The following is a 72089-nucleotide window of genomic DNA, read 5'->3' as shown; positions in this document are numbered from 1 at the left end:
CCCCGGACACAAACCGTGGCAATAACGGGCACTACTCCGACGTTTATCACCCGCACAAACTCAGCGATTCTTGGACCGCAGCAAGGGCACAAATTACCACAAGACAATACCAATAAATCCGACGAAGAGTTTGAAAAGTCCGTGAAACATAAAAATTTGAGTGAGCCAAGCCTAGAGAATAAAACGAGTTAGAACCCTTTTTCTATTAATTTTGCGACCGCAATTGCGGTGGCGTGAGCTAGTGCGCTGTCATGATGGAAAAGAAAATCAAGCCGTCGATTCAAACGAATGCCAAACACAAAGAAATAGACCGATCTTGCTGAAACTTGGTGAGTGTTCTTCCAAGAGCTGCTACTAACTAAATATAACCTCGGTATGCACCAGTAGTGCTCTCGGACTTTTCAAACGACCTTCGTATTAGCTTTTTTTATTTTTTAAACAGTTAAAAATTACGTTGTTTTCTTCCCAATTCTCAATACATATGCAACAATTTTTAAAATATTATTGGCTCTCCTGGAGCTTTTTCTTAGCCGAGAAGCGCCATTTCGTTGATTATCGGTTCCTTTCAATGTCATGTGCATAGCCATCTTTATCGGCCTTGGGCAATATTTTGACACAAGAGAAGCATTTTTTTAGCTATTGCAATGGGACGTTGTTTTTTTTTCAAGAGTTTCAGCACTCTCGGTACCAGCGCACAAGGTGCTGTGTCATACCCAGCTAGGCACCACTATCGGTTGGAGGATTGAGAGTGATGGACTACTGAAACATGGCAAATAGTTAACCATAATAGGGTGCACTTTAAATTATTTGTACCATTCGTACTTTTGATATGTTCAGGCCTCAGCAGTCTACCGTTAAAGTGTTCCAAGGTTACAGGTAGTCACATGATATTTTGTTAAAAAAAAAAAATTCTGAAGGTATTTTGCTTAACTACATTCGATATAGCGTATTCGCTCTTAAAGCCATTACACACATTATCTGACAGATGGGGTATTTCTCGTAATATGATGATTTTTTGTAATCTTTTGGCTTATGAAGAATGGTAAAAATGAAAGTTTGTGTTTTTTGAAGAAGCTTTTGCAGGAAAGCAAAACAAAACTGTATACCGCTTTCAAAAATGGCATGTAAGCAAGCGAAAGATGTACCAACCTAAAAAAATTAGTTTCACAATATCTCAAGGAAACTGAGAGAGAGATGCATAGATTTGAATATAATTGGCACATACATCCTTCATATCCCACATGCCATTCACTGACTTGAACCCTGAACCTACCAAATGGTATTCATGGACTAACCTACTTCACTGTGTTGCCGCCAAATGGTTACATATAGTATTTAATTTATAGAATATTTAAAGTTTTATCACTTTACAGCGCTCTTGCGTAAAATTCTAAGTAGGTACTATTTAAATATAAATTCGCACTTATTAAGAAATTTGGGATAATGAAAATTTATTTATCGCCCTACATCATTTAATTTCTCCCTTTTAAAGTAATCTTAAATAGCCATCAACACTAGCAATCATCGAGCTGATTTTAATCTGTGTAATGGCAGCGAACTTGAAATGATTTATCACTAATCGCCTTCTACAATGCATTAAAAACTCAATTACATTCAATAAAAGTTCAGTTACTTAAGTGTAAATTGCCATTAAAAGCAGCAAGGAAAATGCGGCAATCATCCCCAGATTCATATCTATCTTATTAAACGTTGATGGAAATCTTGCTTAGCAGCATATTTGTGGATGGAAGAACATAAAACATTTACCACAACTAAACGTTTACATTTTATTTTCAGATTTATTGCAAATTTACTGCAAATAATCGCTCAACATTAAAAACAAAATCAATGTAAGTAAGTAATTTGAGTAAAAATGGGTGAAACCCCCTAAAAGCATGCTACAAACTCACATCGTCTGCCTTTGTTTGGGGTTACTTTGTCGCTCCGACCCACACGGGTGGTGGCAATGTAACGTCGACGGCAAACAACTCCCAAAATCGCAAACTTTCCAAACAAGCAGTGTGGCGAATTTCAAATTAATTGAATTCCATTTATGACGCACAGAAAGTAAAGTAGTAATTTCTTAAAAGCAAAGCCCAACTTGAATGTTTCACTTCCCCATAAGCGCTAGCGTTCAATACGAATATTTTCCAGAGGTTTCAGTGGTTCTTTGGCAATGCAAGCACTTTGTTATGTTCCTTCTCTTGTCACTTTGGGAAGTCAAACGCATCAACAATCAGTAAACATCAAATCCGTCACTGATGTTGTTTTCTGTTTTTCACTGTATTGCTGTTGTGTTGCTCCTGTAGTGCCTGTGACACTTGTAGTGTTGCGGTTTTTCACGGGCTTTTGCATGTTAAATGCCATGAAATCCTTTGAAACCTTTTTGCCTAATGAATTTCTTCGGTTTTTACACTCGAATCAAAGTAAGTATATTTAGGATTCTCTTACCCTGCATGGAAATCCTCCCGTAACGAGCTGGTGCTCTTCTACAGAATTTAAAATCAAAACTAGTTTGCGTTACATCTCTTTGCCACAAAGTCGAATGCTGGCGATGTCACCGTTGCTGTCAATTGTATATTTTCTTATCCCTCATTCCACAGTTCGGAACTAGTGATAAATAGGGCGGAAGAGATCCGGTATTTCCGCATCTTCCTATCGGTAGTTCCGAGCCAGTGTGAAATTCGTTGGTACCAAGTATAAAAGTACGAGCACATAAATACTCGTAATCCATTCCGTTCTTCTGTAAAAATATGTAATACATTTTCTGTGATTAGTCAAGGGTTTTTCAATAAGGGCGGGTAGATGTTGAAATGGAATAAAATGGCGTTTGCTGTGGGGCACGTAGCGCCGTCCTGTTAGAACCTCTAGGTCCATATGGTTCAATATGGGCAATAAGAAATTGGAAAGGCCACCACGTCTACCGAAAAATGGGCGCAATGCGCGCAACGTTTGCGTTAATGAATACTCATTTTGATAATAAAGTTTTATCATTTGAACGTGCTGTTCACTCGTGTAACTTGCCATGATGATTTGGCATAAACAACTGAATAATAAACAAAAGATTTGGTAGATGTCACCAAAACAAAATGGCTGCCCCAGGGCGCCAAAATCGACCCACGCCAATTGAAAAACCCTTTATAATTTCTCTATAGTGGACCACGGTAATGAAAAAAAATTAATACAATGCAGTGCGGATGCACTATTATTTTATTTACCTGGAATTTGATCATTTATCCCTGATTTGCTAGTTGCAGTATTCTGCCCCCTGAGTACGTTGGGGTGAAACTCAACGAAAGTGGCTGGTGGACTAATGTCCCATTAAAATCTCTGAAAGGCCTCAGAATACTTCCAAATCCGCCGCTTTTGGAGACGACGACATCTTTCTAGCCACAGGTGGATCGGTGGCAGGAACTTTTGAGGCTGACAAAGCCGCAGCTCTCGAGTTTGATGGATATCCTTGCCGGTCATTACACGTTAGGTATACTTGCGATTGCTGCAAGTCCTTACTGCAGAAGCTGACTCGAGGGTGAGGTGGAATTATTTCAGTATCTTCTGTTCAGCTGTCCTGCTCTTGCCGGGATAAGTTTCAAGCCTCTTTACTTTCAGGTTTCGCTACACCTTGCAGATTAAAATATCACACACCTGGTGAACTTCATCAGCAGCATGAAGGGGCTAACGCACATTGTTTGAACATCATCATCCTCTAATCCTCAAAGCGACCTCTTCCTTTTCCCCCCTCTTCGGTTCTTCTCGCACTGTTTTTCCTCTGTATGACATCACAGGGGACGAGTTGTATTATTTGTCCAAGTGGGCTATTGCATAAGCATCCATTTATCCTAACCTAATATCAAATGGCGACATAACCGAATGGGTTGGTGCGTGATTACCATTCGGAATTCGGAGAATGTTGGTACAAATCTCCGTAAAACACCAAAATGAAGAAAAAGTTTTCCCTGATAGCGGTCGCCCCTCGGCAGGCAATGGCAAACCTCTGAGTGTATTTCTGTGATTTCTCCTTAAAAAAATACCTACCATTCGGAGACGCACGACACAAATAGGAGGAGGTACTCGGCGAAACATCGAAAAAGGGTGTAAGCGCCAAGTATATGTATACAAGTACATACATATATAAAAGGACGGATTCATACAGGAAAATTTCAAATTACACTTAAAACTTGTCAGTTTAATTATATTGGGGGAAAATACCAAGGAAGCTAATATAAAAATTTTAGTCGATGGGATGTTTTATAATCAAGTAAGAACTACAAGAACAACAAATTTGAAACTTTTGTATATAAATAATAAATTTTACTTCACATTCTACTACTTTTCTAGGTTTTCTAAGTGGAGTTACGTTTGAAAAAAAAAGGCGGCCGCCGTAGCCGAATGGGTTGGTGCGTGATTACCATTCGGAATTCACAGAGAGGTCGTTGGTTCGAATCTCGGTGAAAGCAAAATTAATAAAAAAAACGTACGTTTGAAACAATCATTTATAAAATTATAAACATTTACATAATATATAAAGCTTAACTTAAGTAGAGTAAAGAAAAATATAATATATTTAGGCCAACTTAAGTTAGGTTAAGTTAAGTAAAATTAAGTCAAGTTATGCAAAGTTAGGTTTTTTAAGAGTAGTGCATTTAAATTAAAGTAAGTTAAGATCATCGACTTTGCGACAACAACAATAACTTCAACCGAGTTAAAGTGGTAACTTTTTTATACAGAATATAATAGAGAATCTAATGTACCCTTAAGTGTCTTGTAAAGAACCGCTCTAAAGTTGATCTTATTATACTGGAGCCCTACATACTAAGCGCGAACTGTTATTGTTCCACAATGTATCAGTTTCACTCTAGTCCAGAATTAGTCAAATTTTCTGCAGGTGTGATGTTAAATCACTGTCTCTCTTACATACTCGTTTGCCATTTCCTTCCATATACGAGTAGAAAAAAATCTACAAACAAAGGGCTGGCCAGGAAATTGGCTTGATGAAACGTCAAGTGCATTGGACACATTGATTTGTGCATTGTTGTAAGCATTTTATGTATGTTTGTATATTTCCTGCTGCAAAAACACTCATCATCCCCCTACACAACTTTTATTCGTTCACGTGCTCTACACATTCATTGAAAAGCAACTTGCCTGATTTATTTGTGTACACAAGCAGAGACTTTGACGAATTAATACCACGTAATTTTTATCCTTTTTGAGCCTTTCCCTTGCAGAGTGTTTACTACGCCTTATGCTCTTATATGGTGGTGGGTGTGATTCAGCCATGAATTAATTCAAATGAGAGGTCATTAAAAGTATTAAGATTGCTGGGTGTGTTCTTAAATAAAGCCATTGCGTGATTGAGCTGAGTGAGTTTCGTTGATTTACAACTGATTTCTGCTATTTTTTTATATACATATTAATCTTATTCTCATATTGTATATGAATTTGTACACTCTGATCTTTCTAAATATTGTTGACACCAATCCAGTATGGTTTCATTGCGATTTTGCTGTTATATGGGCGCACAAGTGGAATTGATTAAATAGATAATTGTTTTAAAAAACATTTTTGGAAAAATTCCACAGGGGATTATAATGAAATGATACAGAACAATCATCCGCTGTGCATCAACATACAGAGAAAGTGCCTATCAGTCCGGTATTCTGGATGCATTGAACGCTAACTCTGTTTTCCAATACACTGTAAGGGTTGCGCTCCCATTCTCGTTTAAAATCATCAAACCGAGAAGCGACCTCATTTTCGGCGATTTTTCAATAACTGAAAAGGAGAACCGGCTACAAAAGTCCGAATAATTGAAAAAGTGGTGGCATGCTCAATGGTTAATGTTATTCTTATTCCCACAGAATAAGAAACAAACTCTGGCCCAACCACACATTCCATCTTGAGGCCACCTGCAAGTGATGATTCTGGGCAGTCACATCAAATACTCAGTTCCTGTCAGATCTTAATGAAAAAAAAAAAAAACGGCAAAGAAAAATTCCGATGTTTGAAGATAAAAATAATTTTGGCCCCTGCAAGGTTAGTTCGTTCGCATCGTTATACCGATACGAGTAGGCATCCCTGGGGCCCGCTACTTTTAAATTATTATCTCAATGTTTTTTTTTTAAGTCAAATAGAATGAAAGTTTAGAAGATAGTGCTCTGGAAGTTTATATTCATTATTACAGCTCGACCATTTGTGTTCCAGATTGTTTTTGAAGTTGGTTAACATAATTTGACAAAAAACAATGGACCGACCTTATTCAAATTTCAAAATCATTGTAAAAATTCTTCAAGATAAGCATGATTAATTTTCGAATGAAAAATTAATTGCAGATTAACACTGTGCGACAGTGAAAATATACTTTTATGGAGACCTAGCACATACCTCGGAGTTTATGCTCACTGTCTTTAATCGATGGGAAAATGTAATATATCTATCAAAGGCAATGATAATGACTTTTGCTCTGTTTGCACAAATTGCAAAAGTTGGAAACATTTCAAAAAAACTATTGCAAATGATTTGACTTTTTTGACAAAATACAAGAGTTTGTATGTAATGTATATGGTTTGAAACGATTAAAGTTTATAAATGAGGCGAGAGTAGCATTGTTTCAAAAGACATACAAATTTCTTGATAATGACAATTCGTTTCGATTACCTAAGAAAGGTATTGATGGCTCATCTCTTCCGCCGTGCAAAACGGAATTATATAATCATTTTCTAAGGACGTGTTATATTTCGGAAATTTGGTCTCAAGCACACATGAAAGTACCAACTGTCAATGAGCCTTCTGACTATGGCTGGGTAGAAATAAATAACAGATATGAATTCATGTGGTTTTCTGGTACTCAGTTACCAACATCTATTGATCAAATAACTCAATCAGAAGAAGGTAAGAATTGTTTTTAATTTTATTTTTTTTAAACATGTATCTTAAATTATTTTTTGTATTTTTAAACAGATGACGATAATGAAGACATGGTGGAAAACAGATCTGACAGTGAGTCAGAAAGAGAAGAAAGTGAGATGAGCAGAAGCGAAAATGAAAATGATTAAATTACCAAACATAATTAAATAACTTTTTGTATTAAATCTTAAACATTATTAATTTAAGTACTGAAAAATTATAAATTAGTTGATTTGCTTAACAAAATATTTATTTATAATATTTCTATTCTTAAGAATCGAAAAGGTCCCATAAAAAATTTGATTTAATCGAAACATTGCCATAAAATTATACATTTCAGCTTGCACATTAAATGTAATGTTGAATAACTTCAAGTACGTCATTTCCTCCCGGAAAAAAATGTTTGTGCGGATTGTTGAAATGATCCTGTAAGTAATAAAACAAATCAGCTGGCAGTATGTTGGGGGAAAACTCGTCAGCTGATACATTTACTTAGGCTGTAAATGTTTCCGACTAGCTCCTACGTTACACCTTCAGGGCATCAGCTGACGCACATTCCACCTACATATAGCCAGCTGACTTATTTATTTATTAAAAACAATACATAAACTATCGTCTGATAAATTTTCGTTTGGGAGGAAATCACTGAAAAAATATTTTTTTTTTCATATTTGTGTGACCAGCTGACGTATAATCCACCACTTTATAATCAGCTGACAATTTTATATCTTCAAAATATTAGTCTAACTTTAATTTGATCAATGTTTTAATCGAGAGGAAATGACTAAAAATAATTTTTTTTTTACGTGTGAGGGTGGCTATAGCTGCTCAACCCACCCTCGGAGCCGCAGCTGACGTTCACAATGCTTCATAATGCAACTATCTGAGTCATTTTACGAATTATCGACTGAGAGGAAATTGGTCGTGAAAATCTGTCGCTGGCTTACGGACTAAAACATCTTGAATAAAGTTTTGGATTTTACGCAAAAATAATGTATTTCTTTTTCCTCAAATTTTGGCCTCCAAAGACAGTGTAACCCCTTAAATATCTAACTAGGTCTGTACTTGTTAGCTTATAGTTTACGAGTATGTACACTTGTGTTCACAGCAATAGCAGCGCAACTCAAAGTTTTTACCACTTCCTATTTTTTATTTATTTCTGATTGATTACAAGTACTCAAATTTGTTCTATGTATAAGGAGAAAATGCACAAGTTCGCCAGAAAAATAACTTTAAAAAATCAACGCGATTTTGCAACTGCTTTAAACTTGAATCTTATTATACCAAAAATTGTGCAGGCTATAAAACTGCATAATCGGAATTCTTATGAAAATTCAGTTTAAAAAATTTTTAATTTTGAAGGAAAGCTTTTGAGCCATATATTTATATTATAAAAATCTAATAAAATTAATTAATTCATTTTTTTTTTATTTTACAACGATTTGTTTGATGCTGGGCAAAGGATAAGTATGCATTCGATAGAACTCTTTCTGCTCTATAAAACCATGTTATTGTATTTTCGGGCTAATACAATTGGAAACAATTGGAAATGGAATACCAAGCAGCCAAAAATCAACATTTTCAGCACCTGCTCTTCTTGGCTTTTCAACAAAGTCAAAAAGCTGCCGAAGCAGCCCGGGACCTTTGCGACGTGGATGAAAAAGGTGCCATAGGTGAATCGTCCAGCACAAAAATGTTTTGCAAAGTTCAAAAATGGCCACTTTGACGTCAATGGCACGTCCCGCAGCGGAAGACCTTCTGAATTCAATGAAGAACGTCTCAAATCACTTTTGGAGCAGAACCAGTCGTGAATTGGCGGAAAAAATAAACTGCGACCATAAAACGATTCTCAATCAATGGGATTTACCGAAAACTTGGGCGCCCGGGTGCCTCATGAGTTCAACGAAAAAAACAAAGAAACTCCCCTTCAAATTGCTTCTCAGCATCTCGCCCACCATCGATCAACACGCGGTCATAAACATCGCTTCTTGTATCAAATCGTTGCGGGAGATGAGAAATGGTGCCTATACATCACTATATGAAGCAAAAAAAAGCCATGATATGTGTTTTATAGGAGTGAGAGGGCAGGGTGCACTAAGGAATGCTCGAAAAGAGCGCTAAGGTCAAGAAGGAGCTCTCCATTGCCTAGCTCCACCACGTTATGAGGCAATTCGACTGAGAACTCTTGATCGACATAGTCAAATCATACTCCTTCACGACAACGTCAGGTTCCATGTTGTACAAGTCATCGAAGCTGTGCTCCAAGGGCTTGAATGGGAGGTCCTTCAGCACCTCCTTATTCTCCAGACCTTGCACCGACCGATTACCATATTTTCTGCTCCCTGTCAAACCATACGAAGCTTGTTACCTCCGATATCAAAGATGTCCTTGAAAACTGGCTCTAGAGGTGGGAAGAGGTAAACAGCAACGGCGAATATATAAGTGATTAGCTTATTGATATAATTTTTGGTTTTTGTTTTAATAAAAGTCTATGGTAAAAACGCTACAAACTTATTCCCAAACCTAATATATAACTAAATAAAAAATACAAAACAAGGCATTAATCAAAATAGTGCAATATATCGGCTGCTATTATTGGACACACAGATGTATGTTCGTGCTATATACTGATAGAGAGATAAGAATAATTATTTGAGGAAGCGTTATGTATTTTATGATAATTCCAACGATAGTTGACCCACTTATGGCCTTAGATGTATTTATATATATATAAAACTCTGAGCAGTTTTATGTACAGCCTAAGCTATAAATAAGGTCAAATATTTCGCTTATCCACATATGCCAAACCGCCTTACTCCCTCTTAGTAACAGGCGAACCGAAAGGCGAAAAGGCCACACTGCAAATCACTAATGAGCCACAAAATCAAAAACCAGGACATCTCACAATACCGTACAGGTAAATAAATGTTGAAAGAAATATTTAATTAAAGCATATATGTATATATGTATGTGTGTGCGTGCCATATGTATTTGTAGGCATATGGAAATGTACTAAATTATATTAAGTTGATTATGCAAAGACAGTAAGTAGCACAAGTCAACTGAATTTCATAATTAAACAAATTAATGAATTCAACAGGGCCACACGACGCAGGGATTAAAATACTAAGAGACAGAAAAACTGTAGAAATGCATAGCTGAGCGGTAAAAAGTCCAGCAGTTGGGCAAGTAACAGAGACTTGTGCTCACTTTTAGACTATTACAAATGCAATAGGGGATGATGAACGTAACGATAATGAAGTTGACTAATGAAAATGAACTACAAAATAATCAACTCATTCATTTATTTGTGCCCGTATTGGTTTGCAAGCTGCAGAGCATTGAAAATGTTGCCATACAAAGATACTTTGTTGAATATAGTGAAGTTCCTCAGCTTAAATACACTCCACTCCACTACACTGCACTACACTTTTGCGGCCGCACTTTTACTCGTATAACTCATATAGCGCCTGTTGCTACATACCTACATCTGTACATTTATATATACAGTAAGTGAGTGAGTGAGTGTAAGCAAGTGGCAAAGAGGGGAAATGAAAAACTGTTACATTGAAGAGCACCAAAATCAGTTGAAAAAAGTGCAGAATGGTAGACCGAAAAATTAAAAATGTCGAGAGGCCAACATCACCGGCAAACGCCACCACCACAACCACCCTGTGCCACGTGGAGTGGAATGAAGCGCATTGGAGTGCTGTAGTTCAGGCTCGCCACTACAATTGATGAGTGAAAAATCACAAGTGAGCGGAGCGGGTATGAGCGCAAATGAGGGTGCAAATGAAGGAAAATATAGTAGTTGTATGTAAGTGCAGGGGCATGTTACGAAACATGTCGAACGGTTGACAGACAATACATTGGAAATGTCGAAGTGTGGGTGGGTAGAGTTGAGCAGAATTAAGCGGCGAATGACCGGCAGGCAAATAAATATGGGCACTATTTTTACTGTCTTCGCTGGTCAGCTGTAACATATGTAGGTGTGCATATGTATGTACGTGACAAACTATTAGCGTAGTATTGTGTATTTGTACGTAGTTACAGCACTTGTTTCTGTCTGGTCGTCGTTGCTGCAACTGACCGCTTCCGCTCTATTTCAAGTGTATGAATTCGGTCGATATGTAAGTAACTATTTGTAGTTTATAGTATTTATTTGTCCACCTTTTTTCTTTTACATACTACTCACCGCTGTTGAGTGCTTCACCGGAACAGCACATAAGTCTACACACGTATACTCGTATGTTCATATGTATGCGTAAGCAAATAAGCAGGCTTATAGCGGCTTGTACTTTCTACATGTGCATATGTATGTGCATATGTATCTCCCGCTACGTTCGTCTGAATTTCGAGTGTTTTTCATTTTGCCGTGTATTCTTCCGGCCCTACTATTCCCCATTTTTTCTTAATTCTGCATACTTCAACTTCTTTTTTCCACGGTTTCTGTTTATTGATTCAGGCACTAACTGGCAGTCGTAGTCATTTCTCATACATACGAGTACTTCTGAAAACTGTTGCCTGCTGTGTGCTATTGTATGAAGCTACATACCTACGTTTGTGTGAGTTGCTTTCATATTGACTCTGAATGAATAAATTCTCTCAATTTGAATGCGGCACCAATGAATGTTGCTGCACTAGCTGCAATTGCTGACCCGAACCGCTTGAGCGTTTCTTTTTTGTTTTGCTTCTTGCTATATTGAGTTCTATCAGGAGAAGAACTTCATTATCACTCAACACCAACAACGATAGCATTGAAGTGAACGTCATCATCATCAGTATCATCATCCAGAAACGTCATTTACGTACTCACAGCGCCACCACCATCGACAGTGGCATCAACATCAACAACTTACAACAATGTGCGTCCATCTCACTGAATCATTCCTGGTGTGCACGTTGCGGTGATCGCTCGATGGAAATTTCAGTGACGCAACTCGTGACGGTTTGAAATTTTACGAAAACACAAGCGAAATTCTTGAAGTATAACGTAAACAAAGGAGTGTAGGAAATTATTTATGTATATGAGTGTGTGTATGTCCGAACAGAAGCATACTAGCGACATAGTGAAGTAGTGCGCGCGTAATGTTGTGAATTTTTCGATTGCAAACAGTTTTGGGCTAAATAGTGTGTGTGGGTGTGAAAGTGCAAAAGAGCATAAAGCATTTACGATTAGATCTATGAAAAAATATAACAGATACTAAAATTAAAGTGAAGGAAATTTTATTTCGTTTTGAATTACACAAGTGAAATCATGCGGAATATGGGGCGTCTGTTTCAGTACAACCGCTTTGGTGTAAATGAGCCAAATGCGGGGGACAACAGGAAGGATGAACAAACTGATGGTTGCGCGAAATGTAAAAAGGTAAACAAGAGCGAGTTAGGAGAAAAAAGCTCTATAGCTCTACATTTTTGAAATATTTTAAAGTGCATTTTATAAAGGTACTTACACCTTCGTTCTTTTAAAAATTGCAATCAAAAAACAGTAGTAAACCTTTATGTATTTATATATGTATATGTACATATAATACATATACAATATAATTTGTGAAACATAACTTCGTTGCAGTGAATCATTGATCAGTGATTTCTGATGCTGTTGCAATCAATTATTCCAGCGTCCATTTCATTACCTTAAAATCCATCCATTCATGCTAAGCTGGAAATTCATGCACAGCAGATTCTTTTAACACTTTTACCATTTTTTTTGAATTTCCGTTGCTGATAAGCCTTCCAAGACAGCGCCTCTTATCACTGCATGATATTCCGTACTTTTGCGTTCGAGGCAGCCGAATGAGTTTGTGCCTGACTACAGTTCGGGAGTGAATAGGTTCGAATATATGTACATGAAACACCAAATGACAGAAAAAGTGTTTTCTAATAGCGGTCCGCCCTCGGCAGGCGATGACAAACCTTCGAGTGTATTTCTGCCATGAAAAGCACCTCATGAAAAGCTATCTGCCGTTCGGGGTCGGTTTGAAACTGTAGAACCCGCCATTTGGGGAAGATGGGGCAAAACTTTCCTTTACTACCACGATATATTTGAATGGGGGGCGGAGGGGGAGGGGGCGTGGCACCACCCACCAGGCCCATTAGAAAGAGCAAGGTCACACCATTATAACTGTGAAAGTCCCAACCTCCTAGGGTCCCTATAGAACCCCCAGGAGAAGTTTAAAAATTAGGTTTTTTCCGACCACATTTGCAGTTTGTACTGAAATACAGTTGAAGAGAAGAGAATACAGCAGTCGACAACCCAGCAAGCATTTAACTTAGGTTTTATAATTCATAGCACTTATGAAATTGTTGTTTTATCGTAAAAGTTATGAAAGCCGATGGCGAAAATTTAGGCGATTTTTATTCCAAATTTTCAGCATTTGTAAAAATATTTGTTTTTGTAAAATATATATTATGTATATTTGAAAGCAAAAAAGCGCCGCAGGCGAAAATTTGGACTAAAAATCGCGCGATTTTTATTCCAAATTTTCAGCATTTGTAAAAATATTTGTTTTTGTGATATATGTATATGTATATTTGAAATCAAAAAAGCGCCCCTATAAATAATAAAAATAATAATATAAGAGTTATTCCCTTTAGGTTGACTGGGTTTTTCTCATTTCGCTTTGTTCTTCTCTCTCTTATCGTTCGTTTGACAGTTCGCTCCTCACATTTATTCTGCACGGCATTACAAACGTTTAGAAGAACATTTGTAATAATAAAATTCTAATAGAATTTGTAGTATTATTTAGTGAAAATAACTTGAAATCAAATCTTCAAGTAATAAAGAGTGTTTATAAGTGAATTCGTTACTTTTCTGTGTTTGTATTTAAGTGAAATAAGCGTCTGTAATAGGGCATTTTTTCAAGCTTATGCAAAAAAGGTGCATTTTTAACGTTAAATATTGCTATTAATTCTTAATATTAATTTATAAAAAGTAATATAAATCAAAAGGCTGATATAGTGACTACATTTGCGTGTTATAATTTTTAAATTCGGTCCACGCATTTAGACATTATAAGCAAATATATCGTGGTAGAAAAGGAAAGCTCAGCCGAAGATGGATACCACAAATAGGAGGAGCAGTTCTGCCAAACACCCAATAGAAGCTGTAAGAGCCAATAATGTATGTATGTATTCCGTACTTTCTCTTTAAATAAGAAAATACACTGGCACTTCAACTTCGAAGAACGTCGAATGAATAGACAGATCCGAATAAAATCAAAAATCAAAAATTAGTAATCTCAACAAACAGAATATTAGGTTAGGTATATCTGGCTGATCTGAATAGATCTCATATAGACCACAAGGGTCCGTAGTGTTATCAGTGTTTTTGGAGTCGTGTTAAAGAGCGTTCGTGTTTCATATCTTGGCGAGTTTTAATAGACAGTTTAAACTGTTGTCAGCAATATCCTTCAGAGATGAAAAGAAAACCTACCAGGCAGGTTTTAACGGGGTTATGCTTAAAGCAGTGCAGTGACAATGGATGTGTTCTAGCGTACCCCTTTCTTCTTCGCATAAGTTAGATGCGTCTTTCTGGACCGATACCATTTGAGCTATGTGATATGAAGTGAGGCAATGGCCCGACAAGTCTCCAACCAATATTTTACATTCCTTCGTTGGAAGTGATAAAATAAAGTTATTTTCGTCTTGTAAGTTCATAGAGACTGTGCTTCCTGAGTTAGGACTTTGTCTAATTTCATAGCATAGATGAACTTGTTTTGCGAGTATCGAGGGGAGTAAACTCCAACGAAAATTTAGCTGATTTGGTTACATTATACATCTCAGCTTAAAATTTTAAACCGCAATTAGGAAGGCTGAAAGGCTTTTGGATAACAAACTGCGGGCAGAAGACAGCCGCCCCCTCTCCATTGGTCATTTAGAATACATCTGTAAAGAAATTGTACGCAAGGTAATCGGATAATAAACCCTTCTGCCAGCCATTCTGTTCTATTACAAAACCAGGCCTCTTGCTAAAGTTTATTTGGGGAATAGCGTAGTCTGACTTTCCGCTTATGCCCTGTATGTTACTGTGACCAATAAGCATTTGTGAGAATTATCCAGTCATCCTCAGTCTTAGTGCAGCCCTTATGGCTGAGTTTCTTACTACTAATTTGATTCGATGCCAGTTGAGAAGTCTTTCTATTGCCCCTGTTGCAGTTGTGCGCATAGCGCCGGTTACACATATTGCTGCAATTGCTCTCCAATCTTTTCACGTACGCCATTTTATCACACACCGTCCACCATACTAGCGAATCATGGAGCATTATTGGTCTAATGACCGCCATGTATTTCCAATATGTGAGTCAAGGAGATAAGCCCTAAGCCTTACCGAAAAGAAAATATTATTGTTTTCAAATTTTTTCAAATTTTCTCAGATTCACTAAATACTTCTATTAAAAATACCAGCCAGACTAAGGGAAGAATACATTAAATTTGTTCCTGTTTTCTCCCCTAGGAACTTGACAGGTATTTTCCTGCAGAGTGAACACAATTTGACTTTTCTTGGCTGCTTATCTTTTGCCGAACTGTAAATATTTACAATTCGATTATGTTACTTACTGGATTATATTTACTGCTACCACTCAAAACCAAAACAAAGAAGCCAGAAGCATACGGTTTAGATTGCGGGTTTGGCGATAATGATTGATTACCCACTTGGTGGCATACATGCATACAAACGTGCATACACACATCCCACGACAAAACGATAACGCAACAACATTTTGACGAGTATTGACTACATTTTTATTTTTACTTTTTTATGTTTATTGTTAGCCCATTGCCTAACAAACAGCATAAATTCTAATTTTAAAATTGTAAGCAAAACTTAGAAACATTTCATAAGCTTATTAAAGAACGAGTTCTACGCGCGGCATTGCAATGGGCTATGAGCCTGAGTGTGTTTCATAGTAGACAACCGCTGCAACGTAACCTTACCTATTAAGTTTTTGATAATAAAGTGCAAGTTTGCGGTTGCAGAAAATACCGTCAATTTTGTATAATTTTTTTTCGTTATAAGGAGCAAATGCGCAGCACCATCAAACAATTTTTTTTAATTAACGATATTTTTAAGCAACCTCAAATTTACACTAGAACTTAAAAAGCTATAAAACTCCGTACCAAAAATCTTTCTATAAATTCTAAGTAAAAATATTGACATTGCTGACATTAAAAGTTTGCGGGATTTTTATAATTTTTATATTGAAGCTTGGATTTATATTTTCAGAGCAAAGAAAATAGTCAACACTGCTCAAACTTTTGATGTCTTATTATTTGTCGCGGGCTGTATATTCTATACCATCCATAGATAAATTCATAAATTCAAAAATATTTACTTTGACTGCCGCACATACAAACGCGTTTTCATGCAAATTTGTATGCAACTTTGGATGTGTTTACATTAGTAATGCTACTTGTTTCTAAGCTTCCCTGCAGGGTAAAAATACTAGTTGCTAGTTAGAATAATACCAGATAATTTTTTAGCTCAACCAGTTTGTGGTCTTTCTTTTTGTTTGTTAGCAAGTGATACTTTAACACGGCGATATACTACGAAATGGCAACTGCCCGGTCATGCATCAGAAAAATAGCAATTAAAATACCAGTTCATACTAGCTAAAAAATTGTGGTCAGTATGTTTATAAAATATTCCATTTAAGATCAATTGAAGTATAAACGAAAAAACGTATATTGCAGTCTATTCCAACGATTTAAAATTTTCTACAATATTTTATATTGAAACGAAATACAGAATATGTTTTTTTTTCTTAAAATTAAATGAAACTTCTTTCAGGTACAAAAATTTATTCAAAATTACATGGAAACTAAATTATATATTAATAAAGTTGAAGCAGATTAAAAAAACTACTGAAGAAATAAAATCTTTTTAGGATATTAAAGAAAATAAAATGAAATAAAAAATCAAGAAAATTAATGTCAAAATTGACGGTATTTTTTATGGATCCTGTATCTGTTAAAATAATAACCAATAAATCCCTTATTATTTCATGCCGAATTTTTTGGCCAAGAACAGTCTCCATTGTTGACCTTGTTTCCCTCACTGATCATCAATCTTGAAATTAAAATAAGGAAATGGAACTGGATTGGATTCTTTTCTGTTTTCCAATGGAGTTCACAAGAAAGCCGGTGCAAAGGTCTCCCACAACAAACTTGCATGCCCGCAATAGGAAATGAGAGCTCTTCCACCGCCACCTGGAATGAAATGAGGCACATATCATCTGGCAGAAATCGTTAGAGAGCCTGTTTTCAGCCCTATGCTCCGACTAGGAGCGATATTTTTTTAGATTAGTAGTTCTTTATTTCTTTTTCAAAATATTATCGAAAAGCATATATTATCAACGAATAAAAAAAAAAAAATTACTTGCATAATAATATAAATCATTGGTACGTAGATGAGTCTTAAATTTTAATATATAATTTGCAGACAAATCGTTATTTTGCTACTGGTCAATCACAAACTAGTAAAATTTCTTCTATTAAATACCAGCGTTTGACCAAAATGTTTTTATTCTAATGTGACTTTTTCCTGCAGGGGTATATTTAGTTCAATGGTTAAATAATCAGACACCTTATCAGTAAAAGCAGCCAAGCAGCCAAGTAGCTGTCAACTGTTGTTTGTTTTGTCTCAGAGGCATTTGTAGGGAACATAAATATGAATTTTGATTTAATGCAAAAACAAATATAAATATTCAACTGTGATTTATGTTTATGCGTACTTAGATATGCACATGTGTTTGTGTTGGTTTTATTACAAAAAGCAATTACGCACTGGCAGTAATACTTTTGAAGTGGTATTTAAAAGCAATAAATTTGAAATTAAAATTAAAATGCGGTTATGCTTCTAATAAATAACTTGAGACAGTTTTAATTACAATACATAAGCACTATAATTACTTATACATATATACTAACGTATGTGTACATTAGGGTGAAAAGAAATATTTTAGCGCTCACCCATTAATATTTTTTTAAGTTGAAGAAAATAGATACCCGTTTTGCTTTTTTTGTTCTTTTGCATTAAGTAAAAGTTATATTTACAGATGCCTCATAGCCAAAGAAGTTTTCCATATATTTAATATGTAGTGAAAAAACACGTTTTCCTTGATTTGGTGGAGAATCCTGAAAAAAGAGCTTTATCTTTTACGGTTCTACTCACAAAAGATTTATCTTCACAAAAGATCATTTAATAATACTCGAGAATTTATTTATAAATAGTTTATTTATTGTTACCTAATGTGCCCCAAAAACTGAATTCAGTCTAAGATCGAGAAGAAGTAATTAAAAAAGTACTTATTTAAAAAAAATTCATAAACTCCACTCCAAACGGTCACTGATTGACGGGCATTGAGCTTTGCACAACTACGCTTAAATTTTCCGAGCCCCGAATAAGGAAATATTGCTTGCTAGGGTAACCACCGAAATCAAAATATAGCTCAACAGAAAAAATGAACTATTTGATAAAAAACATTATCCAGCTCCTTCGACGCCCATATAGAGAAGCGTTTTCGAAATTGAAGTCGTCAACCTTCAATTGCCGGGTTAATTGAACTTTCGAGAGAGAGATTTTTGTAAAATATTGTAAAAATAATTGTAGAATTCCTTTCAAGCTGATGTTGAGTTACTGAATTCTATTCTCCTTCCTCAACTCCTTCAATTCCTATCCTCAACTGCAATCGATATTTTCGGTTGAACAGAGCAGACGAATACGATGATTTCTTACGTTGTGAATTAATACACCAATTTATCGAACTTTCCTAACAAATTTACGTATGCAAGCCACGGTTCGTTCAATTTGTCGATCGAAATTTATTACGTTTTTCGTATTGTTTCAGCGACGCCAATCATCGCTCTTTTTTATCCACGAAAAAGCCGCTATACATACATAATCCGTCGACGATGCGCATAGATGCCCCACGAACACGGAGCACCCAGCACGTATGAGTCCGAAACGAGTCCTTCTATGGAAGAAATATGAGTATTAAGTGCATTATTTGAACTTATGCATGTAGTTCATATATAAAATCCTAATTATGAGCTGGCACTTTGTGGAAATAACAAAGCATTTCAACTTCGCAATTTGTATTGAACATTTTCTTATTGTTTTTTTATCGGCATAGGCATATAAAATGAGACCTTGTACGATCACCAGCATGTCGTGAAACAAGAGAAATTAACTTTTAATCGACTCATTTGTATAGTTTTCATTCCTCAAGCCTAAAAATGTATTATCGACACATACAGTTATGTTAAGTTATTAGCTAGCCCATTGTGATGCGCTGCGTATATGTAAAGGGTGTCTTTTTTAGTGGTTAGGTTTTCAAGATGAAATAAAACGTATATAATTTAATGTTATGGCCAAGAATTTAGCTTTATTATAAAGATAAGGGTTTGTTATTATGTTTTAAAAATGATTTCGGGCAAGTGGCCGCCGCGGCTGGCTCGAATAAATTCCAGCCGAGAGGCCCAATTTTCGACCACTTTTTGCAGCAATTGGGGCCGTATGTCAGCAATAACGCGCCGAATATCCTCTTCCAAGACTTCAATCGCCACAAGAAATAGTCCAGCGGTGTTATATCGCACGATCTTGGAGGCCACGCCACAGGTCCACGGCGCGAGATAATGCGCTCACCAAAAGTTTCCTTCAATAAATCGGTTGTTGCGTTGGCTGTATGGCATGTAGCGCCGTCTTGTTGGAACCAAAGGTCGTCCACATCAACATCGTCCAATTCAGGCACGAAAAAGTCATTAATCATGGCTCTATAGCGCTCTCCATTGACTGTAACATTATGGCCGGCTTCATTTTTAAAGAAATATGGACCAATGATTCCCTCTGCCCATAGAGCACACCAAACAGTGACTTTTTGAGGATGTAACGGCGTCTCAGCAATGGCTTGTGGATTATGTTCACTCCAAATGCGACAATTTTGCTTATTGACATACCCATTCAACCAAAAGTGAGCTTCATCGCTGAACAAAATTTTCTTCCATGCGTCGCGCGAACCGAACCATTATTTTCGTAATAAATTTGCACGATTTGCAAACGTTGTTCAGGTGTAAGTCTATTCATTATGAAATGGCAAACCAAACTGAGCATAAATCAAGTGACAGCTGTCAAAAAGACCATCTACGAAAAAAGTAGTGCCAACTTGAAAACCTAACCTCTAAAAAAAACACCCTTTATATCCGACATAGTTGATATTTACAAAGAGTTGAAGCAAATTTAGAGGCTATCGAGACTCATACATAAATGATTTTGGAGGTAATCCAAAAAAAGTGAGATGAAATGAGTCGTATGTGAACCCAATGAGTATCATAAATAAGTCTTAAAAATAATCGGAAAAGAGCTGTTTATGGGGCCACTAACAGACACATATGACTCAAATTGTTGCTCATTTCATATATAAATTTAAACTCATATAGGCCAAGGAAGGGAAACACCATTATTTCGGTCCCTTATTTCTCTACTTATGAGCGTACAGGCTCCAAAATAGAACTCCATCATACTTATTTTATGACTGCAATTGGGTGCTTGCTAAGTCTTAAAAGGTTATCATTGCATATTTTCTTGATGTTTTTCGTATTTCAAAAGATCTGAATCTAATAGTCAACAATGAAACCATGTTCGTAAAGTATAGAGCTCTAAATAAATGTGCTACATTGCATTAAAGTGATCGGTGTGGCTCATTGACTTGATATAGGTGAGCGTAGTTAGAAAAAAAAAATTATATTATTTGATATATTCCATCAAAAATGTTCTTCGAGTCCATGACTGACCGAATGGATTTGTGTCGTCCGGGAGACCAGCAATGAGAAATCAGGCATTGAGAACGAATATCCATTGTACAAATTTAAGGTCTGAAAAGAAAACAATACGTATGCATGGGCAGTCGGGAAGAGAGTTTAAATGTAAGTGAGGTGCATGACACTGACTGAACTTTCCTACATCTGACCAAAAAATAAGCATCCGCACTTTAGCGAAAATATTTTGAATACCCATTCTCCTTTCAACAGAAGAAACATCCTGAGTTATGGTAAATGACTGTAGTAGTCACGATGTAAAGTATGCAAAGTTGTGGCCAACATTTGGCTCTCAGCAAATTCGAAAGAATCAGCTGATTTGTTGACATAATAAGTATATTGATTGCGATTTGATTACATCAGAGATGGGCGAAAACTGAGATCGTATTGTTCATACACATAAGAAAAAATCAATGCATCAACTGCCATTGTTACTTTATTGTCGTCTAAACAATTAGAAGAGCGTAATAGCGTAATAGACTGACGGCGGCGTTAACCGGGATTACCGGCGCAGTTATTTCTATTTAAAATTGTAGTGCAACAGATGGTTGTTACGCGGATTAGTGAACTGCTGATTTTTTTATTGGATAGTCTTGTTAGTAAAAGATGGATCGAAGGCGACAAATAGGAGTATTAGCTGCCCTGATACTAAAAATCGGGTATTTCTGAAATTGAGGAAACGCATTTTTAATCTTAAAAATTAAACAAAAACGCTATAAAATACTTACTCCTGTTATGCTCATCTTATTGTTCCAGAATTTTAATGCTGCAATGATTGTTTTGCGTCTTTCTTGTTCTTCTCATTAATTTTTTTTTTATTTTTTTTTTATTTCTCATAAGATATTAACTGTCATTTTTCAGCAATGTTGCCATCCCCCTAATCTGCTCAAATTATAAGAATTAAGTCTAGTTTTCAATCCGTATTAGTTGCACTTTATTCCTGAGATAATTCCGAATTATGTCATTAGTCCCGATTAGCGCCACCATCTGTATAGTTTATAAGAATACGTGTGAAGTGAGCAGGCATAATTATGCTGTCAAGTTCACTATTACTTAGCAGTCAAAGTTACACTCAGAATTTTACTTCGGATGCCCAAATATTGTATTCTATCGTTCTTGAGTAGACCACACAGAAATCGTTTGCTAATAAATTCTGTATAAAAAACGTACTAAATTTTATTAATCCAGCATCAATTAAAGCGTAACAACGCAAGACGCCTTCTGCTGAAACTATGAAGTAACGTTCCAAATTAGGCATTTGCTGAAATTATCTATCATATAATTTAACTGCCTAACCAAATTGAATGGCATGAACCCAGAAATCGAAAGGAAGATCGAAAATGACAGTTGGCCCTTGACATGTTTATTAGTTGTGAGTACAAACACATAAATACATACATATTTATATGAGTATTCCTTAAGAAAATTCGGGATAACACTTGTCTCCGTATAAAATTAAAAACGGCGTTATATTTCAATTAGGCCATGAAGATAAAATACCGAACTCAAGCGTAAATAGAACTTGAAGGAAACCAAAAGCAAACAAGATTAAAAAACTGGCATTAATAGGGTTGGATCACAAAGTGAAGAAAACAAATTTTAAGTAAACAAATGTCAGATACTTGAAATCTTAAAAGCAAAATGCCTTACAAAGGGAGAGTCATAGGGAGTTAGAGAGACAGAATAAGCATGCTTACTGATAAGCGCATGATAGAGTAAGCAAGGTTTGCACTTGAAACAAAAGGCAGGCCAACGGAGAGCCTTTAGATAACAGACTTCGTTTGTATTGTAAATTTCTGCTGGTAAAAGACCTTATGGCAGTTATGAGAGGAGCAGAGTATTGCTTTAACCATTAGTAAGAAAGGCATATGGATGATTGTGCATATACATACATGAATATATATTTGTATATACATATATATGCTGTCTGTTATCTAAAGGCTCTCCGTTGGCCTGCCTTTTGTTTCAAGTGCAAACCTTGTTTACTCCATCATGGGCTTATCAGTATTCATGCTTACTCTTTCTCTCTAACTCTCTGTGACTCTCCCTCAGTAAGGAATTTTGCTTTTAAGATTTCAAGTATCTGACATTTGTTTACTTAAAATTTGTGATCCAACCCTATCAATGCCAGTTTTTTAATCTTGTTTGCTTTTGGTTTCCTTCAAGTTCTATTTACGCTTGAGTTCGGTATTTTATCTTCATGGCCTAATTGAAATATAACGCTGTTTTTAATTTTATACGCAGACAAGTGTTATCCCGAATTTTCTTAAGGAATACTCATATATCTATGTATGTATTTATGTGTTTGTACACACAACTAATAAGCATGTCAAGGGCCAACTGTCATTTTCGATCTTCCGTTCGATTTCTGGGTTCATGCCATTCAATTTGGTTAGGCAGCTAAATTATATGATAGATAATTTCAGCAAATATATATATATATATATGTGAAATTACAATCAAACCCCAATTAAGAGAAGATAAACACTCGAAACGAGCCAGACAGACGGTCCAAGCTGCTAAACGAAGAGTTAGGCAAACAGATGCGCATAGACGCCATAAACGAAAGCCGAAAAAAAAATAAAAACACAAATAAAATAAAGGACAGACTAGTTGAATTAAGTGACACACACGACGCTGTACAACAACAAGAACAACTACTAAATTAAAGCACATTTTGCAACAAAAGTAGCAGAAACGGTGGAATTAGAATGCGCACTGCAAATGCAGCTGGCTAGACGAGGTGAGTAAGTAAAGAATGAGGAGGTTGTTGCTGATGCTGCTGATAATGATGGTGATGATGAGCAGGTCTGCTGTGAATAATAACAAGGAAAATTATGACTATCAAAAGAAATGTTGGAATGATAATTAAAAAAAGGAAAAAATACAAACGAAAACAAAACGAATAAGCAAGAATAGGCAACGCCTCAATGCCTCTAGCACCAGCATCTGCAACATTCATTGCATGGCGAGGGGCACGAAGGCTTGAAATTGTGGCTATAGTTTGTGGCAAGCCTAATTGAAAGTAATAAATGTACAAGAGACGAATGAATAGTTGTTGTTCGTTTATTTTTTTTTTTAATTTTTACATCGCGACTACTTCGTTTTGATAATTACCGTTGCACGGTGCTATGTTCTTTCTTTCTTGTGGTTTTGATTGCACTTAAGTAGCCGCTAATAAATAGTACAAGTAGTACAACTGCCAACAATTAAAGCACATCGAATTTTTTAACAAAAAAAAGAAAAATAGAAAAATTCTTGGGATCCAAAGAAAATTATAGCAAAAAGGCAGTGTGTGAAGTGGCGATGGAGCGCATTTATTGGATAATTCAAAGCAGAAAACGAAAACATTAAGCCAATAAAAAAAAGAAAAAAAAAACAATTATAATTTTTTATTTTCGAAATTTATGAATTCTTGGACCGCAGTTTTGGTATTAAAAATGAGTTCATGGAGCTTGTGGCAATGAAAAGTAGGCTGGCCAAACATAAAAGAAAAGCTACACAATCGCGACCTCCGGCCATAAAAATTCACTCCAGCTAAACAATTTTAATGCACTCGAAGCTGCAGCAACGCATAGACGGGCGGATGGAGATTTTCAACAACAAATAAAAAACACACTGCTGCGCTTTCAATGTGAGAGGAAAAATTGTTTGTATGTTGCCGGTGCTATTTTCAATTCAAAATTTCAAGGGCAGTGATTAATTGTGCCGGCTGTTGTTTGGGGTACGCTGCAGTCGAGCAAGAAAATGCACATCAAACAGCTTGTACGACATATGTAAAAATGACAGAGAAGCAAAATTCTTAAAGAGGCATTTGATGCGACTTACACTTGAATGTAGTTATGTATGTAGATAGTAAATGCATACCATACCTACAGTTATGTGAAAAATAATAAGAACACCAACATCAAAATTTGGAATAACTGAAAACTCAGATAAAGTAAAAAAGAAATCCACTGAATATAGCAGCCGTTTTTTGAACTGATTCCTACAGAAGTAGACCCATTTTGGAAAATGTTATACATTTAATTAAATAACAGGTCAACATTACTCGTTTAGTTTATTGAAATTCTAAGGACTGCCGATTGGTTATTAAAGTTTAGCTTTAGTAACATTGATTTTTTAACTGCTAGTCGGTTGTAGTTATTCAGAGATTCAATCAAATAACAAAGATTTTTATAAAGCAAGAAACTCTTGTAGAAAAATTATGGATATGCTTAGAGCTTCGAAAATATTAGTTTGGGGAAAAAGAAACTCGTTATTTTTACGTAAAATTTTTGCGCAAATGGTTTAAAACAGGTCGATCTTTAACTTTTGGGCAACGCTCCGCCGATCAAATTAGATTATAGCAAAATAATTGTTTTAGTGTAAAATGTCACCATGCCAACGAGCATAAACTTAAAATTTTTGTTTACGATACTTTATAAGATATCGATTACTACAGCCATCTACCGAGAAAATAATGGATTTCTTTTGCTTTTGTTATATAATAGATAATTTTTTGTTCGTCATTGGCGGGTTTCATTGATTCATTCTTTACCAGTAAACATTCCCGCTAAAAATAACTACATATATTTCATTCCATATCAGCGACGTTTTACATAAGCAGGCTCGGTCAATTAAATTTTATATTATTGCGCAATTTTCTCCCCTGACAGTGTTGCCTTTTTTCTCGATATAAAAAAAATGGTACATTCGTTATATGTAAGAAATTATAAATAAAAAGATTTAAAAAGAAACCAGGGGTATAATTGAGCATTTCAAACTTGCACTATACTGCCTTAAAATTTAATGGGCTATAAAACTGCATGCAATAGTTTTTTTAGAAATTCCATTTAAAAACTGTGGAGTTGAGATGAAGAGTTTATGGAATTTTAATAGTTTTTGTATTAAATATAAAAATATGATATTAAAAAATTTTTGTTAGACAAGCTTACAAAAGCAACACTTTTATACAAAAATGGTCAATATTCAAACGAAAGCAAAACTGTGGAGTTGAGATGAAAAGTTTATGGAATTTTAATAGTTTTTGTATTAAATATAAAAATATGATATTAAAAAATTTTTGTTAGACAAGCTTACAAAAGCAACACTTTTATACAAAAATAGTGAATATTCAAACGAAAGCATGGAAAAACGCTATCATTTTTGTCGCGGGGTGTCTTTCGTAAAACGGTCGATGCAAAACACAAAACTGAATAATAAGTGAAAAAAGTTCTTATAATTTTTTAATCCAATATAATTTTATAATTTTAGCGGGAAATATTAGATTTTAATACGATATTTGTTGCATTTGTTAAGTTAGGTTATATTGACTGGCAAAACCACGCAGAAACCATTTTGGCCCATAGTTATACCAGTTTAGAGACTATGTTAATAAAGTTAATAAAAAGTAAGCGTGGAAATATAAGCATATTTGCTAAAAAGTTAAAGTCAATGTGTGCTATTTTTGCGATTTTTTAAAGCGATTTTTCTGCCTTTATTTCATATGCTTAGGAAGAAATTACATAAATAGAATTTAAAAATTACATTCCTAGAAAGAATATCACAGTTTTTAGAATTAAAATTGAATCGAGAATAATTTACTGTTATTTCTCTAATCAGGTACCGAATTAGATTCTTATATAAATATAAGAGCTCCAAGCTCCGAGCTTCCCCTGCTACCTAGACAGAAGTTTCTTAAACAATCCTATTTCTTTAGCAGCCTCTACCTTATGATTCCTTTTTTTTCGGGATGTGCCGAACTTTCACTTATATTCACAAGCACGTAACTTTGCATTAAACAAAATGATTTTCGAATTGGTTTCATTTCAAATTTTCAAATGCTACAAATTCACTGCATTTCTAAAGAGATACTCGGCTTTAAAATTGTGTATGGGTTACCGAACTTTTTCGCCTACCCAATATTTTCTTCCTTGTGAGTGTACAATTTCTACTCTACACTTTTTGCTTTTATTTGACAGTGGCTGTCTTTGAATTTTCTATTTTTATTTCATTAATTTCTTCTTTTTTTTGCTCCACCTTGTGCGCTTTTCCTTTTTAGTATAAATGTAATGTGTTAGAAAAATGCTCTTTTGACTGCTTACTTAACATGCCCGTGCAAATGAAATCTAAAATTGATTAAAATTAATTGCGTTAAGACGCTTTGCCGGTGAGACACATTAATCTTTGGGGCAACTGCATTGTTCTACACAATACTCTAGGCATAAGGAGTATGTGTAGTACAGTTTATATACATATGTATAAGTTCAAACTCACCTCGTGTTGATAAACAGTTATGCCGGGCACGCGCCTTTTAATTTTAGACAAATGCTACTGCAACGCTTCACTGGAGCGTAGATTCATTTAGAAGGAAATTTATTATCAACAAATGTGGTGCTGAGTCACATACAGAAACTAAAAACGTGCTTAATATAAATTTACTTACAGAGTCACGGGCTTGTCAAAATACGAATTATTTTTGCTTTCAGCATTAAGCGTAAAAATCAGAAAACAGAAACGAATTGGGTGGCAAATCTGTCCAAATGTGATTTGATCTTAGACGGTGAATCATTAAAATAACACAATTTGATTGATAAGATACGAAAAATGTTATTTAACTTCCGGGACAAGAAAGAAAGCTTTGCTTATCGATTATCTTGAAATTTGTTGCCAACTTTATTTTCTTGTTGTGTCAGATAGAAATGATTGCTATTCGGTTTTAAAAATGATTTCATGACAAAAAATACAGCCCATAATCTTCAGAAATGCTTAGAAAGAATGAGGAAGAGTATTGATATTCATTCAAAATTAACAGCAATAACATAAATTGAAGCTGACAGTAGTTGATCTTAGCAATTTATTGCGTTGGAGAGAAACGATATCAAGCAATTCTACAAGTAGGTAATTTCAGATGTGGTAAGATTTTCCCAGTTCTAAGGTAAGATTTTCCCAGTTTTTAAGGAGATAAATCCTGTAAAAACCCAAACTCTGGGTGAAACCAATTAACAGCTAAGGCAAAGCTGTCGGTCAACTGTCCAAATACTCAATAAACTGACTGAACTAGAGATCTAAGAAAGCACAGGAAAGGTTTTTTCTGTGTATTGACAGCTGCTATTAAAATCAATAAGCGGGGCTGCGAAGCTGACGGCAACATTGTACAAGTATTAGCTGCAATCGCTTGCCTGTTATGTATGTTAAGCATTTTTCTTTTCTACTCTTCAACCTTCATTTTCCATAAAAGTTAAGAGTCGATAATAATCTCCTGAAATTTCTACAGTATATTGTGTACTTTTAAGGGATGGAGGTCTGAAACTACCACCAAGTATTTTGGACATCGTGGAAAATTTTTCTGCAAATTGGTTGATTTGTAGGCCTGAGTGTAAGAGACCTACATACGAGCGCTCGGAGTAACCAACTGGATATATTGCTTTTGGATCATTCCCATCGCTTTTAGACGCTTGCAAACGGTTGATTTATCAACGCTCAATGATTCAGCAAGCTCTTCTTGGGTTTGGCACGAGTCCTCGTTTACCAATTCCCCCAATTCCGCGTCCTCGAACTTTTTGGGCTGGCCAAGACGCTCCTTGTCTTCGGTGTGAAAATCACCACTTTTGAATCGTCGAAACCAGTACTCACATGTTGAAATCGACGAAGTATGGTCTGGGTAGGCCTCCTGCAGCAATTCACGGGCTTGGGCTGTATTTTTTTTTTTTTCAAATTGAAGCAGAAAAGCAAAGCTTCCCGCAAATTGCGTTTCGACGGCACGAAAGTTGACATACTCGGAGCACGAAAACACTGCGTTGTTTATACTTCAGCGAAATGACAGATACTGATAAACAAAGCCTAGGGATGAGGCTTTGCCATGAATATATATACAGTATTGCCAACGCGATAAAGTGATAAATAGCGCCATCTGTGTGTCACCTTTAAAACTAATTCAACCTCCCAATATCTAGCAAGAGACAGACAGGCCTGGAGGAACATCGCAAAGAAGGCTAAAACCCACCCTGGGTTGTACAGTTAATGATGATGACGATGATGAAACTGAAACAATTAAAAAAAAATGTATAATTTTGAGATTTATTCGATATTGAAATCTAGGTATAGAGTTTTTAAAGTTAAATATCTTCCGATTTAAACAAATGTATTTTTAAAAACAATTTTTTTTAAATAATTTTTTTAGAACAATTTTTTTTTAAGCAAATTTTTTTTTGTTAAAATTTTTTTGAAGATAGTTGTCATATAATATTTAAAAAATTCCCAATTAGTTTTTTTTCATACAATTTCGCTTAAAAATGCTTCAAATAAAAATCTAGGCGAAATACTACTCAAGCAAAACGCCAGCACTCATACTCGAATACCATATTGCGTCCTACGATTACAAATTACAAGTTTTAGCCACCCGAAGCAAAACTGTAAGAGTTCGCCTGACACGTCATGAGAGATTCGGTAGCAGTATTGTGCCCTCTTATTTCATACTTATCCTTAAGGCCCTACTAGATACAACTATGGTGTTACGTTCGTATTGGAGTCGCTTCGACAGCTGACTATGAAAGTATGTATTTATATGAAGACGGTCGCATACTCCAACTTGAGCAACGCCAGCGGCAACGTTTAAAGTTGTGTGTAGATGAGTTTTTCGTATATCACTAACAGAATTTGTCGTAAACAAGCCGTGTTCGAGACCCCTGTTACGTCAGCAAATTAGCTGATTCCTTAAATCGCTGAGTACTACATAGTTAACGGTCTGCTGGTGGTCTTCTGAATTCTCTCCACCGTGACAACCTTATACAACAAAATGTAGCATATGTTAGAATAGTGCTAAATCCTCCACTAGCACTGCTGATAGCTTACTCCTGAAGAACAAAATAGGCAGTTATTTTAACTAGAGGAAATTCTCACTCGATCAAGTTGTTACAAATCAAATCCGTTGAATGTTCTAAAACGAAGCTAACTGCCCAGTGCACTGAAAACAGCTTCAGTGCAGTATTTGATGGCGATTCCTAATTTGTCTATGAGGCCAGCTAGTGAGCTCATACCACATATAACTCGCCTAATTTAGCATAACTTCACCGAAAATATGACCTGCAAGCAGTGACACAGTTATCGAATCTTGAGGTACCTGCATGGAAATTGGAACTGGGTTCGGAAATGGGATATCCTCCCTTAGCTCTGCATCGTTAAGTTGGGTCTTAGAATATGAGCATATCAGAATGGCTGTGTGAATGTTGACTAATAACAAACTAATGACTAAGCGATATATTGGCTTCTGGGCTCCTTTTAATACCTAAGATACTTTTACTTTACAGTAAATAAAACTCGTAACACCCATTTACGGTTAGAGCCAATGTAAAAAGCAGCGCAAATGTTATGTTGCTGTGGACATGAAAAAGGCGCGCTTTTAAAGATATACATACACACATATATACAAACCAGCATATACATATTAGTAATCTCACAAGTGAACAGAACAGAAAAAATACTGCAACACAGACGTTGGTTGCTCATTAATGGTAAGCGAGTTTGAAAATGAAATCTCATGCTTGTACAGCCTTTAAGGGCTAACACATACAACTAAAACCAGACATAACAAGTAGTATTTGATTCATTGATTCTAACTTTACTTTTCTGAGTAAAAATTCATTGTATGCCTTACATTCTAAATCGTGTTTTTTACCTTTCCTCTGTATATGTCATGACTTATTGTGAATACGCGAGTATTGTGCGCCCATGGGATTACATTAACATGTCATTTCAGTTGCCCCGACATGCGGAAAAGTCAAGAGAATCATTGAAAACGAGCTGAGCAATTGCCGACAACGAAGTTAACAATTGAAACCATGAACACGAGACATGTCGCCATAAGCTAGATTTACTTGTCTGCGGTGGCAATCAGCTTAGTGAGTTTTAATAGAAAGTGAACAGCTGAACTTGCCTAATCGTAACTAGTAGAAAGTTCAAAACTATGTGCAATATTTTTGATGATTTTATGATTTTTCATCACATTGAATGACATTTGATGGGTCAGGTTAGGTTTGCTGCGCAAAAGTAATCTCACATATTGAACATAATTGATCTGTAGTTTTGGGAAAATTTTTGAGATATTGCCTTTAGATCCTAATCAATTGTGAAGTTTTCACATACGAAATATTCTTAAATACTCTGTGGTAGAAATTTCCGTAAGGCTTAAGGCACTTTTCTAGGTCTAAGGATTTCCCTAAGTGGATTCCCCAAAGTATACGTCACTACCCTGTGAGTATACCAACCAGTAAGCTGTAAGCTATGCTTACAAGCATTACAAGATAATGAATCTTTTTGAGTTATATGAGCAAAGCATTAATTTGGCAGTACTATTCTATTTTAATGTTTCAGTTAATATAGGCCCGCAAGAAGGAGAGATATATTACATTTTTTCCACGTTCAAGATCCGTCCGCTGCCTACTATACTCTTGTTTACTGAAATCGATAGACGTTAATAAGTCTGTTAACGTAAAGTTCGAAATTTCTGTGTTTGCACTGCCCTACCTAAAAGGAAACGGTTACTCGGCCATAAGTTGCCTTAATGGTCAAACTGGTAGAAGAAGATACTCATACGAGAGTCAAGTATGGCTTGTTCAGCCACATTGGTTTCAGCGTGGATCTCGGCTTGGAAAATATTTGTGTAGTCTTGTATGTAGGACTATTAAGTTCTAACTGCAAACAAAATATCATAACTTCCTGTGTTTCAGTTATTTTAGATTCGCTCTGTGGAAAAATTTTAGTAATGTTTTTATTCCTGCCCCTTGACCGAAAGAGGTATAAAGAACGACTTCTATATTTAAGCATAGAACCTACATGTTTGCGTTATTTTAAACAGCTTTATTTGTCATCTCAGTAAATCTATTATTAGCATGGTGTATACCTTTCATAGGAGATGCCTAAGCAGCGGCATCGTGGTTAATTTTCATTTTGACACACAAAATTTTGTTGTTTCGAACAGGCAATCCATCAAGCAATTTACTTCATCGCTATACCGAAAATTTTCAATATATTTTTTGGACAACAGAAAATGTGATTACCTGAGTACCTATGTTTATCAACAGGTCTACTTCTTAATTTTATTTTCAGTCACATCTATGAATTTATTTACTTTTCCAACACTTACGCGCTGATATATTCTTTATCCTTTAAAATATCTTCATAGGTATTGGTTTTCTTCAAATAAACTATTATGTTTGTTGTTACAAGTCCAATCACTTTTTCCACAATTAACTTGTTTTCCACATGACGCGCATACTAAAGTTCCTAAGCTTTGTGCAAATGCACAACTTTTGCATAATTCTACACTGCAATTGTAAGTCTCCAATGTTTATTTACTATCGACATATCTGCCTATGCATTTAAAATTCTGTCTCGTTTTTTTCTACTTCCTACCTCTACTCAAAAAATTGTATCGATACGCCATTGTTGTCTATTCGAGCATTGTTTTATATGGCTTCCCTAAGGATTTTGCGAAAATTAACAGCATTGAGCACACACAGAGCCGTTGGCAAGCATTGAGGAACAGTACTGCGACTGACTTTGTGAATTACTTATACATACATATCGGTGTACTTATAGTGCATTGTAGAGCTCAGAAGTGGGTTTCGCTCCTTACTAGTTCATAGAAAGGTAGTATTATTTTGTATGGTCTCATCTCAGTGATGACAGCTGCCGTAATCAAAAGAGTTTGCATGTGAACTCTTTTCAGTAATCGTGCTCGCCTATAGGCAAATAATCATAAATCGTCGTACCACTTAAATGCGTCATTAAAATACTTTTATATTATATGTAGATTCCTCTATTTATAGCAGTAGGGATCAGTAGGACCAAACAACTTTTCGTATGTGTCGTCTAAAATTATTCTGGTAATGAGTTAGCTGTCGTGCTTAACATGACTTAGTGGGGAGCAGATCAACCTATCAATACCAGTTCGATCCAAGGATGATAGGTTTGGCTAATAACCATGGAGAATACAATTTTGAGGGCAACTTCGGCTGCACGTAATGGTGGTGATTCGCCAGCCGAAAACTGCACGATTATTTCACACATATTCACACACTCTTCCAATCTGTCTTTGTTTAGACGGCAACGAAGTATCACTGATACATTCTTAGTTTTTCGTAAACACACCGATTCGTAGCTCCTGCTACGTCAGCCCAATGGCCGATTCTGTCAATGGTCTGATATTGGCCCCACTATAAAAATGTTTTCCCCATGGGCCATACCATTGCTTTTCAGCATGAGTTTGACCCATAAATCCATCATATGATGGGCGCGCTCTCACATAAAATGAGAGGGTTTCGTATCTATCTAGTCATCTATGCAACATACTTTCAGAACTTTCAAAACAATTAAGATATAGATAAATATATATCAATACATGTTGTTCTATAAATTAAAAACACTTCTTGCTGCTTGCATTTTGTATTAAAGTTCGTTTAAGTCACATCCGTGAAAATAGGATTATAGACGATGTGCGTTTTTTTTTTTACAGTAAGTACAGTTGCGGGTATTACCTGCTTCTCATACATATATCCACAATTGACGATTTCAAGCTACGTATTTTTAGGCCTACTATTTATTTATATAAAATTTTTTATGCTGAGTTAATTTGCGGTCTAAATTGCGGCTTTTGCTAGAATGATTTATTCATGTAAAATTGTATTTGCTTTATAACCTATGTAAGTTCTTGAAACTCATGTTCATATTAATACATTTTATCAATAATATCGTCTAAAATTCAATAAGCTTATTTGATATTGTTAGTTTTTTTGAAATTACTGAGAATTCCAACCCGGCGGTGAAATCTGCTCACTTATGACTCCTACAAGTAATACTGCCTTTCATACTGCTTATTTGCCTGCGGGCTATAACACTCACATAATATGTCACTCACATAAATCCCTAATCTGTTTCACCCTAAAAATATGTATAGCATATAATTCGAAGGTGTTGCGATGAAGTCATCAAAATGTATGAAATTCAACTTAAATGTATTTTTTACGACCATAATGGCCCATATTTATGCAAATAAGTTGATTAAAAAGTACTCAAATTTTAAATTTCTTTAAAGCAAGAACAAACTCTAGAAAACGTGAATAAATTTTACATTCAAAGCAAAAAGCAAAAAAATAAATTTATTTCAAGCGTATGAAGGATTTTTACGAGCCACTTTGCGGAACGCAATAGAAGCAGCAGCTGTCGCCAATAGAAAGTCATATGTGAAACTTTAACTAATTGTGATGCACCAAAGCATTTTACGACTAATAAAATTTGATTTGAAATTCTAAGCTTTTCAGTGCGGTATAGCAGTCCAAGTATTAGTGGAAGCAGAATATTTGTTCTCTCCTAAAATATTTTTCTTCTTTTAGCACTTCAGCATCAATTCAAGGAGTATGCGCTGTGGCAAAGATTAAATTCCAAAGTTGGTGTGTAACCACAAGAACTAACCAAATCACAAAAAACAAAAACAAGATATAAAATAAAACTTGAAAGGAAATGTGTGATAAAAGGCGTGAAAAAGCATAGCATAAACTTTATTTTATGACATTCTGTGCTTTCGTGTTTTACGCACTTGCTTTGGTGTTGCTGAGTTACTTCATTATCATAAATATATCCAGAATAGTTTGTTCAATAAAAAAATTAAGGCATTTTGTAAAAAGCAACTGCACATCAGCAACAGATTTCACACACACATACATGCATGTAAAGAGCATGCCATAAACAATACTGAACCCTTCTGTTCATGCCGCAATATTTAGTACTGCATCACTTCGTTCATTTCCATTGTTTATGACAGTAAGCGCACAAGAGTGTGGGTACATAACTCATCCGCCATGCCTTTCAACATATAGATACATATGTACATGTGTATGTATGCAAGTAAATGCCACCATTGCTGTTCTACTACTTCCCTGAAGTGAAAAGCCACACTACTCACCAAAGTTTCTAGTTCAATAACTGGTATTTGATGGAAGAATTCGGACTAGTACGAGCGTGACTAGAAGTTTATCAATTGCAAAATGATCAATTAGAGATGCATATGGGAAATGCAAAACAATTATTCTTCTGCGATTATAAATTGTTAGGGATATATGCTTCTTTTGGCCATTAGGAACTAATGCAGTTGCAGAGGCTAATAATGGGCACTTCGTCCTGTTAAAATTACCAGTAAGCAGCTTTGAAGAAATACTTCAGCTGCAAAGTTAACGGCCGAACTAACAGATTTCACTGTTGGGTTGCCATGCGTATGCATTTTATTGCCTATATTGTCGAAGAAGCAGCTCATCGAAATCAGTTCCTGAGTATTCCTATGCGCTTAGTTGACATTAGTTATCGTGTATTTGGTGGTATTTTAATTTTGAATTATAAATATAAGGTTGTGTGATAGAAAATGTGTCATAAGTTTTGATTTCAAATGCTTTTTGTCATATGTTCTCGAATATAAGCACGATAGCACAACAGAAACGCCCAAAGGCATGAGTAAAACGAAAATGAAATTTAAAGTATTTAATGTGAGGGACTGTGTGTGCGTGCGCTGCAAAGTCTCAAATTTTTAAAGGGCTGTGAAAAATTGTCACTAGTGGAACAGTCTGACTATATGGAAGTATGTGTGTATGTAAGTGTGATACTTTGATAGCCCTGCAAGAAAATGGAATACCATAAGTTCTGGTTCATTTTGATCCATGACTAGTACGCATGTCTATGTCTCAGGAAAGATCAGTTTTCCACTACTTTATCCATTATATGCCTTGTTGGTTGCGAGCCAGTGTGAAAATTGACATATTATATATAGCAAATAAATAAAGTAATTACTAGACTCAGTGAGTGTATTTCAATAGGAAGAGGGTTTTAAAGGGTTTAAGCTGCAAACCGTACCGGGACTAGTATTGCTATATTTTCGAAGAGTCAGTCAGCTATAAAAGTTATTACCGCGGTAATAGTGGCATTCATCCTTACAAACCAGTGTAGAGAGCTCCATAGCATACTTCAAAAGGCTAAACATCTCATTAGCTGCTCCAAGACTGATCACCTCAATATATTTCACAGACAGAAGATATTATTGTACTTCTTAATTCTCTTATGGCGGATGGAAAGATCTATAAGTTCAATAATGCAGGATTTGTAGAAGTTTTTATTATTTATTTTTACTTTTCTGTGGTCCAAACGGTAAAATAAATTAAAAGCTTTCTTCAAATAGCTTCTCTCAACTTTCTTCACCAGCTGCCATACAGGTATTGGGTCACAACACTTACTGTCATAGGTGAAACTCCCCAGGATCTGAAATAAGGGTAGCTATGTTATACTATCTTATACTATACTTATCTGTAGCTATGTTATACTAAAATTACCCGTTTGGGTAAGTTTGTTTGACCTTGTTTAGCTTTCTTAACTCCACGAGTTGAATTAATTTTAAATGGAATGATTTACACCAGGACCTTTTTTTAATGTTTTGAATTTGGAAATGTCACATCGTGTTCCTGCATCACTAAAACCATAAATTTATTGAATCAACAGCGTAGTCTTTTTGTTTGCATTTGTTTTTCTAACGCATGTCGTTCCTCATAATTTGAGCAGCGAAGTGGTTCACATTAAAAAAATTGTACCAGTGTTGAACTATTGATTCACTAATTTAGGTTTCTCCAGCAGGGAATTCACAAGCACACTTACATCGATAAATGTTTTAGTTTATATAAATACGCATTTTGGGGAAGTTGGCGTAGACATAAAATTGTCATCTTAAAATAAAATCTGAATATTGTCGTGACTTTTATGAAGCCGCCAGGCTATGTGGCGTATTAACAACAATACTCACGTCTACATAGGTACTATATGTATTAGGGCGGGTCGATTTAAAAATCGCTCATTGGTCTGTGAAAATCGTATTCTAGGGATCAAAATAAGAAACTTTGCCGAAGGAACCATACCTCTAAAACGAATTCTGATGTCCCCCAATTTAAAAATATCACCATTTTTGGCCTTTACATGACAAAATCAACTAAATGGCTATGTTTTTTCTTTATTTTTATTTATTTAATAGGACTATGAATAAGTTCGTGCGGTTTTTTTTCGAAATTTGAAACTTTATTGACGTAAAATGGTTACAAATTTAATATTCAAAGTATTGTCCATCGCTTACTACTACTTTTTCCCATCTTTCTGGCAATTCACGGATTCCCTTTGTGAAAAATTCGGTCGGTTTTGCCGCAATCCACGAATCGATCCATTTTTTGACTTCATCGTAATTAAGGAAGTGCTGGTCAGCCAGGCCATGTTGCATCGATCGGAAGAGATAGTAATCGGATGGCGCAAGGTCTGGACTATACGGCGGGTGGGGTAGGACATCCCATTTGAGCGTTTCTAAGTATGTTTTGACCACTTGTGCAACATGTGGCCGAGCATTGTCATGTTGCAAAATAACTTTGTCGTGTCTATCGGCGTATTGCGGCCGTTTTTCTCGCAGTGCTCGGCTCAAACGCATCAATTGTCGTCGGTAGACATCCCCCGTAATCGTTTCATTCGGTTTCAGTAGCTCATAATACACAACACCCAGCTGGTCCCACCAGATACACAGCATAACCTTCAGGCCATGAATATTCTGCGCCGACGTCGATGTTGAAGCATGGCCAGGGTATCCATACGTTGCCCGACGTTTTGGATTGTCGTAATGGACCCACTTTTCATCGCCAGTCACAATTCGATGCAAAAAACCCTTTCTTTTGTGCCGTTGAAGCAGTTGTTCGCATGCCATAAAACGGCGTTCAACGTCTCTTGGCTTCAATTCATACGGCACCCAATGGCCTACCTTTCGGATCATTCCCATGGCTTTTAAACGTTTGGAAATGGTTGATTGATCAACTCCCAAAGTTTTTGCAACCTCTTCTTGCGTTTGAGCCGGATCTTGATCGAGCAATTCCTCCAATTCGGTATCCATGAACTTTGGCGGCGCACCCTCACGTTCTTCGTCTTCCAAGCCAAAATCACCACTTTTAAAGCGTGCAAACCACTTCTGGCACGTTCGCTCAGCTAGAGCATGCTCACCATAAACTTCCACCAAGATACGATGACTTTCGGCTGCTTTTTTCTTCATATTAAAAAATTCCCCGCAAAAACACATTATTTGGCACGAAATTCGACATTTTCAAGTGTGGTAAAAATATTGTTGTTTACGCTTCAAATAAAAAACTTATACTGACGTTTGTGCCTTACGACAGTAGCTCTCCAATGAATGTTTGGAAATGTGGATCGATGGAATAATAATCAAGTTACGCCATCTGTTGTAAAACCGCACGAACTTATTCATAGTCCTATTATAATAATATTTATTATTTATTTATAATAATATCTATTTTTTCTCTTAAGAAATTTATTTAGTCAGAACATATGTAAATGAAAAAATTAATTTAAGTGAGTTATAGAAAAGAAAATAAAAAGTTCGACCCAAATTGGGGGACATCAGAATTCGTTTTAGAGGTATGGTTCCTTCGGCAAAGTTTCTTATTTTGATCCCTAGAATATGATTTTCACAGAGCAATGGGCGATTTTTTGGCCTCCCCACAAATCGACCCGGCCTAATATGTATGGTAGATTTGAAAAAGTTTTAGCAGACCGAAAACGCAGCACAGCATAGCTCCATTAAATATATTTTATTTACTTTAAGTTTTACTAAGTACAGCATTTACTAAGTACAGTAGTACATATAGTATGTTCGAGCTATATGACGGTCAGCTAAATTAATGCCTCTATTATATATGGAGGCTACTGTTTAGTTGCTGACGAGTATAATCAGCAGCTTTAAGTTATTTTCACACGTCACGAATTGTTCGTCATTTTTTCCAAATGTCCGAGTCCTTCTTTCAATTGATGGGTTGAATTCCGTTAAATGCACCAACAACTCTAGCTGCTTACTTGTCGCAATTTTTACTGATCTGAAAAATTATTAAACTTTTTGTTAATTATCTGCATATACACATACATTTTTCCTCCATAATTTAAAACTTTTATTGCTTCTCCTTTCAAAAAGGATAAAATAAAAATGGTAACTTTATATGTATTACTGGATTGTTGTAAGAAGAAACCTTTGGGCTGACGTGTTATAGCATAGGGTATTTTGACGATTCGTTAGCAATTTAGATTTGAATAAATAGGTTTCTAGCCCGGTATTCCTAGCCTGGTGATGAAAGCTACTCATCCGCTAGTGGTATTTTACTTCCCACCTATGCATATCTGGCGAGCGTTCCCCCATCCGGCACCTGAGGACGCGACCAATACGAGACAGACAACACCATACGGCTGTGAATAATCCCTTTCTTACCCTTTTTCCATTGGGGTAATTTTCCCCTTATGAAGTCAAAACATGAAAGGGTAATATTGACTAAAAGTTCGATTTTGAGGATCAAATCAAGGTACAGAGTCCAATTATTTTTGCCGTTGTGTACTTTTTCCTTGGCTGCCTAGATCTAATTATTTGATAGCCATACTGTTAATTTCCACATAACGGCACAAATAGCTTTAGGATGATGATGAGAGAGGAGAGCGAATAAGTCATGGTCAAAAGATTGCAGAGGTGTGTCTAAGTTCAGACCGTTAACCGACTCTCAGCGAAATTGAAACAGTCGGCTGATTGGCTGTCGTAACCGGGGTAGTTTCAGAGGTTTGTTTACGAGAAAAATAAGATTGTGTTGTAGATATATGAAAAAAATCAATTCAGCTACGGCTTCATTGCCGTCTGAACAACGACTGATTAGACGAGTGCGCGAATACGTGTGAAATGCGCGGGCAGAATTCTGCTGCCGAGTCCCATATGACGTGGCCAAACCTGGTAATCGCTCATCTTTGGTGCTAAGCCATAAAAGGAGAATAATGAGTTATTAACTCTACTACTTTGCTACTTTGAGATTGACCTAAGCTAGTGACAATGGTATAGTTTCCGTAGAATTACGACTTCTAGTTGTGGTACAAAACGTTTTCAAAGCTTTGTCTGTAATTAAAAAACATTAACTTCAGTCATCTTGAGCATGCGGTTTTTATTTGTTGGTCGTATAATCAGTGCGCCGTAAATAGAGTTGAATGCGTGCAAATAGATTTTTTAATGTTCACCTTTCTTTCTAGACTTCGTATCGTTATATTCTTTTCATTTTATCTCTTTTAATATTAAGTATGTAAAAAGTCTCAGGTCCGTCTTGTGTCTATCGCGTGCGTACACGGTGGCGCAAAATTAATCCTCCTATCAGAACTCGTATAGTCATATAATAAAGTAAACCATTTCGTGGCCAGCTCTTATGCAAATGTTGCTTTTTTCTGGCGCCACAATTCTTCATACTCTGTCCCATATTTAAAAAAATGAATTCTATATTGAGGGTATCCACAATAGCAAAGCGTATTTTTATAATTTTCTGCTCCAACTATTTAAAAGTATTTTCGTAAAGTAGCGAAGCTATTAAGTAAACGTCAGCAATTAATTCCACTTAAAAATTATTCTTGATGGCAATATATTTTGACATTAATTAGTCAGTAGAATGCAGTGAGGTTGGACGGTTTAATGATACCAGGTTGGGGGAAAAATGAACTCTCGTATAGCTTATAGAATGCATACAGCCTGTACTCGTGCAATACTCCTTTAGCTAGAGCTATTCGAACTAAGTATGTATTTACCAATGCGCATACAGAGGGCGCATGAAAGCAGAAAGTAGCAAAAAATATGTTCACTTTTTTGCTGCGCTACTTGGTAAGTCACATGTGTTTTTTATGTCGCTCAAAGCCATTTTAATGCCATACAACTAAGCAAAACAACAAAACTCACTTCGCCTCTATGCAGCAGCAGCAGCAGTGATTGTCACCAAAGAGGAGAAACTGCGCTAGTCGTTTACGGAATATGTATATATGTATCAACATCATTTGTATGCAATTGATCCCTGATAATACCAGCGGATATATCAACAAAGCAAAATGGCAGAAGGAAGAGTCAGTTTAAGAGCGGTAGATGCTGTAAGGTCGGCAGTGGCGCCAAAAACAATGCCAAGTTTGAGGGTAACATCCCATTAGATTCTTCATTTAGCAAAAGAAAAAAGGATACTTTTAGATACCGGCATCTCATAGAAACAATCAGCCAGTTGCCGTGTGGTGACAAAACAAAAAAGTTCTTACTTTATGCTCGCTACCAACTGGGCGTGGTGAGCTTTGAGTGCAAAGCGCATTTACTCATACGCGTATGCTTCAGTACTAACTATTAAAAGCAAATAAATTATTATTCTGTATCTATCGACTCATATTCATTTTGACTTGGGCACAGATGTTTTCGCTGCACCTTGTCAACCCCTCTATGTTTTCTTCTTTGTGTTTTGTAGCAATGAAAATTTTAGAAAATTTTTTCTGATTTCTATTTATGAAGGTATTCGCGTGCGACTTGTCCAATTTTTAAGTGTTTGCCAACCCCTCACTTTGCACAATTTACAATAGCCTTCATTATTAGCATTCGAAAAACATACTTGGGCTGTAACCGCAACGCAAAAACGGAGGTGTGTACGAAACGTTTAAAATGAAAATGGTGAGGGTTGTTTTGTAAATACGCAATGCTTTGAAGAGGTTTGCCACTCAAACAGCTGGTGTCTTTTGAAATTAGTTCGACTATTGAGAGTTGTTGAATTGTGCAAAGAATCTTGAGTTATAAAAAATTTAAATAAACTGAAGGAACTGGCAACAATAAAACTGGATATGATGTCGTTATAAAGCAGACTATAATCATGCATATGTCCAAAAAATGTTAGAGCATTTAATATCGCTTGGCATAAATATGAACCGCAACTATTATTCACCTAACCTTAGAAAATTTGTTTGTGTGGATGTCATCACTCGTCATCTCAAAAAGTATGAATATTTTAGAGCGGGCGGTTTGAAATATAAAATGCTTAGACGTAAAACAGGGATAAGGGAATCTTAGAGAACTAGAACCAGGTATTGCGCCTCGTTAGCTCCAAAGTGCATTACAGCCACATATATATATGTATATTGTTTTTTTTTTTGCAAGGAGGCTTAAGTCAAAATGTCAGAAACATCTCAGAGCTGCCGTCACAACAATGGTATGTGGGGCACGCTCCCACTAATACTATAACAAACCTCCACTTCGGATAATTCTACCCGGGAACCCCAAAAGTATAACTTTTGGGTAGAGCCGCGTTTATGTCCAAAAACACAACAGGTACCTGCGTCCAGGTTCCTCACCGTCTATAGTCCCAATCACTCCCACTGTGTTTATAGGTGGTTTCAAAGTGAAGGAAATATCGGAAAAGTTGCAGTAGAGTTATAATAGCCCACTACCGTCTTGCTTTCTGTCCGTTACGTATTGAGTGTTTCACTCAAACGTGTGTGCTTTTCGCCGGCTCGTCAGAAACTGACAGTACGGAACAAAGAAAACAATTTAAAGGCTCGTTGAAAACGCAAAACTGGTGGGGCTGAAAGTAAAAATGTCCAAGACTGGAACAAAAACTCATACGCATGGAGAAAACGGTGGCAGAAACTCTAACCTTCCATTTGGCTGCTGACACTTTAATAAACTATAGCGTTGAACGGTTCACTTATCTGGGCAGATTTGCTAACATAGACTCACGCATTAGCGAAGCATTCTTCAAGCTGAAAAAAATCTCGAAACTCAAAACGAAGGATCTTCAACACAAGCATCAATTCAGTCCTTCTGTACGGCTCAGAGATATGAAAGCCACTGGCCAAATAACTTTTCAAATGAAGACCTCTACGCGCTCACAAGTAGTATGTCCATCTACTCAGAAATCAAAAGAAGAAAATGGAGCTGGATTGCCCATACAATTCCAAAAGGCGACACCGATATTGCAAAAATGGCGTTCGAGTGGGATCCACAAGAGAAAAAAGCGAGTAGTCGACCAAAGATGGCGTGGGTGCGTACTGAAAGCGAGAGTTTTGGTTCGTGGAAGCAAATAAGGAGTTATACCTATGACAGAAGACGTTGGATGAGGCTGGTCTCCATCCTATGCTCCTACTTTACTTTTCTGAACATAATTTCTCAATATCAGTGTTGAAGTTTTAAAATATCTGTCTTGATTAATTTCTATTAATTTATCTGTTACCTGACTTTCGATTTATTTACTGCAACTACAGGAAAATTAGTTAGTTTCGCACAAATACTTCGTAACAAATAATAAAAGTATCTTCGAAACTGTTTTTCGGAGAATAAGACATTCCTAATGTGCAAAGCTCAGAAAACAGTTTACCTTTTTGCAGTATAGCTTTGGGCTCGTATGACAAGTTAGTTCCATTAGTTGCGCCTCCTTGAATATTGGTAGTACGGACGGGGATGGGATCGATTGTAATGGATCCTCTATCACATTAATCAAGATTCTCTGGAAATTATTTACTAAAATGGATACTTAATATCGATGAAGATTAGCTTAATATCAATGGCAAGGCTTAGCTTAACCGATTTTTCTTGCAATAAGTCTTTGAAAACAAGACAATAGCGAGATTCTTGTTTTTTTCTAATTTTCTTTTGCACAGGAGCAGCATATGTTCGTATGATTTTTCCCCTGCAACGACTGATGGTGGTATAAGGAATAGTTATTTCTCCTCCAAGTATTGCTAGTATATTTGATGAACCACTGACAACAATAAAATGTTATGATAGTTGGAGGTACATATGTATGTAAAGGGTGGCGCAAAATTAATCGGGTGGCGCAAAATTAACCATTCAACTTTTTACTAAAAAAAAATTATTTTGAATGACGAAAATCTTTATTTTGACCCTTACGTGCTCCATTGCTTGTCTGTTTGTATGCTGCAGCTGTCTAGCTCACAAGTGTCAAATATGATTGCCGTAGGGCGATATTTGCAAATATTATAAATCTTTCCATAAGTGATTAATTTTGCGCCACCTGTTATATATGTAAATAACAAATGTATGAAAAAAATCTTTGAACTTAATTTCATATACCTGCGCTGATCTCAAAACAGCAGCATGGCGCTCATTTAAGGAACCCCTGATTTAGGGGAAAAAGGTTGTTATAAAAAATAATATATACGAGTATATGTGTAAAGGAACGATATTTTGCGCTTGCATTTTTTTACTTTACTTCTCATACATATTTGTGTATATTTGTAACTAAATCCGTTATTTGTTTTCCACACACCATATGTTGAATACACTTCGTTTTATCAATTAAAGAAAGAAATTGAATATTTCGCCATGATTCTGAAGATCACTGCTTTTAGAAAATATCACACCTATTTTTCAACTGTCTGCTTTGCCGGAAATGGGCGAAAGAGATACAAACTCCTCTCCGAAATATATTCAAATTTCAATTATTTCATTAGTGAGAGTAGTACACACGAGCACAAGCAAAAAATTAATTATATAAACCACAAATAGAACAAATTGTAATGCAATGCGTTTCAGAAAATAAATCAATTTCACACCTTAGAATTTGTAACCGTCAAAAAAGAACATATGATGTAGCATTTATAACACACCTTGGCATGTTTTTTCAAGAGCACAAACAATGCTTCAACAGCATTGTGATGTAACAGATGAATGCACGTACATACATACATTTATTAAGTATATGAATATATGAAGTGGTTGCGTGCATTCAAACAAAGAGAGTCATTTCACTTATGATTTCATGGCACAGAAATCTTATTATTGTTTCCTTTCGTTGATATATTTTTCCACCTTTTCGGATTTTCGGAAAAAAAAATTTCATTAAATCATCAAAATATACACACATTCACAAAAAAAGAATAAGGGCGCGCTAATACGCCGACAATGATAGCCTTTTAACAGTCATATAAGTATTTGTAGGTATGTACGTGAATACATAGAGCCGACAGGCAATCTCGCATAAGCCAGCTCGCTACTAATAATTTCAAACCATTTAAATCTACACACAATCAAGCACCTATTTCTACATACAATAGATTTGTTGGTGTTGCATTAATGAAAAATAAATACACGCATACATCTGCATATAGGTGTGTTTGTTTGATTGCACTTAGAATGGAAATGCATCTTTTGTTACACTTTCGGTTGAGAAGATCAACAGAGCAACCAAGAAAGACCAGTTGAAATATTTAACACCTCGCGCTTCAGGCCTAAAATAATAGTGAAATGTTGTTCTTGTTGTTGTGTTACGTTCAAACGAATGCAAGTACATACATATATCTACATATGTTCTTTATATGTTTGTTATTGAAATGAAAGAAGAGAATAATGCTTAGCCTTTTTTATGTGATTTGCACGCACCTTGGATACCCTCACAGAGGATGATTTTTTTTCCATCGCACGTTGGAGGATCATCATTATTACATTAGCATTAGGATGCATGCGGCCTGCGGAATACTATTTACAGAAGAAGGAAGCGCTATCATTGTCCATACAATTCTACTTTTCAACGCTACTTTTAACATTTCAAATAAATCTAGCATTTTTATAGCTCTTTTTTTCATTAAAAATTCGTCGAAAGAAATGAAAGCAGTCAACTGGCCGACGTTGAATAACAATGCAAAACGTATAGGATACTTTGATGGGATAATGGATTTAGAAGAAAGTGTTTTTTAACTAATTTGGAGTTTTTTATAGTCATTGCTAGCACCTTTGCGATGTGAGTTTATACTTGCGTATGCGCAGCTACATACATACATGCGTACATACCAACTAATATGCCGAGCGTTTATTGTATTCGAAAGAGCACGCGCACATGAACACAAGCACACATGCTTACATATGTACCTATATGCATACACATATACATACTTACATACATGAGTACATTAGGTATACTTTGTTCTAAAACGCATTTATTCAGCACCTATGCCTCTGTTCTATTATTATTTGGGGCATTATAAATTCAAAGGATAACTGAGCTTCACCCTTTTCGTGCTTAAGGAATTGTTAAAAGTGACGTCTTTTATTTCTTTTATCTACAAATACGCACCTTTCTTATTTATTTATTACTCAACAGCAGATTTCCACTTTTGCTCGAACTTGCAGTAAGCGCTTGGGTACATGTACGAGTATAGTTAAATACAGTACTGTGCAAAATTGAACCAACTTTCACTTCTTACTTAGAGATGCCAATTTAAGAAAGTAGACTCCACTGGAAGCTCATTTTTATTTTTCAAAATATATGGCATCTCTATGAAATATTTAAAGCCATTGTGTTTTTTTGCCGTACTCAATAGTTATTATTTTTTGACGGCCTATTGCTCATACTCAGCAAAATTGGAGAAGTTATTTCACGCAGTTGTCTGAAAATGTGGGTCAAGAACTTCTTTTTGTTTGAACCTAATTTTGCGCTAAAAACAATAACCGATCAGTATTTATAAATAATAGTATTTATAAATAATTTCATTTTAAAAATAAATTTAAATAAAAACTTTCTTCTCCTCTTCCATTTCTACTCCGTAGTTAAAAATTTTATATTGCGCTTGATTAGCTAGCGAGTTCCTTCTGCTTGTCAACATTGTACTGACAGAACTCATAACGTAGGCATTGTTTTAGAAATTATGAGAAAACGTCTCGTAAGAAGTAAGACTTCCGCAATTAATACGACTCGTACACACCCACTACTTCCCTCACATATAATCATAAAATAATAAATTTTTATAAAATTTTTCTCATATCAGAATACTGGTTTAATTTTAGAATCTCTCTAATATTATACGAGTATTCACATACATAAAAAAATTCAATATTTTTTGCTTTGAATTGGAAAAATTATTGTGCAAAATGTTCGACTAAAAAACTTTTTTTATAATAAAATTTGTTGCACTAGACCTTTTCTTGAGCTTTGAAAATTCCTTTTATCTATTATATGATACTTTATTTCTAACACCTGCTTCCAATACTAAACTGCTTAAAAAATAAATGCATTACTTTCTTATATCTGAAGATGCAACCGAAGTTTCATTGCTGAACAGGGCAACCTCGAAATTGTATATTACTTTCAAATTTTTTGCTTGCTGTCTAAGAAATGATCTAACAGAAATTTTATTTGTAAATTTATTAGCGCAACTTTGTACAATTTTTGCGATAAGTGCAATTTTCGGGCAAATACAAGCAATTTGAATGCAATTCTTCAAGTTCTAAATGTCGCTCGCACTCAGGCGACATGCTTTGAGCTATCATGTGTCATGTTAACCATATTGGATACAGGTACAATGATGGCAAAAAACAATTATTGTTACATACTACAGAACTAAAAAAAGCTAACCATGCATTTTAAAAAGAAATGCATGCTTATGGTATCCATACGATAAATTTCGCGAAAGCAATCAACAGTAGACCAACTAATTTGAAAAAAGTACAGGATAAGAGTTTGAGAAATTAAAATGATAATACAAAACTGAAATATTGTTGGAAAGCATTTTTTCTTTATAATGTGGTAGATAATTTCACGGCATTTATTGTTTAATTGTGATATCCGGCATAGTCCGCCGCGGCTACGAGTTACATGGCGCATTCCATCAGTTCAATTTTTGTATCACTTTTTCCAATAAATCTGAACAATAAATCTAAATGAACCCAATCAGCAAAAATGCGACGCAAATGATGGTCGGTCATTTGGCTTCAATTTTGCGCGGGCTGTATTTTACAGGAACGTAGGACAAGATTGTCACGTAATATTTTGAATAAACATCAACGAGTTGAGACATTTCGACGCCTTCTTCAACAGTTCGCTTTATGAACTTCGTGAACAGATTAATTTTTCCACAATCTGAAAAGGTTGGGCTGGCGTTAAATTACTCATGATGACCTTCCAAAACAGAACAGAAATGCTAACACAATTTACCATTCTCAGCTATCAAACCATAGTTATAGATAGAATAGTAGTTCTCATGCAGCCAAAAAATGTATTTATTGAATTAAAAGAATCATGACCAAAAGCTTTTTTTTATTGCGTGCAATTTTAACTTTCTAATAAAGCCCAGTAAAACATTGAAAGGATTCGCTTCGCAGGTTATAACGGAGGTCGAAAATTGCTTGAGCAAAGTACAAGTTACAGCTGTGATACAGAAACTTAAACCTGTATTGACGAAAAACAAAGACCCTAGTGTTGTAAAGGGATTTGCTGAACCAATTTCGAGAAAAATGCATAATATTAATTTAAAATTTTAAATAGAGCGTTGAAGAAGCATACGCGCCCCAATCACTTTCGTTCAAGTCATTGTACAGAAATTAAAAAAAAACCTAAAAATTAAAAGCTTTTCAGAAAGGATTCATGGAAACATTTTTGGTATAAACTTATATAGTCTATTAAATTCTTTCATAAAGAAAAAACAAATTCAGAAATCAGCGGAGTTTTTTTTTGCAACTAGAAAATTCTTTCTTCGTCGAGGAATCGCTGCACAATATTCAAGAAAATTGCACTGTACAAACCGTTTGCTCAATTCTTCCACACTGTTTAGTGTATGAACGAGGTGTGGTGTGGGCTTTGATGTTTTTCCACAAATGGAGGGAGAGTTTTATGTCGCCTCCGAACGACAGATGGTTTTTTATGCGGAGCTTGTTTTTCATGGCAGAAATGACATCGGAAGTTTTCCATTGCCAGTTGAGGAGGCGATCCCGCTATTAGAAAAAACCTTTTCCATCATTTGGCATTTCATGCTTGATACTTGGAGAAAAACAGTACACTTTCAGGTTTCTCTGTTTTGAAAAATTACGCTGGTCAACGTGAGAAAAATAACCAAAATAATGTATGTATGTGTAAAGCAATGCTGTGAATTTATAGAAGTAGCTTAAGTTTTACACACAACTGTATATGCATTACTCTCTTTGGCGGTAGAAAATGGTGGTGGTGCATAGAATATTAAATTTGGCATTTTGTGAATTAAATGGGCGTGTAATGAGCACTTTACACATTTTATTTCTTAGGGTGCATTAATGGCAGTGCATTTACATATGTGTGTGAGAATGTATAGGCATGCATAGTAATCCAATGCTTGAGAAATCTGTTGAAAGCAGAAATATCCAAAAAAATTTTACTTGCATGCTTCATTTAACAGCATGTTTGTCAGCTAAGTGTTAAGCATTTCGCCTCAGTACACAGGCACTTAAAAGTAAGTCGCGCTTCACCTTTTAACAATCCTGCAAAAAAGTAATAAAATGTAAGATATTTTCTCAATAATTTTTGATAATTTTTCATTGAATATGCAGGAAATTATGTTTTTGCAAACACGAGTATATGTAAGTAGGTATAGCGTAATATGCTCGTACAGGATATTTCGCTGTGGCAGAAGATTGAACGCAAAGTAAACCTAGAACGAATTGACTCTCAAATCGGTTAATATCAGCGCAATCGGAAAATAGGGGCAATAAGAAACAAAAGCCAGGTTTAGGGAATAAAGCTTTAGGCTGCTAGGAACATGCACAAAAAAGCCTGTCCATTTTCTTATAATATTGGAATGCATGGGTGAACTTCTTGAGGTATTTTATTTCACAGTAATGCCATTTAAACTACACATTTAAATTTCAAATTCCAGATACTAGTTTTCTTGTGACATTACTTTTGTAGAACACTAACTGCTCTCCAAGAGCTTTGTAGCCTCAAAATTACCAAAACACAATTTTTCGAAGTTGATTTCGTCATGCATTTTCGTCACCGTCATATTAAGCTTTCTTACGCTTTTATCTTAACTCGTACGAGTTGTTTATCTTTGGTAAGCCCGCGAAAAAGTATCTGCTTAAAAATTGAGTGAAACATTTTAACTCTCTAATTGCCTTTTTTTAACGACTTTTCATTATAGTACGGGTCAAAAATGTCTATTCAGGTAGGAGTTGAAATGCTAAAATCAACTATGCAAATATTCTTCTTTGAGTTCTACTGGAGAAATTTGAGGAAAGTGTCTTTTTAGCTGTATGAAAACTATCGCTATCGATACCCGTGGCATGACAGCTGAAAATGGCAAACTGTGTTCACATTTCTGTTCAATAAGGTTTGGCAAGTCATCATGAATTGTTCAACGTCAGAACAACGCTTCCGAATTGTGGCAATTTACTTTGAAGAAAATAAATCCGTTTGCAAAGTTCACAGAGCACTCATCGATTTTACGTGAGGCTTACATGCTGGTGGCATCATCGGTCCTTATTTCTTTCAAAATGAAGAAAGAGCTGATGTTAAAGTGAATGGAGAGCGCTGTCATTGTCATATGTACTGACTGAATTTTTGTTCCCAAAAACTAATCAGCTAAACATCGACGACATTTCGTTCCAACAAGATGGATGGATTCGATTTATTGGAAATTTCAAGTCACTATTGACGCCATACGGCCAGATTTACTGGAAAAAGTAAGCAAAAGTTAGATTGATTGGATGAACCATATAATTCGTTGCCGTGGCGGACATATGCCGTATATCATATTAATGATAATAAATGCCATGAATTTAGCTACCAGGTTATAATATATTTTATATAATTATAATTATATAATTATAAATATTTAAATTCTCAAGCTCTTAAAAAACACCCTGTACATAATAATTTCATTAAATTAATAGCATATTTGTCAAAATTGTCAAAACGTTAAATCGTAGTGAAAAAACCCCCACTCTCTGGGATAGTACTGTCTTCGACAAAGGAGGCATCGTCTCTCATAATTATTAGCGTTTGTTCATGTTGAGTAACTTACTTAAAAAGCGTTGAGTATATTTTCTCTCCAGGGATACTATCAAATTACTATACGTGAGTTTTTAGAATTTTAGATATAGCCAGCAATTTTATTTGTAGAATTCAATTGCTGCCAAATTTCTCATATGATTCCAAATTATAGTGAATAGTTCATGACAAGTGGAATTATTTTCTTTTTGTTAAGTAATACAGAAGCAATTAGCGAGTCTACGCCTGAAATCTCTAATGGAAATATCTGAAAAAATAATTGGGAATTCATGTATGTATATTACAAATGTTAATTATGTAACTGTGTACAGTACAGTGCATTAGTATGTATTTTTACGTACACTTATTATAAAATATTTTCCAATTCATAGTCATCAAAAATTTACTACTGCAACTGGCAGTCTCTGCAGGAGGTTCATCAAAACGTTTGCATATTTCCAGTTCATCAAAAACAGATGCCACAGTAGGTACTATGACCCTGTAGGGAAAAATACTAATTGTGAACTAGGATACTACCAAAATGTTCCCTTTCATATTTAAAAGTGTTAGGTAATTTGTGTTTTCTTAAAAATAAAAGTGGATTTTTTTCAGTTACAGTAATCGGTTGGGAATTCGAAAATTGGCTAAAAATTTAACGATAAATAAGTCCTAAATTAATTCAGTTAAATTCTTAGAAAAAAACTAATAAAGAAATAAAATTTAGGGTATTCACTTCCAGATCATAAATAAAACTAATGCTTGTTACACTTGGGATTGATATTTTGTGTATCCGGTTGCTGCGAAGATTTTTCTGCGATGGCACTTTTTTGAAAAAATAGTTTTTTATTCAATTGAAGTGCTTTTATTAATTTCATTTCTGGTTCATCGGCGCTGGTAAAGTTTGTTATAGAATTTGAAACAAAAGGCATCAATTAAAATACATATTTACATTTATCTTGATATTATGTGAAACATCTTCACCCAACATCATCACCCAAAAATAACGGAAATGTTTAAGTTGCTTGGGGTCTTTTTTCCCGTGTTCAGTCTAAGTCTCCATTGTTACTTCGGTGTTATCCGTGCTAAACACGTTTTTCAGATTTGTCCTGATGGAATGCTGAAACAGAAATCTATCAAAGTCAAACTTAATTCTTTACGCACTTTTTCTTTTTTTTTTGTGATCGAAAATAATGTACACTATCATAGTATGGTTTTCCGGTACCAGCTTTTCATTTCATTTCAAAAAACAGGAACATTTTTTGTAGCAGTTTTAGAGTCTTCCGAACAAATATCCTTTAACCAGCGCGAGGCATTAATGCGTCTATAGACAATTTTTAAACTTTTTTATCTAAAAAAAATCAATTAGTTGATATTTTACTACTGGTACTATTTCCAGTAAATCACGAACTAGTTTATATGTATATATATAATTGGCGCGTACACCCTTTTTGGGTATTTGGCCGAGCTCCTCCTCCTATTTGTGGTGTGCGTCTTGATGTTGTTCCACAAATGGAGGGACCTACAGTTTCAAGCCGACCCCGAACGGCGGATATTTTTATGAGGAGCTTTTTCATGGAAGAAATACACTCGGAGGTTTGAAATTGCCTGCCGAGGGTCGACTGCTATTAGAAAAATGTTTTTATTAATTTTGGTTTCACCGAGATTCGAACCAACGTTCTCTCTGCGAATTCCGAATGGTAATCACGCACCAACCCATTTGGCTACGGGTGCTGCCCACGAACTACCCGACTAGAAATTTTGATAAGGCGGTGATTAGGCGCAAATAAGGCAAACCGCATTCCAAATTTGCGCCTCATAAGGCAGCCAAACTAGGCCTAAGTCCCGAAAGGTATCGCCACACATCTGCCTCACTAGGCGCAGGTTCGAAAAACCGAACTTCGGTAATACTCCGGATGCCCTTCTACAAATCAGTTAGGGATTCCAATTTATGCCTGAGTGAGACACTGCCACGAATTTTCTTGACCAAAACCAAATTTGGTATTGTTCTGGCATGCCAATCTTTGCCTTGCCTTACGTGGGCCTGGTAAGGTAATAGTGAGGCGTGCCTCAGTAAGGCCTGCCTAATTCGGCCCTAACTGATTCTTCGGCCAGCATCTGTACTAGATTGTTTATATCATAGTTTGGCTTTTTCCTGCAGGGGTTGTATATTCATATATACATACATATACACGTTGCACATTCGCAGTAGTATGTGTGGTCAATGTGTGCGTAACATCCTCTCAAACATATATATAAAGAAAAGGCGAACAAAGCACACCGACAAATTTTAAATAGGCAAAAATGAATATGTTAAGGACTTTATCGGGTGTTTTTTTAAGAGCTCGAGAATGAAATGAAATTCATGGCATTTATTTTTAATATGATATTTGGCATATGTCCGCCGCTGTTACGAGTTACATGGTCCATTCAATCAGTCCAATTTTTGACTACTTTTTCCAATAAATCTAAATGAACCCAATTAGCAAAAATGCGACGCCAGCGATGGTCATTGGGCTTCAACTCTTGCACGACCTATATTTATAAGCACGTAAGTCAAGATTTTTACGTAAAATTTTGGACAGAGGCCAACAAATTGATAACGTAGACGAATCGACATTTCGTCGGCTGCGTATTTAATTTAATTTTTTTAAAGTAAATTTTCACAATTCGGAAGCGTTGCCATTCACAGCTGTCAAACCACAGTTGACAATATCTAGACTTCTCATACAGCTAAAAAAACATCCGATACAAACATCAAAAACATCAATTACAATACTTTTACATTACATACAATTTACATATCGATTTCATTTTTTGCGCACCAAGGCAACAGAAGCGCCAACTGTCAGTTTTTCTGATTCACAGCCATGTAACACGAAAACACACACTCACACACATGCACATGTATGCCTATATTGAATGTGTTAGTAAAACGTGTAGCACGACGCGCCAGTTTGCCAATAAACCATCAAACCATTCAAAACAAGAAAATTGAAATCGAATCGAAACGTCGCTCAATGCAGGAAGTTCAAGTAGCTAAAGAAGCGCAAACGAGATTGAATGGAAAACTGTAAAAAAGCAAATATCAGCCGGGTATTGTGAATGTGGAGTATCCTTATTGTATGCTCATTATTTTGCCATTTTCCTGTCTGTGCACTCGACTGCTTCGGCGCATAAATATACGCGCATACATAGGTATGTGCTCACCATGGGTACAGTATGTAAGTATAGGTCGATTTGAAGGCAGACCGATTTTCTTTCACATCTTTCACATCATCAGACGGTACGCTATTGATGAGTTGCTGTTCAAGTATCCTTTCCCGCTTTTCATTTGACTACACTGTTTTCACGACCGCAATCCGCCGGCTGGCATCTTTTGTCTCTAAAGTAGAAATGTCTGTAATGAAAAAATGGTCTTTTGATATGTTTAATGAAAAATCGGTTCTATGAAAATATAAGCCAAGAGGATATACATACATGCACACATACATACATGCCTGCATACACCCATTCATCATTTTCGTCGCTATTACTTTCAATTTTACTTTTTATTGCAGTATTTAAAAAAAAACTGTGTAAGTAGTTTTCATGGGAGACATATGTTTACATGCCGCAAAAAGTGGTACGCTCCTAAAATTTTAGGCTCGTTCTGCAAGTATTTAATTATATCCTCTCTTCGGTTCCACTGTAGTCACCAAAAATCATGTATACTCCTATTAAGCTCCTGTAGTGTGTTTGCCAGATGGCTTCCGAAGGGAATATGATAATGACCGCGTTTAACTTCCATAAAATTTATATAAGCCGAAGACTATAATATTTTATACGAAATATTTAAAAATTGTAAAAATACTTATAAGGCTTGTTGTTATTTGATATTGATCCTCAGCGTATAACTTGCACTTAAGCAAGCACAAAAGCGGGCAAGATTTTTTTGGTTTTTGGCGCACAGGCATGTCCGACCAACTCGTCTTAGCTGCTTAAAATGAAGAGGCTGATAAATTAATTATCGGACTCGTTCGAAAAGGCATTCCTGTGCCACTTATATAGATTTACACAGACTCTGATCTCTTTCTAATCCAACTGGATCGTCTTCTCATTTTCGGCCACGTTAACTTTTTTTTTTTTTGAAATTTTGTTTTGAAAATAAAATTTATTTTCTAACAAAACACATATAAATCGTGATGCAAAAGTTTTCAAAATAGTCAAAAAAATGTCAACGACACTTTCATTTACAAGGTGTATGTACAAGGTGGCGCACGTCAATCATACTTGGCACTTGTAAACTAGACAACTGCAGTATACAAACAGGCAAGCAATGGAGTGCGCAAAGGTCAAAATAAAGATTTCCATCACTCAAAATCATTTTTTTATTTAATAAAAAATGTATTCAAAAATAAAATTAGTTTACGATTAATTTTACGCCTCAAGGTATTATAATTGTATTATATATTTTAATATCTAACTCAAAGTTTCAAACTATTATGAAAACCTAAAAAAATTGTATCAAACTTCCTAGAAATTTTTTCGGTCGGCAGTGTAGTAGCAAATCCAATTTTAATATGCAAATGTGAAGTCGCTAATATTAACAATTTAGAATTGATGGGGTTGTGCGCTGTCGGTTCTATGTATTTTCCCCATAGAAGTAAAAATATCGCGTTAACTTCAAACTTATGCAAAGTGCATTGTTATTATATTAAAATTGAGCTGACTAGCCGAGAAAATTCAAAAAAAAAATTAAAAAAAAAAATGGAATTTGCTCGGCTTTTTTAGATTTATAAAAAGGTCAGTTATACTTATATACAAGTATGTTATACACTCGTGGCCGCGCCAACCTTACCACCTCATTTTTTGCACTTTTCACCCATTTACTGCGATTTAACTCACCAAATCTTCCTTAAATATAAAAGATCTACAAAATAAAAAACAATGCTTCATAAATAAACATTCGTTGAACAAAAATGTTTAATTTTTAACTATGAACATAATTTTTCCGTTATGTACACATACATATATTTATTATGTATTCAAAATTTTCCAACATCTGAGTAACTTTTGCATTTATTTTCGATACACAAAATTGGTAAATATTTCGTTAAAGCTGGTGACAATAACTCCTTGCAGGCATTGAAGCAAACTTTGAAATTTCGTTTAGAATTTCCTGTTTTCATACTTTGTTAAGTACTTTTTTAGTTCTGCCTTAGAGTTTGGTCTATGTTGAGCCGCTTTTTTTTTACTGTGGGGCACATATGCTTATCGGGTTCAAGTCGGGAGAATTTCTTGGTCACGCCATATGCGATATTCTGAAATCTGCAATCATTTTCTGCACTTGTAAGACAACAAAAGTTGACAGATAACACTTTACTTAACCATAAATATGAGATTGACTTGGTGCGGAGTCGTCCAGAAAGATGACCTCTGAAGTATGCTTCTACGACGAGAACGATTGAATACAACTCCTCCATAACTTTAGAGAAATCATCAATCCATCAACAAAGAATAAAGGACCCCGCATGTAGAAAGAAAAACATGCCCAAATCATTTCACTTTCAGGATGCTTAACCGTTCTCGTCACACAATTTTATATAAAGCGTACCCACAGAAATCGACGGGCACGCGGTAAATGGTTGTTGCAGTGCAATTCAAATCTCAGACCATATTACCGTTTTCGACTGATACAAGCCAATTGGTACGTTTTTGTCCATCCAAAAATAAATTCAAAATTTTAATCTCTTCGACCAGAACTGCTATAATTACAGTTGAAATGTATATGTACACAAAAAAATTTGCTGGTAAGGTTTACGTGGCCCCGAGTGATATACATGCACATACAAGACATACATTGATTTATACTGTTTTTGTTAGAATAAATATTTGTATGCAATAAATTAATAGAGAAATTCAAAAATTAAAAATACTACGAAAAAATAGCTGTACGATATTCAGCGACATTCAATGAACATATTTTAACTTACCATCAAAGTTGTGGAGTTCTTATTCTTTATTTCATGGCAATGCATTTTATTAAGATTTTTTTTTTTGTGACCATATATTTGTAATCAATTAATTTGTACATCATCAGCGAACCCAAGACCCTGGCAGCCAGTGCGCCCTATTTCATGTAAAAATAATTGTATTATTTTTCCTCGTTTTATAAATAAATAATTTGCACATATTTAAAGCAGAATTCTCTTTTAAACCTACCTAACTACACCACTGCACGCAAGTATTTTTGTTTTTACTCATAAATGGTGGATTCTAAAGTGTAAATGTTTAAACAGAAATATGCTGCATATATTTTCACAACATTTTTTGTATGTAAACACAACAGATCCTATTTTATTAACAAAGCAGTCTCTCGAAAGCCCCACACAATACCAACTAATCCTCACGCTGTAGTCAGCTGTAATCCCTCATTTTCAGTCTCGAGTTTTCTACATGTACGAGTATTTGTAACCTACATTCACTTTTTTGATGTTTTCTTCATTTTAAACCACTCACTTTTGATTTTTATACCCATGCGCACTTAGATACGAGGGTAATATAATTTTGTTCACATAACGACACAATGGAGTGGCAGTATGAAGGCATCGAGACATGTGTACATACACTGAAGTGATCAGAATAAAGAAAGAAGTCAATTTCGCGATGTCTGCTTGCCTGTGCATACGATAATCCAGCCAAAAATTAATATATTTCAACATAATTTAGTTCAATTATTACGTTGGTATTGAAAATGGGCGAAATCGGTCAATAACCACAACCAAACGCCATATAACGGTAATTTCCAAAAACGAAAAAAGGTTTATATCTCTGCTACAAATGAGGTAAAATTAGTCACAGTTGACCAAACACAAACAACACACGGCATTAGCCAGATTTTCGAAAGATCAGACATAATTATTATTGTGGTTGAATAAAAACCACGCCTTCCTTTTATATTAGTTCCTCCGAGTTCGTCCGCCTATTTGTAGTGTGCGTTTTGGTGTTCTCCCAGAAATAGAAGGGGCATAAAATTCTCCGCCGACTTCGATGCGCCTTTTATGCGGAGCTTTTTCACTGTCTGCCGAGTAGCGACCACCAATTGAATCCACTTTTTCTATCACCTTCTTATTTTAAGTTAAGAAAATATGTCCGGTTCATCCGTCTGATGTAATAAGCTACAAAATGGCGCAAAATTAATCCCCCTGTCGAAAGATTTATAATTTTTGCACATGGCGTCGTACATCAATCATATTTGACACTAGTGAACTGGACAGCTGCAGTATGCAAGCAGATAAAAACAATACATTTTTGGTAATAAATTTTGATTAATCTCAAAATATTAGCAGCCAGCCAAATTAAATTTTACTAAAATGTGCGTTGGTATATAAAGTTCGGTCCGGACTGTATTTAGCACCTCCTTACTTGTTGTTTTTCTATTTTACACAGTGACTTTGGCTAATTCCCAAAAGTACTTTCTCTGCTTACTCATAATTCCTAACTCTTCATAAAACTAATACAATAGCAAAAATCCATACACTCAAACATGCATTCCATTCACTTGAAGTCTCTATATTGTCGCAGAATTACAAAAAATCATTATTGTCCTTGATGATTGGGGGTTGTCCTTCTATTTTGCACTCACAGTCGTTTACAACTAGTCAGCAAATCCTTTTTGGTGCACTGTTCCTTATTTAACTTGAAAATCAACGCACACTGACACAGCGGGAAAAAAGAAAAACAGAACTACAAAATAAGTAGCACAAACAATGAAGAACGAGGCAAAGAACATAATGTACATATAGTAGTTGCAAATCTGTCGTTGTAGAGAGTATACCACTGTGAGACCACAGAGGATATTCCACAGGACAATAATGAGAGTGATAAACTAAGCGCAGACATGTGTTTGTGATAAAAAAATTAAAAAAAAAACTATAATAGTAAATAAGGCATATTAACTGCAGCGTATGTCGAAAATGGCAAAAGTTATATTTTTTTTGGCAGTCCTAAGTCACTCCTCACTGAAGGAAAGTGGAGCGATTTTTCATGTGATAAAAAGTAAGTGTGCCAGCAAAAATGTGCCGAATATGCGATCATAGATCTGTATACAAATATTTATGTACTTATATATTTACGTCGTTATGCGAAATATCCGAATCCTTTTTAAGTTAACATGATGTGATTATATATTTGTGCCCGAATTCTTACTTATATTTATGAGAAACATGCGTTGCATATAAAAGGTAGTCTCAGTTGTTAACTGCCGCGAGCAAAGGTTGTCAACCAACTGGCTGCACATTCACCTATACCTAGTTATTTATGTATTTGAGTACGTACATGTACAGTAGTGGCCAAAACTTATGCACACTCATTCGCAAAGAACACTAATTCTAATTCTTTAAGAACAAAAATTAAAATAAGACGATGTTTCAGCAATGAGCAAATTTGCTGCTAACATTTTGTTGGTATACGAGAAGAAACGAGAGAATGAAAGCATCTTTTATTTAAAACGTACGCACATCAAAAAAAAATCTTATGGGGCAGAATAATGTGTTTTCAAAATTTAACTTGAGTCGTACCTATTTCATTCCGTGATATCATATCCTTAAAAGTTAAAGCAGATACATTATCGTTTTTCCCAGATCTACACATATACTCAATCGCAGACGATACAACAACGAGCTGTATGAACTTTGGGACGGCATAGGCATAGTGAAGCGAATACAGCGACTCCGCTGGCTAGGTCATGCCTTCCGGATGCATACAGACGCTCCGGCTCTGAAAGTATTCGAAGTGGTACCAGCTGGTGGTATCAGAGGAAGAGGAAGGTCTCCTCAACGTTGCAAAGATCGAGTCGAAAAGGACTTGGCTGGTGTATCCAAATGGTGCCGGTTAGCACGATAAAGAAACCACTGGTGCGCTTTGTTAAACTCGGCCAAAATCGTTAAAGCGATTATCGCGCCTATCAAGAAGAAAAAGGATCTCCTATATTTTTTTATTTTTAAACCAATTTAATTATGGGAAATTAATTAATTAGAAAGAACAAAGCGGTTAGATTACCACAATCACATTTTTGATAGAAAAAAAACTTTCTTCATTATGGAGAACTTTTTTGGAAACTCGCAAAATAGAAATTGGTTACTTTTGTTTTAAGTTACTAAGCATTGAATATTTGTACACAAATTTATAGCCCAAATTTCAAAAAAATCAAGGGAGAATCTCTTCGTTTTTGTATACGCTCGATTCTATGAGAATATTTCTAGTTGTAGACTCCAATCCAGTTTGACTTTTGCGAATTCCAACCTGACTTTCCTGCGCTTTGACTTCATAAAAGTATGTTTTACCTGACGTTGACCCGCAAATGCTCTGGCTATTCTTTTACTGAGCAATCTTTTGCGATTCATATATTTACATATTTAATTGGTGCTTTACACTTTGACCGCATTGTCAGTCACCGGTGACTTACACTACATGACTACTTTTATCTTTTTATTTTGCGGAAAAATGCATCAAATAAGAATATTTATACTATAAATATCCTATTAAATAAAACCTAAAAACAAATTTTTTTCTGCCCGTTGGCGTTCAAAGTGTTCATGAAATAATTTTTAATGGTACCTCTGATCGAAGAGCGTTTATGCTACAAAGTATTGCATGACCCTCCCCAGAATGTAAAAAATATGTGGGTTGTCTTTAAATAACATTAAATTTAATCCCGGAATTGCTGATCTGTTGATTGGATAATTTTTACTCAATTGACTGATGCATTGCTAATTTTATTTTTAAATTGGCTTGGGTACTTACTTGCTACCCTTGCAAAAAACAAATGTTTGTATTAGGGATATGTACACCAATTTCGTTACTTTGGCGGTTTGTTACTTAACAGTTCGCCAAATGTGAACAAACTTTTCATTTATTTTGTTAGTTTGGTACTGCTCTTTCTCTCCAGCTGAATCACTTGCGAATTAGCTTCGTTTCATCCAGTGGAAGAAAATACGGTATACTTCAAGTATCAACTTTTTTTCTGCAAAAATAGCACGCTTCCTTTTTTTCTTTACTTTTCGATATTTTTATTTATTAAATTTAAACTTTGCGCCTGAACAGTGTAAAGATTCTATCTCTGCAATGTATTAGTAAGTAAAATTCGAAGGCAATAAAACTCAATACCGTTAAAGGTGTGCTTAAGTTTAAACCAATACTGTACATATAGTATACGTTTTATGATAAAGACGAACTTTCTAAATTCAATTTATAAAATTTATTTTGCCTTGCCGTGTGTGTGTTGAACGCGTAGAGTATTATATGTAAGGAAGATTGCTTGTTTATGTTATTATTTCTTAATTGAGCTGACCCTGATTGGTTGCTGAACTAGCTTATTAAATGGATGCATACGTCGTTATAATAGCATTTACTTTATAAACTAATTATTTTTGTAGCAAGAGAAATTTTTAGTAAATAGAAGCGCACTTTTCTCCAGAGCTATTAGAATAAATATATGTTACTACACCGGAGTAAATGAAAAAGTATGTAGTAATGAGGAGGTAAAGTATTTTCTGCGATTTTGAAGTCCCTCATCATAACCTGCATTATGATTAGAAATGTCTTTGTGTCCTGGATGCGATTAATGAGCTATATGAGCTGGCATATAGTATGTATATTGTTGAGTATTCATTGAATTCTTGCAGGGTGCCTGTGTAGGTAATAGAGTGTATACGGGGTAATGAGGGCTTATTTCTCTATTGGATTTAAAAGTCGAGTATATGCCTCTTATTTTCGACAAGCGTTAGCAAGTAGCGAATAGATGAGACCACTGGTATAAACGAACACCTATTGGCAGCGCGGGAATAGAGTCGCATTAAAATATATGTGTTTGTTAGGCAGTGAGTTATACCGGTCTAATAAGTCATAACCATACTCGCTAGCGGCGACTCTTGCTCGATAACTTTCTTGTTTCTTACGCATGCAAGTTTCGTGAAGTTATTCGAGCATAGAGATAGTGAGCGGGGAAATGGCTAAAAGACCTTATGTTAGCTGTTATCATATGCCGGCGCTCTAAACTATTTAGTCTCGACCTTAGCCGCGCTTGTTGGGAACTCCAGGGCCTATTAGCCAGCAATACTTGACACCAAGCAGACGGATGAGTACACTGAAAATGACATATGCATCCCCTTACTGACTTATAAGCGATTTATTTTTGAGACAATTGTAAGAACAACGAATGAAAGATGCCATAACGAACCCATCCGCGGAATCGGTCGCATGTCAAGCCTCTGCTAAGCCAAAATAAGCATTCCATATTTTTAGCAAACTGATTTTCGTTACAACGGGGCATGGTCTAATAGGCAGTCAAGCTCAGAGGATGGGAGTGCAGCTATACATATGACTTCTGCAGAACCTGAAATCTGGCACCTTCTGTGTCACTGTCCTGTTCTATTTACTTTGATAATGTAACTAAGGATAGTGCAAAAAAGACCGGTACAACTTTAGGTAGACAATTTTTTAATGAGTTGGAAGATCCCTGTACTGTGGAAATCAGGAATTCTCTAAAAATTTCGGAAAGTGCACACTGGTTATAAGAGACATAAGGGTAAGTTTCCCCTGCGGCATCAGAGTGAACTATGAGCGTGTCCCATATAGCCACCCCTAACCACCGAACCTAATCGCCACTGGAAACGCGTATTTACCTAACAGGTTTGCAGTCGCTATTGAGGAAAATATTTTGTTGACATTTAGAAACTCTTATCAATCAACCACTTCTACTAAATATTTTATTGGCTAATGAAATGTTTACCCTACATCCTGTACCCTAATTCCAAAATCTAACTATGCATGATAATAAAATGCAGAAAATATCTATGTAGTTATTTAGTGTGCTATGCTTTAGATAAGCCTGTTCAAATTGTTAAATTTGCAGTACATTTCGTATGACTCAGCGCTCAAAATCAAACATTCTTGAAGACACATTTATGGCATATACAGCCAACCCGGTGGCACACCAATGAGTTTCCGCTGAAAGAAAAACGAAAAAGAAAAAATCTTTGTAAATCTAACGGTAGCTCTAGCAACTTTTCGCCTTTCAATAAATTATTAAACCGAATGCTCTTTTTTGCTCTGAATTGCTTCTGCCATGGACTCAGCAGGGTTTGATTGCAAACTGTGCCTTTGTGTATGTGTTTGTGTGTGAAATATGCCATACATTACATACAGATACTAAAACGCAAATCAGTGGTAGCTCTTCTGTGGAAAAAGTAGGTGTTCCTTGCTTTGATGGCCTGCGACAATTACATAGTTTTTCTTAAGGCGGGCATTGTAAATACTGGAATTTTAGCAAACCGACAAATGTCACTCCATCCACTTACATAAATATATTTGTGGAATGACAATTTTGATGGTAAACAAACAAAACATTTTGAAGATGTTAGTACTACATTTACAAAGAAAAATTGTAATGAGGCGTAACAGGCGGCAGGAGGTAGGTAGTTTTGCAAATACTTCTATATATAAATCAACATAAATGTGAATGCGTGTATGTATGGACAATGTGGGCTCCTAAGGAATGGTAATAATTCTGAGTGGACTGACTGCAGATTATTTGTTATTTTATAAAACAAATTATTTTAGTGATTTATGCTGGCTGTTTAAAGTGGGCGAATGAGGGATGCAGGACAATGGAAACACATACATTGGCACAAACACTTATATATGTAGTGCACACGTACATTAAGATGACTCAGCTATCAATTAAAAATCGGCACTCTCTTTCCTTTTGAGTATTGAAATTTAGTTTATATATTTTATGCCTTACACAAATATATTTTGACCCAATACAATGTTTTTCGTGAGATGGACCTTGTAGGAAATACCTCTAAAAACAAAAAAAAAAAAACAAAATTTAAGGTTAAAGAGATCCGAAGGTAATTCATTTAAAAAAATCTATACAAAATTTTCAATATTGAATAAACTTCAAAATTATAAAATATTTAAAAAAATATTTCAGTTAACTTCTTATTATACTCAATCCTGCAAATAAACCGATTTTCAAAAAATTAGAAGACCAGCTCCAAAATAAATGCATCTTTCATTCTTCTTCTTCTTGATTGCCGTGATAACCACTTACCCGGTTTTATGCCAATTTCGCTAGGCTTTTAAAAACCATTACCTGAACAAAGCTATATTCCTGTGCACGGGTATAAAATTTCTGTACTAAGGAACGTTTTTTATGTCTTGTTAACGAGATCAGGTAACATGAACTCCTGCCCATTGTGACATTGAGGGTAACTGCAGGGCCGATGAACTAGCGAAACTTGGCACTAAGTTGACTGATGATGATGATGAGTACACAGACAAGGACATAGGCACAGACCTGTAAGCTCCTTATCTTTGAGAAAATTGTAAGAGTAGCGAATGGAAGATGGCGTAATGGAACCATCTGCAGAAACGCTCGACAGTTGTAGCCCCCTCTTAATGATAAGTCAAAACAAGCACAGCCTTAGCATACGGCAAATACGACCTGTGAGGTGGCATGCAAGCACATGACTTCTGCAGAAGCTGTCTAGACGAGAAAGAGATCATGTACCTCCTGTGGTATTCTCCCGCTCTATTCAGACGTAGACTCACCATTTTAGTAAGTTCTCAGTACTGTGGAAATCAGGAATCTTCTAAAATCTTCTTCTTTTAAAAAGTACACACTGGTTTTAAAAGAGATAAGGACAAGTTTCTCATAGGGCTTCACTATGGGATGCAACCCTGCTTGTGTCCTTAGAGCCTTAAATTGCGAACGTTTGAAAAAATATTTTCAACTTTTAAAACTTCTCCCTGCCGGTTTTTGGCAAACCGTCAAATATTACCCACTAATTGGTAATTTTCTATGCGATTTCCGCGAGTTGCGCTTAAATAGAAATACGAAACCCATTAAAAGAAATGTTTGTAGCACTAAACGCTAAAAAGTTTGGAAGAAACCTAAAATTTCAATGCATTTATTCTTCTTCTTTTATTTTTATTTTAGCCGCAACAGCAATTTGCTGCAAATTGTCCAACGTACACTGAATTGTATCCGGCTTACGCTTGCAATTGTATTGAAGGCACAACGACTCCCACAACTTCCACTACACCATCAGTACAGGCAGCAACAGCAACAACTGCAACTACGATGACAAGTCGAAGCATAGACTTGGCCTTGCGCAAATATCAACAATGGAGCAGCAAGTTTTTGCCAGCTACCAACCACACAATGCCCGTACCAGAGCTTGGAATGTCTGCCGATGGCACAAACAAGCATACAACAATAACAACAATGCCAGTTGCAACAAATGCTGACTGCGTCACTCACTTGTCAACGTCTTCATCACAAAAATCCAACTCCTACTCCAATTCCTACTCGACCAACACCACTGCCTCTTCGGGCTATTACAGCCGACTGACAATGATTGGCAATCTGCCCGAAGTTGAGCAGTATCAATGCTGCAGCGCAGGCGGAGATCGAGAGCTGCTCGTTAGTGCTGGCAAAAGACCGAAAGTATATGACTGTATGAAGGACTTTTTGCGTCGGAAACTCTTTCAACAGCGACATGGACAACAAGACCAACAGCCAGCACAACTAGAGGCAACACATTGTAAGAGCGACACCGAGGAGGATGTCACTAGTGATTATGATGAGGTAAGTTGGCTTACACTGAAGACAGCAGAAATACGAATTTTGGATTTCTAATCTTCTTTTTATTCCGCTCTCAACCCAGGTTGACATGTTGGATTCTTCCTACAATGCCGATGAGGAAGATGTCAGTGATTGTAGTAGTCAATGCACTTGCCCATTGGAAAGCGACACTGAAGACGCGTTGGCAACATTGCAGTATGCACCTATCGAACAACCACAACAACAACAGCAGCAAAAACAATCACTTAGCAATCACGGCCAAAGCAGTACACCACAAAAATCGATTAGTCCACAAAAATCAACGATCTCGTTGAACTGCTGGCAAAATATCACCCAATACACCGACTCCACCACCGAACCGGAAGAGGAGGATAGGGAGCCAGCCGACTCCGATTACCAACAAATCGCCGATGATTCAGATGCTGGTATCTCCGATTGCTGTCAATTGATAAGCGAAAAATCCAGTCCCCCCAAGCAACGTAATCGCCAGCAGAAACAGAAGCAAAAACAACACAGTGCGCGCTACAACCGCAACTGCGACAATGGCGCTGACGACGACGAATTGCTCTCAAGTAATTGGTATCAACCGCGCATCACCACCAAAGCCGCGCTTGAGCGCCTACAGCAAGCGGCACCCGGCACGTTCCTCTTGCGTCGCAAATCGCGCACCTACGAATTGTGCTTGCGCGCCGAAACGAAGGTGAAGCACTTCGTCGTCGTGGCGCTGGCCGACAACCATTATAAGCTGAAAGGCGCCAAGAAGCAATTTACGTCGTTAAAGGCATTGGTCACGCATCATTCCGTTATGGCGGAACAATTGCCGCTGACTTTGGCATTGCCACGCGAGTATAACAACAACAACAACAAAGCATACGCTATGAGCGGCAAGTGCACGCAGGCCATGGGACTGAATGTGAGGTCCTTGCGTTGCGCCGATGATTTCGATACGTACGAGTCGCTGCAAATTTTGGGTTTATTGCAAGACTGGCAGAGCGAAGCCAATGAGTTCTGAATGAAAAAGTTCCGAAAGTCTAAGCAGCGGAATTAGTTATATGGAAAAGTTTTAAAGCCATTACGCGCTTCATGGTCGTTAACCAGTTTATGCAAGAATATGTGAAATGAGAATAGGCGTGGCATAAAAAAATTTTAGTAATACTCGCAAATTGGCAGTGTTGTGATTAACTCAACGTTGTACAGCATCGAATTTTTTGAATAGATTTAAGCGTTCGTGTTATTAAATTTATAAGTAGAATTGAAAATGTTGATTTAATGTAAGAAATATTAATATTTAATGCAAGTAAATAAGCTCGAAGAAAACTTAATATTGATACCGATTCTAAAAAGATTAAAAAAAAAATAAAAAATAATCAATAAAGAAATAATATGATGTCTTAAAGTTCTGGGAATGACCGTGCTGGGGAGGGGAGAGAAGTACTATAGGGTATGTTTTTCCCCCTTTCGCTATTTAACGATTTAATACAATACCAGATAAAAAAGTCACCAAACAATTTGTTTGATGTCAAATTTAATTCTTCACCAAGCAAGGAAACACATCACAGATTATGGAAAATCACCAAATTACAGGGGTTCCTGCTCAGTAAAGAACAATGATATATGGGAGGTGAAGAAAAAAGTTAGTTGTAGATGTTCAGTGCTTATGCTTATCTTCAACCATAGTTGAAAAAACTAAAAAAACTTGTTCTTGAAGTTGCACATTTAAATAGGAGCAACTCGCAAAAATTGTCAGCACTTACGCCCATTTTGCATACGATATTAAATTCAATACAGAATACTTTATTTAATTCCAATTTATTTCCAGTTGGACCCGGATTAGGTTTAATCAGTTAATCTGCGGTAGTTGGCACAGATTGCAGGATATCTCAGCTAAGGGATAATAGTGAACTCAAGCTGTTTCAAAATAAAATATCGGTTGAAAGCATAACATTCTATGTGGAGCATTGAAACCAGCCTGTTCGAGTAATCAATACATCTACAATCCAGTTCGAAGAGAAACACAGCAACTCAGAATTTTCTTTGAACCAGACGATTGAAGCATATTCTAATTTTTAAGTTGCTAATGAATTAAAAAGAGTTTTTCTAGTATGGGTCATTAAAGTGTTTAGCATCTTCTTATTTAACTACCTGTCCAATGCTGAATGCTGGCAGTCACTTTTATTATATTAATTTAAATAAAGGGTGATCAATTTTAAATTGATGTAAAACAACGAAAATTCAAACAGATTGGGCAATCTTTATTATTTTTGTGTAGAACCATTCATGGTTTTCATTTTTTAAAGATAATCCGACGTAAATCGCCCATCCGTAAACACCAACACTCGCTGGATGACTTCGGTCGATAACTTTAGTAATGTTGGCTTCCAATGTCTCAATTGAAGCTGATTTATCCACAAAGCCTTTAGACTTTACATTCTTCTTCTTAATTGGCGCGATAACCGCTTACGCGATTTTGGCCGAGTTTAACAAAGCGCGCCAGTCGTTTCTTTCTCGTGCTAACCGGCGCCAATTGGACACACCAAGTGAAGCCAAGTCCTTCTCCACCTGATCTTTCCAACGCAGAGGAGGCCTTCCTCTTCCTCTAGTACCACCAGCTGGTACCGCATCGAATACTTTCAGTGCCGGAGCGTTTGTATCCATTCGGACGACATGACCCAGCCAACGTAGCCGCTGGATCATTATTCGCTGCGCTATGTCTATGTCGTCGTAAAGCTCATACAGCTCATCGTTCCATCGTCTGCGATATTCGCCGTTGCCAACGTGCAAAGGTCCAAAAATCTTGCGCAGAATCTTTCTCTCAAACACTCCAAGCGTCGCTTCAACGGATGTTGTCATCGTCCACGCTTCTGCGCCATACGTTAGGACGGGCATGATGAGAGTCTTGTAGAGTGTTAGTTTTGTTCGTCGAGAGAGGACTTTACTACTCAATTGCCTACTTAGTCCAAAGTAGCACTTGTTGGCAAGAGAGATTCTACGTTGGATTTCAAGGCTGACATTGTTATCGGTGTTAATGCTGGTTCCTAAATAAACGAAGTCTTTTACAACCTCGAAATTATAACTGTCAACAGTGACGTGGGTGCCGATACGCGAGTGCGCCGACTGTTTGTTTGATGACAGGAGGTACTTCGTTTTGTCCTCGTTCACCACCAGACCCATTCGCTTTGCCTCTTTATCCAGCTTGGAGAAGGCAGAACTAACAGCGCGGTTGTTAAGGCCGATGATGTCAATATCATCGGCATACGCCAACAATTGTACGCTCTTATAAAATATTGTGCCTGAGCGATTAAGTTCTGCGGCTCGTACGATGCTCTCCAACATCAGGTTAAAGAAGTCACACGACAGCGAGTCACCCTGTCTGAAACCTCGTTTGGTATCAAACGGCTTGGAGAGGTCCTTCCCAATTCTGACGGCGCTGCTGGTGTTGAGCAACGTCATCTTGCATAGCCGTATTAGTTTTGCGGGGATACCAAATTCAGACATCGCGGCATACAAGTAACTCCTTTCCGTACTGTCGAATGCAGCTTTGAAGTCGACGAAAAGATGGTGTGTGTCGATTCTCCTTTCATGGGTCTTTTCCAAGATTTGGCGTATCGTAAATATTTGGTCGATGGTAGACTTTCCAGGTCTAAAGCCACACTGATAAGGTCCAATCAGTTGGTTGACGGTGGGCTTCAGCCTTTCACACAATACGCTCGCTAGAACCTTATAGGCGATATTTAGAAGACTAATCCCGCGGTAATTGGCACAAATTGCAGGATCGCCCTTCTTATGGATTGGGCAGAGCACACTTAAATTCCAATCGGCAGGCATGCTTTCATCCGACCATATTTTGCATAGGAGCTGATGCATGCACCTTACCAGCTCCTCGCCGCCATGTTTGAATAGCTCAGCCGGCAGTCCGTCGGCGCCCGCGGCTTTGTTGTTCTTTAGCCGCGTTATCGCTATTCTCACCTCGTCATGGTCGGGTAGCGGAACGTCAATTCCGTCGTCAACGATTGGGGTATCGGGATCATCACATTCTCTTTGACATGCGCAGCTATCACTATTAAGTAGGTTCGAGAAGTGTTCCCTCCATAATTTAAGAATGCTCTGGATGTCGGTCACCAGATCGCCGTCTTTGTTCTTACAGGAAAACGCCCCGGTCTTGAAACCTTCTGTAAGCCGCCGAACTTTCTGGTAGAATTTTCGGGCGTTGTTCCTATTGGCCAGCATCTCAAGCTCCTCGCACTCACGTATTTCGGCCTCTCGTTTCTTCTGTCGAATAATACGTCTCTCTTCTTTTCTTAGCTCTCTGTAGCGATCCCACATGGCTCGCGTTGCGCCCGATCGCAGCGTGGCTCTATAGGCAGCATCTTTTCTTTCGGCGGCAGCATGACATTCCTCGTCGTACCAATTGTTTTTTCGGGCTCGCCGGAATCCGATTTCTTCTTCGGCGGCGGTACGTAGAGAACGAGAAATATTGCTCCATTGCTCGTGCATGCCGGTTTGTTGGGCAGTACTCTCTGAGAGCAAGAGTGAGAGTCGAGTGGCGAATCTTCTGGCTGTCTGTTGTGATTGCAGCTTTTCGATGTCGAACATTCTTTGCGTAGTTAGATGTACGCTTTTCGCTGCACAGAGGCGTGTGCGCAGTTTGGCTGCAACAAGGTAATGATCCGAGTCGATGTTGGGTCCTCGGATCGTACGTACATCTAATACACTAGAAGCGTGTCTTCCATCTATCACAACATGATCGATCTGGTTTCGTGTTTTTCGATCAGGAGACAGCCAGGTAGCTTGGTGTATATTTTTATGCTGGAATCTGGTGCTGCAGACTACCATGTTTCGGGCCCCGGCGAAGTCGATCAGCCTCTGTCCGTTACCGGATGTTTCGTTGTGCAGGCTGAATTTTCCGACTGTGGGACCAAAAATTCCCTCCTTGCCCACCCTGGCGTTGAAGTCGCCAAGCACGATTTTTATGTCGTGGCGGGGGCAGCGCTCATAGGAACGTTCCAGGCGCTCATAGAAGGAATCTTTGGTCGCATCGTCCTTCTCTTCCGTCGGGGCGTGGGCGCAAATTAGCGATATGTTGAAAAATCTGGCTTTGATGCGGATTGTTGCGAGACGCTCGTCCACCGGAGTGAACGACAGTACTTGGCGACGAAGTCTCTCTCCCACAACAAATCCGACACCGAATTTGCGCTCCTTTACATGGCAGCTGTAGTAGACGTCGCAAGGTCCTATGGTTTTCTTTCCTTGCCCCGTCCATCGCATCTCTTGGATGGCAGTGATGTCAGCCTTTACTCTCACAAGGACATCAACCAGCCGGGCAGAGGCACCTTCCCCATTAAGGGACCGGACATTCCAGGTGCATACCCTCAAATCATAGTCCTTAGTTCGTTTGCAGGGGTCGTCATCAGTGTTGGAAGTTCTCATCCGAGGCTTTGTATATGCTTTCATTGGGGAGAGGTTTTTAAGTGGCGGGTCCCAAACCCAGTGCACAACCAGCTATGCTGGAATGTTTCGCCTTCTCACTTTAGCTCACTCCCGAACGGGTGTTCGGAAGCTACCCAGAGGATACGTGGGCTAATCCCGGCCGTTGTGAGCTGCTTGAACCATATGTAGAAGAATCGTCCTGGCCACTCCCAAGTGAATGGCGATCAGTAACTTTCCCCACTTGCGTGGACTTCTACATATGGAACCATCCTCCTGACTTTACATACCCCCACAAATACATGACGAAAGAGGTGATATCATACGATCTTAGTGGTCAATCCACTGTTCCAAGACGAGAGATAAATTGCTCACTGAAACGACGACACAGTAAATCCATTGTGTCAGGGGATGTATGCCAAGTAGCGCCAAATGTTGTGGAGATCACTGGCTTAAGTTTTCGGTATCAAAAGTCGTTTATCATGGGACGATAGCGTTCGCCAATCACTGTTGCATTAGCGCCATCCTCGTCTTTGTCCCATGATTCTGCCAGCCCATAGGTTGCACCAAATAAGGGAATTGTGCTTATTGACGTTGATTGGTTGGTTGGTTAAAGTGGTGATTCTTCCAGAATCCAACTAGCGCGTCCGCACCATTTTGTTGCCACATCCTCGTTACCAATTTGTTTAACGCTTATTTACAGCATGACTATGGCTGTGTTCGTAAATGCAACATGACGCGCAAACTACAATTGTATAATAAACAGAACGTTCAGAAATGCCAATATCGCAGCACTGCAATAATCAAGCGTTCAAAAAGACAACAATTCTATCAGTTGTCACACATAATTTCTATCAAAAAATTGTTTACTGCATTCAACTACGATGTCTGATGAAAAGTAAGCAAAACTGTTTTATTTTAATTTTTGTATTGAAATTTAGTTAAATTATGTTAATAATAATTGTATAAATTATTATTTTTACATTTTTTAGTGAAAATCTCAGTAATGCGGAGACACAGTTATTGCTGAGAGTACGGTTGAATATGGAGGACGAGTTTAAATCGGGTAGAAGGAAAAAAAATGTATTGTGAAAGAAAGTTGTGACCGAAGTTAAAAATGTAAATCCCAATATAAGACTGGACAGTACCACAGCGCAGAGAAAATGCTTAAATCTCTTGGTAACGTACAAGCGCATTAAGAAAAGAAATAAAAGAAGCTACATCGTGGAGGTATTTTGAGGACTTCGGCGAAGTTTATGGTACAAGGCACTCAATGACTCCTCCAACAGCAAATTATTTAAGTGAAACTATAAATTATTAATTTTCATAAAACTTATAAAACCTTACTTTAAAAGTGGCCCAATTCATTCGGAAATGGGAATAGAAAATGTCCTCGGGAAACGACTTTATTGTTTTAATAAACGATTTGTTTTTAGGTATTTTTCTTTTTAAAGACAAACATTTGTACCTAAACGTTTTCCTCTTTGACTTCAATAGCCTTCTTTTTCTTAAATTTAAAGAAAATCTATCTTTTCTTTGCTCACAAATTTCGTCTAGTGTTAGATTCAGCAAAATTTCCATTTTAGTATTATACGCGTTCAAAAATGCAAACAAACGTATTTGCAAATTGTCAAAAATTGTATAAGAAGTATCAAATGTCAAGCTTGCAGTGTTGCCACTGATGCTTATGCTGC

At 36.4% G+C, this 72089-nt stretch overlaps 1 protein-coding gene across 1 annotated transcript; it reads left to right on the top strand.

The window, feature by feature from the left end:
• The first annotated feature begins 11813 nt into the window (after positions 1–11813).
• LOC129241215 (uncharacterized) lies at positions 11814–66179 on the top strand. The gene is made up of 3 exons (XM_054877439.1): positions 11814–12274; positions 64324–64974; positions 65054–66179. The coding sequence occupies exons 1-3, from the start codon at positions 12164–12166 to the stop codon at positions 65981–65983; spliced, it is 1692 nt and encodes a 563-aa protein (XP_054733414.1). The 5' UTR covers positions 11814–12163; the 3' UTR covers positions 65984–66179.
• The last annotated feature ends 5910 nt before the right edge of the window (positions 66180–72089 follow it).

This window comes from Anastrepha obliqua, chromosome 3, assembly GCF_027943255.1.
Source record: "Anastrepha obliqua isolate idAnaObli1 chromosome 3, idAnaObli1_1.0, whole genome shotgun sequence".
In the NCBI taxonomy this organism is placed as follows: domain Eukaryota; kingdom Metazoa; phylum Arthropoda; class Insecta; order Diptera; family Tephritidae; genus Anastrepha; species Anastrepha obliqua.
This window is presented reverse-complemented; position numbering and strand designations above follow the sequence as displayed.

Coding starts and splice junctions, on each gene's coding strand:
- LOC129241215 (XM_054877439.1), top strand. CDS start 12,164: ATGCGGAATATGGGGCGTCTGTTTCAGTACAACCGCTTTGGTGTAAAT. Junction 12,275..64,323: donor GTTGCGCGAAATGTAAAAAG/GTAAACAAGAGC, acceptor TTTTTATTTTAG/CCGCAACAGCAATTTGCTGC. Junction 64,975..65,053: donor TCACTAGTGATTATGATGAG/GTAAGTTGGCTT, acceptor CTCTCAACCCAG/GTTGACATGTTGGATTCTTC.